This window comes from Salvelinus fontinalis, chromosome 38 (genome assembly GCF_029448725.1).
Source record: "Salvelinus fontinalis isolate EN_2023a chromosome 38, ASM2944872v1, whole genome shotgun sequence".
NCBI lineage: Eukaryota > Metazoa > Chordata > Actinopteri > Salmoniformes > Salmonidae > Salvelinus > Salvelinus fontinalis.
In genome coordinates this window covers 32,675,979-32,748,067 of record NC_074702.1, presented here as the reverse complement: position 1 = coordinate 32,748,067, position 72,089 = coordinate 32,675,979, and the positions used below count along the sequence as shown (strand labels likewise).

Below are 72,089 nucleotides of genomic sequence, written 5' to 3'. Positions count from 1 at the left end.
TATTGATCTCATCCCGTCAGTAGAGGATGCCTGGTCATTTTTTTTAAATGCCTTCCTCACCATCTTGAATAAGCATGCCCCATTCAAGAAATTTAGAACCAGGAACAGATATAGCCCTTGGTTCTCTCCTGACCTGACTGCCCTTAACCAACAGAAAAACATCCTATGGCGTTCTGCATTAGCATCGAACAGCCCCCGTGATATGCAACTTTTCAGGGAAGCCAGAAACCAATATACACAGGCAGTTAGAACAGCCAAGGCTAGCTTTTTCAAGCAGAAATTTGCTTCCTGCAACACAAATTCAAAAAAGTTCTGGGACACCGTAAAGTCCATGGAGAATAAGAACACCTCCTCCCAGCTTCCAACCGCTCTGAAGATAGGAAACACTGTCACCACCGACAAATCCACTATAATTGAGAATTTCAATAAGCATTTTTCTACGGCTGGCCATGCTTTCCACCTGGCTACCCCTACCCCGGACAACAGCACTGCCCTCCCCTCTGCTACTCGCCCAAGCCTTCCCCATTTCTCTTTCTCCCAAATACAGTCAGCTGATGTTGTTAATGAGCTGCAAAATCTGGACCCTTACAAATCAGCCGGGCTAGATAATCTGGACCCTTTCTTTCTAAAACTATCTGCTGAAATTGTTGCCACCCCTATTACTAGCCTCTTCAACCTCTCTTTCGTGTCGTCTGAGATCCCCAAAGATTGGAAAGCAGCTGCGGTTATCCCCCTCTTCAAAGGGGGGGACACCCTTGACCCTAACTGCTACAGACCTATATCTATCCTACCCTGCCTTTCTAAGGTCTTCGAAAGCCAAGTCAACAAACAGATTACCGACCATTTCGAATCACACCACACCTTCTCCGCTATGCAATCTGGTTTCAGAGCTGGTCATGGGTGCACCTCAGCCACGCTCAAGGTCATAAACGATATCGTAACCGCCATCGATAGGAAACAATACTGTGCAGCCGTATTCATTGACCTGGCCAAGGCTTTTGACTCTGTCAATCACCACATCCTCATTGGCAGACTCGACAGCCTTGGTTTCTCTAATGATTGCCTCGCCTGGTTCACCAACTACTTCTCTGATAGAGTTCAGTGTGTCAAATCGGAGGGTCTGTTGTCCGGGCCTCTGGCAGTCTCTATGGGGGTGCCACAGGGTTCAATTCTTGGACCGACTCTCTTCTCTGTTTACATCAAGGATGTCGCTCTTGCTGCTGGTGATTCTCTGATCCACCTCTACGCAGACGACACTATTCTGTATACTTCTGGCCCTTCTTTTGACACTGTGTTAACAACTCTCCAGGCGAGCTTCAATGCCATACAACTCTCCTTCCGTGGCCTCGAACTGCTCTTAAATACAAGTAAAACCAAATGCATGCTCTTCAACCGATCGCTGCCTGCTCCAGCCCGCCTGTCCAACATCACTACTTTGGACGGCTCTGACTTAGAATATGTGGACAACTACAAATACCTAGGTGTCTGGTTAGACTGTAAACTCTCCTTCCAGACCCACATCAAACATCTCCAATCCAAAGTCAAATCTAGAATTGGCTTCCTATTCCGCAACAAAGCATCCTTTACTCATGCTGCCAAACATACCCTTGTAAAACTGACCATCCTACCAATCCTCGACTTCGGTGATGTCATTTACACAATAGCCTCCAAAACCCTACTCAATAAATTGGATGCAGTCTATCACAGTGCCATCCGTTTTGTCACCAAAGCCCCATATACTACCCACCACTGCGACCTGTACGCTCTCGTTGGCTCTCCCTCGCTTCATACTCGTCGCCAAACCCACTGGTTCCAGGTCATCTACAAGACCCTGCTAGGTAAAGTCCCCCCTTATCTCAGCTCGCTGGTCACCATAGCAGCACCTACCTGTAGCACGCGCTCCAGCAGGTATATCTCTCTAGCCACCCCCAAAACCAATTCTTCCTTTGGACGCCTCTCCTTCCAGTTCTCTGCTGCCAATGACTGGAACGAACTACAAAAATCTCTGAAACTGGAAACACCTATCTCCCTCACTAGCTTTAAACACCAGCTGTCAGAGCAGCTCATAGATTACTGCACCTGTACATAACCCATCTACAATTTAGCCCAAACAACTACCTCTTTACCTACTGTATTTATTTATTAATTTATTTTGCTCCTTTGCACCCCATTATTTCTGTCTCTACTTTGCACTTTCTTCCAATGCAAACCAACCATTCCAGTGTTTTTTTTAGTTTTTATTTTACTTGCTGTGTTGTACTCACTTCGCCTCCATGGCCTTTTTATATTTTTATTTATTTATACATATATCTGTTTGCCTTCACCTCCCTTATCTCACCTCACTTGCTCACATTGTATATAGACTTATTTTTTTTTCACTGTATTATTGACTATATGTTTGTTTTTACTCCATGTGTAACTATGTGTTGTTGTATGTGTCGAACTGCTTTGCTTTATCTTGGCCAGGTCGCAATTGTAAATGAGAACGTGTTCTCAATTTGCCTACCTGGTTAAATAAAGGTTAAATAAAAAAAATGTATAAAAAAAAATTGTTTTCATTTGTTATTGAAATAAACACCCTTGAAAACGAGCTAATCCAACTCTGTGTCTGATCTGTAAAAACGTTTTGACCAAACCCCCTGGTCTGCCACAATACATTGCTAAAGAATGTGAGAGTAGGGTAGCTCCCCTAGCAGGTCTTGAACACAGACCACCAGCACCAATGACGAAGACCCTAAACACTGTTCCAATAAAGGATATCTCTAGGAATAGGGGATGTGCTTATTGAGCCACTATGGTTAGACCCTGATCAGAAGAAACCCTAACATGCTGACCAGACCGGACACGTCGCGTGCGAGAGCGTCGCAAAATAAATTTTAGAAATCCATGTTATTCAATTATTGCACCCACACTGCTTGCGCGTGCCAACGAGTGTCTGCGATGCCAAGGGCTAAAATAGAAGTCGTTCCTATTTCTGATGCAGATCGCGCTGAAAGTCATCTCCTCATTGGTTTATAGAAGCAGGTACCCACGTGCCATCTCCTCATTAGTTATACCCACGTGGGTGATTGAACGACAAACTGTTTTGCCGGTAGTCGTGGTAATACAATGAAAGTTTAGATGCGATCACCATATAAGTTAAACGATGAAAAAGCCTGGAAGGAGAGATGACTAGAAACGATTCGGTTAGCCGTTTTATGTGTAGATTAATTGTCGGAGTAGAGGTCCTTGTGCATTTCAGCTAAAATAACAATCAATGTTTATATCCCAGGACAAATTAGCTAGCAACAGCAAGCTAGCTAAATAGGACAAATTAACGTTAGCTAGCAAGTGCAAGCTAACTAGCTAAATTGCCATACATGTTTAATGCTTTTTGATCTGTCCCCAAATTAATGTCATTGGTTCAGAGCTTGTTTTGATATTTTAACCTGCGTGTCGTGATCGCGTTTGGTGTGGGGGGGCAAAATAAATGTATGCACGATAGCGCACGATGGCGCACGCGTGCAGCCGGTTTGGGTTCCGTGTAAACCCTCCTCCCTATAGGCACTTGTGTCGATCTGAAACAACTTAATAGGTGTAAGCAATAGGGTGAAATTAACTTGAAGAAAATCTAAGCTCTGTTAAAAAGCAGTGGAGGCTCCTCAGAGGAGGAAGGAGAGGACCATCGTCCTCAGTGAATTTCATAAAAATAAATATTTTAAAACCTTTCCAAATATATCCTTTTTAGATAAAACTAAACTATACCAAATTATTGATTAAAACACACTATTTTGCAAAGACGGTCTACAGTAGCCTCAATAGCACTCTGTGGGGTAGCACCATGTTGTAGCCAGAGAACAGCTAGGAGGCTCATTGTTCTCAACTCCTTACATACACAGTAATTATGACAACTTCCGGAGGATGTCCTCCAACCGATCAGAGCTCTTGCAGCATGAACTGACATGTTGTCCACCCAATCAAAGAATTAGAGAATTAATCTAGTACTGAAAGCATAAGATAAAGCTAGCTAGCACGGCAGTGCAGTGCATACAATGTAGTGAGTAATTGACCCAAAGAGAGAGAAAGACAATAGTTGAACACGTTTGAACAAATTAATTTATTCCAAAATGAAGGAAAAGCTAGAAAGACATGTATAGAGAGATTTCTTCCGTTTTTTTCAGTTTCACTTACTTAGCTACCAAATGCAGCTAGCTAGTTTAGCCTACTGAAACACCCTGCTCAAACAGAGGGATGCTATCTTAGCTAGCTGGCTATGACTATCCAACACAACACTGGAACTGTTCCAAGTCAAGGTAAGCATTTGGTTTTACTAATCGCTGTTAAATTTAACTGGGTGAATGGAATATGAATGACAGTCATCCAATATCCTGTATACAAATAAGGCCATACTCATGAAAAGAAAATCATCCTCTCTCATCTAAAACAGCACTGCCCTCCACTGGTTAAAAGTATACTCAAGAAAATATTTTATTGATCATAGTGATTCAGAAGTATTATTAAAACCGGTTAATATGCCCCACCAACATTAGACAACTATACAGAAAGCCCTTCAATTACTGAAATAAGTAAATCAAATCATTGATTAGAGAATAGTCAAATTAACTGATACCTTGACACGGACCTGGTGGCATAGCAGGAAGATCGAAGTACCGTGAACCAAGAGTTTGTTAGGCCCTGACCTTAGTTCCTTTTTTATGTCTCTATTTTGGTTTGGTCATATACCTGAGTTGGGGTGGGCATTCTGTTTTTTTTCTATGTTTTCTTTTTCTATGTGTTTGGCCTGGTATGGTTCCAAATCAGAGGCAGCTGTCTATCGTTGTCTCTGATTGAGAACCATACTTAGGTAGCCTTTTTCCACCTGGTTTTTGTGGGTAGTTGTTTCCTGTTTGCACCTTTCAGGACTGTTTCGATTTTCGTTTCTTACATTCACTTTGTTATTTTGTATTTTCGTGTTCAGTTATAATAAATTAACATGGACACTTACCACGCTGCGTTTTGGTCCGATCTTTCCTGTTCCTCAGATGAAGAAGATCGTTACAGAGTTCAAATCCCGGATGGGGACATATTGAATAATAATTACTGTATAAATGAACATGCACAATGTAGACATGTATGTCAAAGTGTGTAAAATATGCAAGTTGAAAACAATGTATGTTAAAAGTGCTGTGTGTGTATGAGTATCCCAAACATTACCAACAGACTTGGAGCTATGACTGGATCAGTGGCCCACCAATCAGGGCCATGATTGGCTCGGTAACAAGATGTGATGTGTAATACATTTTTCTTGGACACAAACATTCTTGCAATGTTCCCATGAAACATGTCTAGAACATTTTTTTCCCACATTTATTTAACCAGCTAGGCCAGTAGACAACAAGTTCTCATCTACAACTGCGACCTGGCCAAGATAAAGCATAGCAGCGCGACAAAAACAACAACACAGAGTTACAGATAAACAAAAGTACAGTCAATAACACAAAAGAAAAGAAAAATAGGAAGATCTTATGTACAGTGTGTGCAAATGTAGAAGAGTAGGGAGGTAGGCAATAAATAGGCCATAGAGGCAAAAATAATTACAATTTAGCATAAATACTGGAGTGATAGATGTGTAGATGATGATGTGCAAGTAGAGATACTGGGGTGCAAAAGAGCAAGAGAGTAAGTAATAATATGGGGATGAGGTAGTCGGGTGTGTGCTATTTACAAATGGGCTGTGTACAGGTACAGTGATTGGTAAGATGCTCTGACAGCTGATGCTTAATGTTAGAGGGGAAGATATAAGACTCCAGCTTCAGAGATTTTTGCAATTCGTTCCAGTCATTTGCAGCAGAGAACTGGAAGGAAAGGAGGCCAAAGTAGGTGTTGGCTTTGGGGATGACCAGTGAAATATACCTGCTGGAGCACGTGCTACGGGTGGGTGTTGCTATGGTGACCAGTGAGCTGAGATAAGGCGGGGCTTTACCAAGCAAAGACTTATAGATGGCACTGTGATAGACTAAATCCAATTTGCTGAGTAGAGCGTTGGGGGTTATTTTGTAAATTACAAGTCAAGGATCGGTAGGGTAGTCAGTTTTACGAAGGTAAGTTTTGCAGCATTAGTGAAGGAGGTTTTGTTGCGAAATAGGAAGCCGATTCTAGATTTAATTTTGGATTGGAGATGCTTAATGTGAGTCTGGAAGCAGAGTTTACAGTCTAACCAGACACCTAGGTATTTGTAGTTGTCCACATATTCTAGGTTAGAACCGTCCAGAGTAGTGATGCTAGTCGGGCGGGAGGGTGCGGGCAGCAATCGGTTGAAGAGCATGCACATAGTTTTACTAGCATTTAAAAGTAGTTGGAGGCCACGGAAGGACTGTTGTATGGCGTTGACAAATGAACGAACAAACGAAACAGTCCCGTGTGGTGCACAGACACAAACACAGAAAACACTTTAACAAATTACCAAAACAAATAAACGATGTAGACAGACCTGGACTTGAGAACTTACAATAAACGAAGAACGCACGAACAAGAACCGACTACATGAAACACAAACGAAACAGTCCCATGTGGTAGACATACAGACACGAGATACAACCACCCACCACAAACAATGTGAAACAACCTACCTATATATGGTTCTCAATCAGAGGAAAACGTAAAACACCTGCCTCTGATTGAGAGCCATACAAGGTCAATTAAACCTGACACTTAACAGAACAAACAACACAGACTGCCCACCCAGCTCATGTCCTGAACCACTAAACACAACTATACAAAAGGAAAACAAGGTCAGGAACGTGACATTACCCCCCCCCCCCCCAAGATGCGGACTCCGGCCGCAAAACTCAACCTCAAGGGGAGGGTTAGGGTGGGCATCTGTCCACGGTGGCGACTCCGGCTCCGGACGCTTTCCCCACACCACCATAGTCACTCCCTGCTTCCGTATCCCCCTCTCAATGACCACCCTCCTAATAAACCCACCTAAATTAAGGGGCATTACCGGGATAAGGGGCATCGCCAGGATAAGGGGCAGCTCCGGACTGAGGGACGGCAGCTCCGGACTGAGGGACGGCAGCTCCGGACTGAGGGACGGCAGCTCCGGGCTGAGGGACGGCAGCTCCGGGCTGAGGGACGGCAGCTCCGGGCTGAGGGACGGCAGCTCCGGACTGAGGGACGGCAGCTCCGGACTGAGGGACGGCAGCTCCGGACTGAGGGACGGCAGCTCCGGACTGAGGGACGGCAGCTCCGGACTGAGGGACGGCAGCTCCGGACTGAGGGACGGCAGCTCCGGACTGCGGGACGGCAGCTCCGGACTGCGGGACGGCAGCTCCGGACTGCGGGGAAGGCAGCTCCGGACTGCGGGGAAGGCAGCTCCGGACTGCGGGGAAGGCAGCTCCGGACTGCGGGGAAGGCAGCTCCGGACTGCGGGGAAGGCAGCTCCGGACTGCGGGGAAGGCAGCTCCGGACTGCGGGGAAGGCAGCTCCGGACTGCGGGGAAGGCAGCTCCGGACTGCGGGGAAGGCAGCTCCGGACTGCGGGGAAGGCAGCTCCGGACTGCGGGGAAGGCAGCTCCGGACTGCGGGGAAGGCAGCACCGGACTGCGGGGAAGGCAGCACCGGACTGCGGGGAAGGCAGCTCCGGACTGCGGGGAAGGCAGCTCCGGACTGCGGGGAAGGCAGCTCCGGACTGCGGGGAAGGCAGCTCCGGACTGAGGGGAAGGCAGCTCCGGACTGCGGGGAAGGCAGCTCCGGACTGCGGGGAAGGCAGCTCCGGACTGCGGGGAAGGCAGCTCCGGACTGCGGGGAAGGCAGCTCCGGACTGCGGGGAAGGCAGCTCCGGACTGCGGGGAAGGCAGCTCCGGACTGCGGGGAAGGCAGCTCCGGACTGAGGGACGGCAGCTCCGGACTGAGGGACGGCAGCTCCGGACTGAGGGACGGCAGCTCTGGCTGGTCATGGCTGGCTGACGGCTCTGGCTGGTCATGGCTGGCTGACGGCTCTGGCTGGTCATGGCTGGCTGACGGCTCTGGCTGGTCAAGGCTGGCGGACGGCTCTGGCTGATCTTGTTTGGCGGAAGGCTCTGGCTGATCCTGTCTGGCGGAAGGCTCTGGCTGATCCTGTCTGGCGGAAGGCTCTGGCTGATCCTGCCTGGCGGAAGGCTCTGGCTGATCCTGTCTGGCGGAAGGCTCTGGCTGCTCCTGTCAGGCGGAAGGCTCTGGCTGCTCCTGTCAGGCGGACGGCTCTAGCGGCTCCTGTCTGGCGGACGGCTCTAGCGGCTCCTGTCTGGCGGACGGCTCTGAAGGCTCATGGCAGACGGGGGGCTTTGCAGGCTCAGTACAGACGGGCGGCTTTGAAGGCTCAGTACAGACGCGCAGATCATGCGGCGCTTGGCAGACGGACAGTTCAGACGGCGTTGGGCAGACGGGCAGTTCAGGCGCCGTTGGGCAGACGGGCAGTTCAGGCGCCGCTGGGCAGACGGGCAGTTCAGGCGCCGCTGGGCAGACGGGCAGTTCAGGCGCCGCTGGGCAGACGGCAGCCTCTGGCCGGCTGAGACGCACTGTAGGCCTGGTGCGTGGTACCGGAACTGGAGGTACCGGGCTGAGGGCACGCACATCAGGGCGAGTACGGGGAGAAGGAACAGTGCGTACAGGGCTCTGGAGACGCACAGGAGGCTTGGTGCGTGGTGTAGGCACTGGTGGTACTGGGCTGGAGACAAGCACCATAGGGCAAGTGCGTGGAGGAGGAACAGGGCTCTGGAGACGCACTGGAAGCCTGGTGCGTGGTGTAGGCACAAGTGGTACTGGGCTGGGGCGAGGAGGTGGCGCCGGAAATACCGGACCGTGCAGGCGTACTGGCTCCCTTGAGCACTGAGCCTGCCCAACCTTACCTGGTTGTATGCTCCCCGTCGCCCGACCAGTGCGGGGAGGTGGAATAACCCGCACCGGGCTATGTAGGCGAACCGGGGACACCATGCTTAAGGCTGATGCCATGTAAGCCGGCCCGAGGAGACGCACTGGTGGCCAGATGTGTAGAGCCGGCTTCATGGCACTTGGCTCAATGCTCAATCTGGCCCGGCCGATACGAGGAGCTGGTATGTACCGCACCGGGCTATGCACACAAGTACAGGAGACACCATGCGCTCTACTGCGTAACACAGTGTCTGCCCGTACTCTCGCTCTCCACGGTAAGTACAGGGAGTAGGCGCAGGTCTCCTTCCTGACTTCGCCACACTCCCTTTTAGCCCCCCCCAAGACATTTTTGGGGATTATTTTCGGGTTTCCAGCCACGTCTCCTTGCTGCCTCCTCATACCACCGATCCTGGGCTTTCGCTGACTCCATCGCCTCCCGAGAGCGGCGATTCTCTCCCACCTTAGCCCAGGGTCCTTCTCCGTTCAATATTTCCTCCCAAGTCCACGAGTCCTGGTTTATTGGCCGCTGCTGCTGGTTCCTCTCACGCTGCTTGATCCTTGTTAGGTGGGTGGTTCTGTAACGGTCGTTCTCCTCCTCTTTGTCTGAAGACTGAGGGAGAAGGACCCTCTTCGTCTAAAGAGGAGGAATAGGGATTGGACCAAAGCGCAGCGTATGTTGAATCCATAATTACGTTTATTAATTAAATAAAAGACGAAACACGAAGAACACTTGAAATGATTACAAAATAACAAAACGAACGTAGACAGACCTGAACTATGAGAACTTACATATAACACGAAGAACGCACGAACAGGTACAGACTACAACAAACGAACAAACAAACGAAACAGTCCAGTGTGGTGCACAGACACAAACACGGAAGACACTTTAACAAATTACCAAAACAAATAAACGATGTAGACAGACCTGGACTTGAGAACTTACAATAAACGAAGAACGCACGAACAGGAACCGACTACATGAAACACAAACGAAACAGTCCCGTGTGGTAGACATACAAACACGAGATACAACCACCCACCACAAACAATGTGAAACAACCTACCTATATATGGTTCTCAATCAGTTGAAAACGTAAAACACCTGCCTCTGATTGAGAGCCATACAAGGTCAATTAAACCTGACACTTAACAGAACAAACAACACAGACTGCCCACCCAGCTCACGTCCTGACCCACTAAACACAACTATACAAAAGGAAAACAAGGTCAGGAACGTGACACACATTAATGTTCTTGCAATGTTCCCATGAAACGTGTCTAGAACATTACTATCTTGTATTCTGAGAACATGTCAAACATGTTCTGTGTATGTTTGCTGGGATGTTGATGGAGTATTCTCCTAACCCACAGAAAACTGGACACATGAATGTTCTTGCAAAGTTCTCATTTAACGCGGCTAGAACATTAATATCTTATGTTCTGAGAACACGGCAACCATTTTCTGTATATGTTTGGTGGGACGTTGATGGAATATTCTCCTAACCCACAGAAAACTGGAGGGTTTTTCCCAGAGTTCCCAGTTGTCTTGAAGGCAGCAATAATAAGAGATAGAGACAACCTCCAAGGTACCCGACCGTTGTTTACAACGTAATTGTCACGCCCTGGCCTTAGTATTCTTTGTTTTCTTTATTATTTTAGTTAGGTCAGGGTGTGACATGGGGAATGTTTATGTTTGGTTGGTTTTGAGTGTTTCTATGGTAAAGGGGTTATGGGGTGTAGTATATGGGTTTGTGTTGAGTTCAGATGTCTAGCGTTGTCTATGTATGTTTAGTTATCTAGGAGAGTCTATGGTTACCTGAATGAGTTCCCAATTAGAGACAGCTGATTTCGGTTGTCTCTGATTGGGAGCCTTATTTAGGGTAGCCATAGGCTCTCATTGGTTGTGAGTAATTGTCTATGTCAGAACGTTTGTAGCCTGTGTGTGTAAGTGCACAACGTTATTTAGCTTCACGGTCGTTTGTTGTTTTTGTTCGTTTTGTTAAAGTGTTTCGTGTCGTGTTTATTTTTCGTCATCTTTAAAAATAAAAGAAGATGGCTTACTTTCCAAAAGCTGCGTTTTGGTTCATCAATCCGCCACACGATCGTGACAGAATTACTCACCATAGGACCAAGCGGCATGGAAAGCGGCAACAGGACCTACCTACACAGGATTCATGGACATGGGAGGAGATACTGGATGGTAAGGGGCCGTGGGCTCAACCGGGAGAATATCGCCTTCCTCGTGAAGAGCTGGAGGCAGCTAAAGCCGAGAGGAGGCGATATGAGGAGGCAGCACGGAGACAAGGCTGGAAACCCGTGAGTACAACCCAAAAATTTCTTGGGGGGGGCCTTAAAGGGAGTGTGGCGAAGTCAGGTAGGAAACCTGCGCCTACTCCCTGTACTTACCGTGGAGAGCGAGAGTACGGGCAGACACCGTGTTACGCAGTAGAGCGCACGGTGTCTCCTGTACGCGTGCATAGCCCGGTGCGGTACATTTCAGCTCCACGTATCAGCCGGGCTAGACTGAGCGTTGAGCCGTATGTCATGAAGCCGGCCCAACGCATCTGGTCACCAGTGCGTCTCCTCGGGGCGGGGTACATAGCACCGGCCTTACACATGGAATCCCCGGTTCGCCTACATAGACCGGTGCGGGTTATTCCACCTCCCCGCACTGGTCAGGCGACGGGGAGCATAGAACCAGGTAAGGTTGGGCAGGCTCGGCGTTCAAGGGAGCCAGTACGCCTACACGGTCCGGTATTTCCGGCGCCACCTCCTCGCCCCAACCCAGTACCACCAGTGCCTCCTCCACGCACTAGCTATATGGTGCGTGTCTCCAGCCCTTTACCACCAGTGTCTAAACCACGCACCAAGCCTCCTGTGTGTCCCCAGAGTCCTGTGCGTCCTGTTGCTGCTCCCCGCACTAGCCCTGAGATGCGTGTCACCAGCCCGGTGCTACCAGTCCCGGCACCACGCACCAGGCCTACAGTGCGCCTCAGCCGGCAGGAGTCTGCCGTCTGCACAGCGATGACTGAACTGCCCGTCTCCCCAGCGCCATCTGAGCCATCCGTCTCCCCAGCGCCATCTGAGCCATCCGTCTCCCCAGCGCCATCTGAGCCATCCGTCTGCAATGAGCCTGCAAAGCCGCCCGTCTGCCATGAGCCTGCAAAGCCGCCCGTCTGCCATGAGCCCACTGAGCCGTCCGCCAGACAGGAGCCGCTAGAGCCGCCAGCCAGACAGGAGCCGCTAGAGCCGTCCGTCAGACAGGATCTGCCAGAGCCGCCAACCAGACAGGATCTGCCAGAGCCGCCAACCAGACAGGATCTGCCAGAGCCGCCAACCAGACAGGATCTGCCAGAGCCGCCAACCAGACGGGAGCAGCCAGATCAGTCAGCCAGCCATGAGCAGCCAGATCCGTCAGCCAGCCATGAGCAGCCAGATCCGTCAGCCAGCCATGAGCAGCCAGATCCGTCAGCTAGCCATGAGCAGCCAGATCCGTCAGCTAGCCATGAGCAGCCAGATCCGTCAGCTAGCCATGAGCAGCCAGATCCGTCAGCTAGCCATGAGCAGCCAGATCCGTCAGCTAGCCATGAGCAGCCAGATCCGTCAGCTAGCCATGAGCAGCCAGATCCGTCAGCTAGCCATGAGCAGCCAGATCCGTCAGCTAGCCATGAGCAGCCAGATCCGTCAGCTAGCCATGAGCAGCCAGATCCGTCAGCTAGCCATGAGCAGCCAGATCCGTCAGCTAGCCATGAGCAGCCAGATCCGTCAGCTAGCCATGAGCAGCCAGATCCGTCAGCCAGCCATGAGCAGCCAGATCCGTCAGCCAGCCATGAGCAGCCAGATCCGTCAGCCAGCCATGAGCAGCCAGATCAGTCAGCCAGCCATGAGCAGCCAGATCCGTCAGCCAGCCATGAGCAGCCAGATCTGTCAGCCAGCCATGGGCCGTCCCTCAGTCCGGAGCTGCAGTCCCTCAGTCCGGAGCTGCAGTCCCTCAGTCCGGAGCTGCAGTCCCTCAGTCCGGAGCTGCCATTCCTCAGTCCGGAGCTGCCATTCCTCAGTCCGGAGCTGCCCCTTACCCTGGTGCTGCCCCTTACCCTGGTGCTGCCCCTTACCCTGGTGCTGGCCCTTACCCTGGTGCTGCCCCTTACCCTGGTACTGCCCCTGACCCTGGTACTGCCCCTTACCCTGGTACTGGCCCTTAGTCCGGAGCTGCCCCTTAGTCCGGAACTGCCCATTAATGCAATGGGGTTAATGTGGAGGGGGGTCATTTGGAGGAAGCCTAGGAGGTGGTTAGGGACTGTGGTGACGTGGGGACCACAACCTGAGCCGGAGCCGCCACCGTGGATGGAAGCCCACCCAGACCCTCCCCTAGACTGTGTAATGGTGCGCCCGGAGTTCGCACCTTAAGGGGGGGGTTATGTCACGCCCTGGCCTTAGTATTCTTTGTTTTCTTTATTATTTTAGTTAGGTCAGGGTGTGACATGGGGAATGTTTATGTTTGGTTGGTTTTGAGTGTTTCTATGGTAAAGGGGTTATGGGGTGTAGTATATGGGTTTGTGTTGAGTTCAGATGTCTAGCGTTGTCTATGTATGTTTAGTTATCTAGGAGAGTCTATGGTTACCTGAATGAGTTCCCAATTAGAGACAGCTGATTTCGGTTGTCTCTGATTGGGAGCCTTATTTAGGGTAGCCATAGGCTCTCATTGGTTGTGAGTAATTGTCTATGTCAGAACGTTTGTAGCCTGTGTGTGTAAGTGCACAACGTTATTTAGCTTCACGGTCGTTTGTTGTTTTTGTTCGTTTTGTTAAAGTGTTTCGTGTCGTGTTTATTTTTCGTCATCTTTAAAAATAAAAGAAGATGGCTTACTTTCCAAAAGCTGCGTTTTGGTCCATCAATCCGCCACACGATCGTGACAGTAATCTACTCACGGTCGCATATACCAATTCGTGGCTGCTGCCATCTTGCTACTTCCGATTCTACTGGGACTACTTTGTCTGTGCACTAGTACAGGAACAGCACCAGCATTAGCCCGAGCAGCAACTTCATCACAAGCATGAGCACATGAAGCTTTTAGGCATTCTGCCAGTGTTGCCAGGGATGTGGATGCACCTCAGGAGACCTAGCAGTTGTATGATATTTTCTATTCAACACAATGCAATCACAACAATACATATGACTTGTTACAAAATGAAAAGTATTCGAGCTGTGTCACAATTAATCGGTCAAACAATCAGTAAAGTTTACAAAATTTACATAAATTCAAAATGGTACAGTGCCTTCAGAAAGTATTCATACCCCTTGACTTATTCCACATTTTGTTGTGTTACAGCCTGAATTCAAAGTTGATTCAATGTGTTTATTTTGTTCACCCATCTACACACAATACCCCATCATGACAAAGTGAAAGCATATTTGTTGAATTTTTTAAAAATTGATTGAAAATTAAATCCATAAAGATCTAATTGACATAAGTATTCAATCCCCCTGAGTCAATACATGTTAGAATCACCTTTGGCAGCTATTACAGCTGTTAGTCTTTCTGGGTATGTCTCTAAGAGCTTTGCACACCTAGATTGTACAATATTTTCCCATTATTCTTTTAAAATGTCTTCAATCTCTGTCAAATTGGTTGTTGATCGTTTGCCAGACAACCATTTTCAAGTCTTGCAATAAATTTTTAAACAAACTTAATTCAAAAATGTATCTGGGCCACTCAGGAACATTCACTGTCTTCTTGGTAAGCAACTCCAGTGTAGATTTGGCCTTGTGTTTTAGGTTACTGTCCTGCTGAAAGGCACATTAATCTCCCAGTATCTGGTGGAAAGCAGACTGAACCAGGTTTTCCTCTAGGATTTTGCCTGTGCTTAGCTCCATTCCGTAAATGTTTTATCCTGAAAAACTCCCCTGTCCTTAACAATTACAAGCATACCCATAACATGATGCAGCCACCACTATGCTTGAAAATATGGAGAGTGGTACTCAGTAATGAGTTATATTGGATTTTCCCCAAATATAACACTTTGTATTCAGGACAAAAAGTGAATTGCTTTGACACTTTTTTGCAGTATTACTTTAGTGCCTTATTGCAAAGAGGATGCATGCTATAAAATATTAGAATTGTGTACAGGCTTTCCTCTTTTCACTCTGTCAATTAGGTTACTATTGTGGAGAAATTACAATGTTACAATGTAATCCTTAGTTTTCTCCTATCACAGATATTAAACAATATGTGTCATGAAGTCACCATTGGCCTCATGGTGAAATCCCTGAGCGGTTTCCTTCCTCTCCATCAACTGAGTTAGAAAGGTCACCTGTATCTTTGCAGTGACTGGGTGTATTGATACACCCTCTAGTGTGTAATTAATAACTTCACCATGCTCAAAGGGATATTCAATGTTTTTTCTTTTTATGTATCTACCAATAGGTGCCCTTCTTTGCGAGGTCTTTGGTCTGTGTGAGTAAATCTGTGTTTGGAATTCACTCCTCGACTGAGGGACCTTACAAATCATTTTATGTGTGGGGTAATGAGGTAATCATTCAAAAATCATGTGAAACACTATTGTTGCACAGAGTGAGTCCATGCAACTTATTATGTGACTTGTTAAGCAAATGTTTACTCCTGAACTTCAGGCTTGCCATAACAAAGGATTTTAATACTTATTGACTCAAGACATTTCAGTTTTTGTTTATAATTGATTTGTAAAAATGCCTAAATACATAATTCCACTTTGACATTATGGGGTATTGTGCATAGGCCAGTGACAAAAAAAATCGTAATTTAATCCATTGTAAGGCAACAAAATGTGGGAAAAGACAAGGGGTGTGAAATACTTTCTGAAGGCATTGTATTTGCTAATCTAATCCTATTTATTTGTATTATTTTGTATATGTTATCTGTAAATAGTTCAATAAAGTTTTCAATTTGTACTATCAACTTCTTTTTTGTTCTAGACAAATACCATCAAGCCTTCCAGTGGTGTCAGGTTACATACTGACAGCTGCTGGTCTTATCAGTTCACCTCCGTTTAGAAAAGGATTTAGTTCGACATTTAACATTGCAACCCTGAGAGATTGGTGGAGGAGGAACTCCGCTTTACACGACTACAGGATATGATTAGAGATTGGTCGCAGAGTTACAAAGCAATCATAGAGACTGAAACACACAGGAGGACCTCAGGTAAGTGGCATGAGAACACAAACGGTAAATGACACTCACGCCAACAGTCACACCTAGATCCAATTTACTGACTGTAAATTGCTCTGGATAAAAGCGTCTGCTAAAATAACCAAAATGTAAATACAAATATTAACACTTGCAAAGCACTCTGTGTATTTTTTTAATGAGCTCCAGCCCTAAACGAGACCAATTTTTTTCGGGTCAGACCAAATCGGAACCAACCCTAGACAGGTCTATGTTTGGGCAAAATCAAGGCCGGTCCAGACCGGACCAAATCTGAACCAAACAACATCTGTGGTTATAGTTATATATACATATTCTCACATATTCACAGAGTCCACCGGTTTAAGGAAGTACAAAACATAATATATGTTTACGTTATTAGCCTTCAGTGCCTATACTGTAGGTATTAACCCCCTTTTTCACATTTCATTGTGTTACAAAGTGGATTCAAAATATTCCAAGTGGAAACATTTTAAAGTACATGTTAGAAACACCTTTAGTAGCCATTGTAGCTGTGAGTCTTTTTGCGTAAATCCCAAAGAGCTGTGCACATCTGGATTGTGCAATATTTATTTCACTGGGCAAGTCAGAACAAATTCTTATTTTCAATGGCAGCCTAGGAACAGTGGGTTAACTGCCTTGTTCAGGGGTAGAATAACAGATTTTCACTTTGTCAACTCAGGGATTCAATCTTGCAACCTTTCGGTTACTAGTCCAACACTCTAACCACCAGGCTACCTGTTAGCCTAAAGGTAGTCAGATGGCGATGTTGGGGTATGCATGCAGCCGGCTATACGCTCGTATCCCTGTGGACTGGTTCGTACATAAAACATTCTCCATTCAGGCTGCATACTGTTTGTGAAACACCATTTTCCACCACCATGCTAGAGTGGCTAATGGTAGGTAGGCAGGCTAGCTATAGCAACTTAGTTTAATGCACTGACTGTAATTCGCTCTGGATAAAAACATCTGTTAAATGACTCAAATGTAAAAATGAACACTTGCAAAGCAGTGGGTATTTTTTCCCGAATGAGCTCCAGCACTAAACAAGACCTAATTTTGTCGGTCCGTACTGGACCAAATACGCAACATCTGGGTCGAGCATTCCTAGGCATTAGCCAAGCATGATGGTGGAAAATGAAGTTTCATAAAGAAAGTACATATATTTTCCCTTTTTTTCTGCTTTCTCACCATTAAATCAGTTAAGGAGGAAATCCACACCTTTGTAGCCTGAATGGAGAATGTTTTACGTATGAACCGGTCCACAGGGGATACAAGTGTATAGCTGGCTGCATGCAGTCCATTTGGATGGTAAGATGAAACGGCTCAATATCGCCATCTGCCGGCCTTTGGACTACAGTCAAGTCAAGTGGGAACTTTTTATACGGAACTAAACATCACGGAACGGAACGTCGTTCACGGAATGGTTTCAGTGCGGCACAATAATGGCATCTGTGGAAAAGGCACATGTGGAGATCTCAGCTGGGATATTAGGTAAGCTTTAATAGTTTTTCTTAGAATTGTTCAAAAGAAGTATAGCCAGCTAGCTAGATGATTAACCTTGTATCGTTGGTCTCTCCCAGACTGAACAGACTGGACTCAAGCTGGTAGCTAGGCTAACTAACATAGCATTGGCACTCTAGCATGATCAGATAATCTATGGCTGTACGTTAGGTATCTAAAAAGTTACATTAAACCCTATGGAGTCTTAAGTAGGCATATCAACGTACTAGCTAGCTATGGTACTTGATTTTAGTTATCTTCACTCTGCATTTGAAATATCAAATGGCATTAACGTTCGCTTTACACGCGAAAGGTCCACGTTTTTGGGGGGCTCCCGAGTGGCGCAGCGGTCTAAGGCATTGCATCTCATCGCTTGAGTCGTCACTACAGACACCCTGGTTCGAATCCAGGCTGTATCACAACCGGCTGTGATTGGGAGTCCCATAGGGTGGCCCAGCGTCTTCCTGGTTTGGCCGGTGTAGGCCGCCATTGTAAATAAGAATGTGTTTTTAACAAACTTGCTTAGTTAATAAAGTGAAATAATAAACAGAAATCTAAAAAGTAGCTAGCCTATGTGACGTAACTAACTTAGATAATTGGTTAGCAAGCTGTCTGTGTAAGTTAAACATTTGATCGAATCAATAGTTCATGCCCAGCCTTAGATTCTAGCTAGTGTTTATAGAGAAGCATGAACAACGATAGCATTAGGTGTTAACTGTCCGTTAGGTTAAGCTAGATATGAAATGGCAGAGCTAAATTGTTTTGAATTTGCAACCGATTAAGCCTAGCCATTATTTGTGTAAGTCAATATGTTAAATGCCTAATTTTCACACCTCAGAAGAGGATTCTGAGCCCCAGGAGGACCACAGTGCTGAGAGTGATGATTCTGACAGAGGGAGCGATGGAGGGGGTTCAGAGGATGGAGGGAGCGATGGAGAGGGGTCAGAGGACGGAGGGAGCGATGGAGAGGGGTCAGAGGACGGAGAAGAGGATGGAGAGAGTGATGGGGAACAGGCTAAGGATGGAGGGAGCGAAGGAGAGAAAGACGAGGGCGAAGGCAACAGGGAAGCAGGTGATGTCGACGCCAACCCCAATGCTGGATGGGCGGAGGCCATGGCCAAGATTCTGCAGAAGAAAACGCCAGAGAGCAAACCCAGCATCCTGCTGAAGAACAAAGAGCTGGACAAGATAAGGGAGAAGGTGAAGAAGGAGAGTCTGGAGAAGAAGAAACAGGTACTGTTTATTTTCATGTCTGTGTGGATGTACTTGTATGTCAATCTCTCACTTTAATGTAAACGGTATTAAACTGGTTATTGAAGTCAGATGATAGCCTGATAACAGAAATGGCCTTAGACCAGTTCACCTGGTGTTAAATTCCACCCATGGCATTTATTCAGTACAGCTTGCATGTATGTATGTGCTTAAACTTTTTCCTTGGCCACCAGACTGATAAAAGGCAAGCTTGGGAGATGATGTGTCGAGAGAAACCAGACCTTGTAAAAGACCGAGAGAATGAGAGGAACATGCAGAGAGTTGCTACCAGGTACAAACACACTTGTGCCACTTACAAACCTACAGTGCCTTCGGGAAAGTATTCACACCGTGTGACTTTCCAAATTTTGCGGTGTTAAAGCCTGAATTTAAAATGGATTCAATTTCGATTTTTGGTCACTGGCCTACACACAATACCCCATTATGTCAAAGTGGAGTTATGTTGTTTTTTCTAAAACAAATTAATGAAAAGCTGAAATGTCTTGAATCAATAAGTACAGTGCATTTGGAAAGTATTCAGACACCTTGACTTTTCCCACATTTTGTTACTTTCCAGCCTTATTCTAAAATTGATTACATTGTTTTTCCCCCCCCCTCAATCTACACACAACACCCCATAATGACAGCAAAAAAAGTTTAGATTTTTTTGCAAAAGTAATAAAAGGAAAACACAGAAATACCTTATTTGCATAAGTATTCAGATCCTTTATTTAGGACTTTGTTGATTCACCTTTGGCAGCGATTACAGCCTTGAGTCTTCTTGGGTATGATGCTACAAGCTTAGCCATGCCTATATTTGGGGAGTTTCTCCAATTCTTCTCTGCAGATCCTCTCAAGCTCTGTCAGGTTAGATGAGGAACGTCGCTGCACAGCTATTTTGAAGTCACTCTAGAGATGTTCAATCGGGTTCAAGTACGGGCTCTGGCTGGGCCACCCATGGACATTCAGAGACTTGTCCCGAAGCCACTCCTGCATTGTCTTGGCTGTGTGCTTAGGGTCGTTGTCCTGTTGGAAGATGAACCTTCGCCTCAGTCTGAGGTCCTGAGCACTCTGGTGCAGGTTTTCATCAAGGATCTCTCTGTACTTTTCTCTGTTCATCTTTCCCTCAATCCTGACTAGTCTCCCAGTCCCTGCTGCTGAAAAACATCCCCCACACATGATTATGCCCCCACCATAATAAATTAGTGAATATTTCTAAACCCGTTTCAACTTTATTATGGGGGTTTGTGTGTAGATGGGTGAGGGTGGAAAAAACACTTTTAAACCATTTTAAATTCAAACTGTAACACAACTACAGGTGGAATTCAACAGCATATCTCTTAATGATGATACAATGCCTGCCAGGTGAGGATGGGGATAACAAAATGATTAGATCAGAGGGAAATCCCATGCATTTATGATTTAGTGCTAAATATAAGCGTCGCAAAAATATTACAATTAATCTTACAGTGAATTGGCTTTAAATTCTCCCAGAATGACAGTGTGCTGTGTGTACCCCTCCTCTCCACAGGGGGGTAGTACAGCTGTTCAACGCCGTGAGGACGCACCAGAAAACGGTGGATGAGAAGGTGAAGGAGGCGGGCGGCTCGGAGAGGAAGAAGGCCAAGCTCCTCTCCTCTGTCTCCAAGAAAGACTTCATCAGTGTGCTGCGTGGCACAGAGGGAGGCAGCGGGGTTGTCAAGACCGAGAGACAGGCGGTGAGTTTCATCCCCGATACCTCTCTCTCCCACTGTGTTGTTTTCCCAGAGTTGGTCTTAAGGCAGGTGCTAAATCAGCCCCCCCCCCGCCTTAAAGATTTATTGCAGCTAAAGTGTCAATTGCAGGCAGTTGTAGTTGTGCTGAATATAATAATTATAATTCCATTCTCCCGGATGCCGGTTGCTGTGCACCAAAGCACCTCACTCGCACGGCTCTCTCAGCTATATCAATTCTTATTAGCCAGTACCCGCCAGGTGATCGGGTCCTTGTCACAGGCCTAGCAGCTCCAAAGTAGCCTACAAGTGAAGACCGACCCATCGGGGATGCATCGGCGTGCATCCTTCTTATCGAATTCTGATGCGCACTTTGATGACGTCAGAAGAACTGTCCACGTTTTGCTTTTCCTCAGCCAACAAGACGAGTAAACAAACCGCAAAATCACTAGCCTGTGTCAATTTTCTATACCCCACAGTAATAAAGTTAATCGAGCTTGGTCGTTCTGTGCGAGAAATCAACATTGGATACAGACTCTGGGGCAGTTGTGGGGCGATAGATCCCAAATTCATACAACCGCTACACATAATTGTTTTTTAAAAAGCAATAGATCAACAAGTTTAGCTTAATGTCGATAAACTATTTTTTTTTTTAATTACATTATAAGCATTGCGCACAAGGCAGTAGGCTACGCGCAAATGTTCCAATATGCAGTGGTGGAATAAGTACTTTTACTCAGTATGACAATTAGGTAAAGATGCCTTCATAAAAAAGTGGAAGTCACCCAGTAAAATACTACGCGAGTAAAAGTCTTAGTGTTTGGTTTTAAATCTAAGTGAAACTATGAATCATTTCAAATTCCTTATATTAAACAAACCAGACAACACAATTTTCTTGTTTTTTAAATTTTCGGATAGCCAGGGGCACACTCCAACCCTCACACATAATTTACAAACTAAGCATTTGTGTTTAGTGAGTCTGCCAGATCTGAGGCAGTAGGGATGACCGGGCATGTTTTCTTGATAAGTGAGTGAATTGGACCATTTCTGTCCTGCTGAGCATTCAAAATATAACAAGTACTTTTGGGTGTCAGGGAAAATGTATGGAGTCAAAAGTACATTTATTTTCTTTAGGTATGTAGTGAAGTAAAAGTTGTCAAGTACAGATACCCATGAAAACTACTTAAGTAAAAATACTTTAAAGTACTACTTAAGTACTTTACACCACTTCCAATATGCAATTAGCAGGAAAACACCGTTCACAATGCACACGAGAGAGCGGTTTCGTGTGACGGAGATGAAAATATCCGTTAGAAATTTAGAAAGCTGGGAGATCTAAACATGCAGCAACTAGCATGGGTTGCTAATATGACTAGAATTGGGCCTTTGGCTAATTGACAGTGAAATAAAGTTGATTTGAAAACCAGTAGAACATGAGAGAGTTGCTGTTTTCAGTGGCATGTGAGGAAGTGTTTATATAATTCCCTCATTTTCTTTAGGATCGGATTTTGGCTAGGCTTCTTTGAAACAAGTAAAGACATGCCTCGTAAAATGACAAACATCCAGGTTTTAAACAATTACTTTGATAGTTAAATAGTTCTAAAATTCTAATTGACAAAGTCAATGCACAACAATTGTAGGAAACACTTTTCAAAGTCAAAAACTTCTTTCAAGTGAATTATGAATTATACTTTGTTAATTTTATTAGGTCTAATTATTTTAATCAGGATGTTTTGTCTAACGGGGTAAATGCAGATGGACAAACCAGCATGCTTCAGCCTTTGTATTTATAGCCACTATGCTGCATCATTTGGGCTACAGACGATAATGCTTATTGCTTCTAGCACATCTGATAATATTGACCTCATACTCAACTCGGGACCTCGATGACAGTTCCACGGCTTTTTTTCATTGTCCTCTAGTCAAGGACTGATTTAGACCTGGGACACCAGGTGTGTGCAATTAATTATCAGGTAGAACAATAATAAAATAAAATGCCTATTGTATAGGACAGGTCTGTAATAATTGCTCTCATAACCGCTTATTTAATTGTAATAATTTTATAAATATTCTCTGGAGTGGCCTGTTGTCATAAGTGTAGTTTCCCTTGATGTCCACATGGTGGCACTGTTGGCTTTGGGATGTTGTGGAACTTTCTTGGAGACTATTGTTATGAGACTGAGGAGTTGGGCGTTGTAGTGGTGGTCTATTCCTGCGTTTGATCATACACCTGAAGCGGAAATAGATTTTATATAAGAAACTGATCATGTATGAGTAGTAAGTACCGTCTTTGTAAAAAGCTGATATATTTTGTTTGTGTATAGACTGGCAGGGATGCAGAAGAGAAGCCAGCCTGGAGCGTGCTGAGAGACGACTTTATGATGGGAGCCTCCATGAAGGACTGGGACAAGGAGAGCGACGAGGAGGGGGGCGAGCAGGAGGCACCAGGGGATGTGGAGGACGACAACAGCGAGTCGGACTGAGCAGACGGGGCCCATCTAAGTGTGTGTATGACTGAGCACGCCCAGGGGTGTGTGTGTGTGTACACACGACTGTGCCTTTTGAGTCCACTGTGAGGAATGGCGCTGAAAGGGTCCTGCATCGCTGAGATCGGCTCAACCCAGCCTCCCTCTCCTCTTCCCCCCGAGGCAGCTCTACCAGGCCCAAAGACCCCTCTTTGAATTTTCTATATGGAACCAGGAGCTGAAGAAAGACTGCGGTCAAGGTCCTGTTCTGGCTCACAATGCATTGGGTCAGGATACCTAGTTTGTGTAATGCTGGTGCTCTCTGGCTTGTCAAGGTCCCACTGAACATTTTCCCATCTGAACTCTGTTGTGTGTGTATATAGACCCCCCCCCCTAACAGTTGCATGTCCCTCAATAAAAAGCCCGTTGATAAACATTTCCCTTTTCAGTTTTGTGTTTAATTGTTTTTTTGGTGAACTGAGTTATAGCACTAGTTTAACTAAAGACTTATCAATGTGTTTATACACTGTGTACAACACATTATGCACACCTGATATTTCCATGAGACTGACCAGGTGAAAGCTATGATCCTTATTGATGTCACTTGTTAATTCCCCTTCAATGTGTAGATGAAGGGGAGGAGACCGGTTAAAGAAAGATTTTTAAGACTTGAGACAATTGAGAGACATGGATTGTGTATGTGTGCCATTCCGGGGGTGAATGGGCAAGACACGTAAGATTTAAGAACTGCAACGCTGCTGGGTTTTTCACGCTCAACAGTTTCCTGTGTGTATCAAGAATGGTCCACCACCCAAAGGACATCAGCAAATTTGACAACTGTGGGAAGCATTGGAGTCAACATGGGAACTCTTTCGGCACCTTGTGGAGGCTGTTCTGAGGTCAAATGGGGGGGGGGGGGGGGTGCAACTCAATATTAGGAAGTTGTTCTTAATGTTTTGTACACTGTTTATCTAGTTTATTTCATACATTTTATATATTTATTTTATGCAGTGGTGGAAAAAGTACCCAATTGTCATTGAGTAAAAGTAAAGATACCTTAATAGAAAATGACTCAAGTGAAAGTCACCCAGTAAAATACTACTTGAGTAAAAGTATTTGGTTTTAAATATACTTAAGTATTAAAAGTAAAAGTATAAATCATTTCAAATTCCTTTGTTAAGCAAAGCAGACAGCACCATTTTCTTGTTTTTAAAATGTATGTGTAGCAAGGGTCACACTCCAACACTCAGGCATTATTTACAAAAGGTGCATTTATGTTTAGTCCTCCAAGCATGTTCTCTTGATAAGTGCAGGAATTTGACACTTTTCTTGTCCTAAGCATTCAAAATGTAACTAGTACTTTTGGTTGTCAGGGAAAATGTGTGGAGTAAAAAGTCTAACATCTTTGGGGGATTGTAGTAAAGTAACAGTCAAAAATTATAAATAGTAAAGTACAGATACTCCAAAACACTACTTTAGTACTTTAAAGTATTTTTATTTAAGCACTTGACACCACTGGTTTTATGTGGGATGGTTGTCGTGATCGTATGACAAACAAAAGACGTAGTAGACATGCTGTCAGAGAATGTGAGATGCCCTACTGATGACCCCTCGGAGAGGAAATGTGTGTGTGCCAGAGAGCACAGAACAGCTGGTGACATTGAGACAACGTCCCACTACATAAACCTCTCGTTTTGTGACGCCCACCCCGTTTTACACACTGCTCTCCTGCGTGTGTCTACTGGACGGTTGCCAAGGTGACAGCCCTCACATCGGAGTGACCCTGAGCGCCAAGTTGATGCGGCGACTGCCCAGTGGCAGTTCTGCTGACTCTTCTCCCTTTCTCTTCTTTTTTTTTTACTCCCTCTCTTCCTGTCTGACTCTTGCCACACTCACACAAGTCGTGGAAATATTTGCAGAGCGCCCTTTTCGCCGCAAAGGAGAATGCCCGCCACGTCTCAGCCGACCTGTCTCCACCGCTTAGAACGCTCATTCGTCATGGCAACACTGCGACCTGCCACTGTAGAATGCCAGGGCTCTCCTGGCTCTGTTGACACACTGCTAGAGAACCAGCCTGCTATGTCATCTCATCCTCTTCAGTCTATATGGTATTGTCTTCTGTCCCTCTCTATTAGGTCCAGCTTTCCCTTTGCTGCTCTAACCTGGGCCATGTTCGTTAGGCCCAGAGTGGAAGAAAATGTAGGTAATTAGCGAGGTACTACCCGAATTTGCCCAATAAGACTCACTTGTTTTTTTAGTTTTCTGTCATTTTGTCAGTGTGCCCAAATGAACACGACTCAAGGGTTTTCCTGAGCCAGTGTACAGGGATTGTAGAGACAGAGTTACTAATACAGGTTCACTGGGTGTAAAAGGAATGATATAGGGATATCTGCAGATGCAGAAGGGGATTAAACATGACAGGGTCACTCACTACATATGTTTAGAGGGCTTAAAGTAATAATGGTGTTCTGTCTGTGTTACTATACTGTATACACTGACAGGTCGTGGTGTGTTCAACACAGTGAGCAGGTGTTGGAAAGGACATGCAGGAACTGCCTTCCCTGTGTGAGATATTTACCTCTACTCTAAATGCACCACACACGCACACACACACTCACACCTCTTGTTGGCCTAAGACGTCTGTGTGGGTATTGATTTAGTGACAACATCTGGTTTACACCAGTAAGGCCGGGCTCTGAGAGAGTTTCTGAGAGCCTGTCATAGCTGATGAATTGCAGGCTTTGGTTTGGGTGGATTGCGGTTGGAGGTGTGGGGGGCAGGGTGAGAGAGGGAGGGAGGTTTTAGCAGAGACAGGAAAAAAGACTTGGCAGAGGATGAAAAACGGTGGGATTTTCTTGGGAGCGTAAATGTAAATCAACCTGGCGCATTATGACTGTGGGAGTGAGAATCCAAGAAAATAGATAGATCGAGTGGATGCGGGAACGTCCATGAACTTTCACGGCTGACATGGTGCAGTCCCCCTCAGACAGGTGCAGGGATGACAAGAGAGCTGTAGTGTACCACTCCCTAACGAAGACCCAGGGGAGAACCATTCTAAACATCCCCCGTTTAAGAGCTGGATAAAGGGTTTTAAAAAGAATGAGCATAACAAATTACTTGTAGTAGTAATGTTGTTTTGATTTAAGTTATTCAAACCTACGGGAAGCAGTATTCTTGCCAATTTCTGTCATGTTATTGCGGAGGATTGAGAAAAGAAAAGGTTTTCCCAGAACCCACAAATCAAATCAGCCTATATAACTTATTTATCCAGTTCATATAATTTCTCAGTAAGCTCAATTTTATGTTCTTGTGATTTCGGAGTTTTCATCCGCAATATTTTTCTTCAGAACCATCCCAACTCGAATCTTAAATATTTATGGTCTACTTTATCCATTGCAAAATGCGGTACCAAAATAAGTGTATGTTTTACACCGGACTTGTGGATGTGGTTATTGAGCTAGTGGACGCCAAATTATTCATCTGGCGTTAGGACCCCGTGGTTGCGCGCAGGGACATTACCCGCTGCACTGTCCGGATGGGCACACTAAACGCTCATTACAATAAATCGTCTCGTAACCTGAAGTTGAAGGAGTCCCCCGGCCTGAAAGTGACGACCACAACATCCATTTGAAGAAGAAGGAGCACGTGGTTAAGTAAGTCTTATAAATCTCCCTCTACAACTGGCCGCATGCTGTTGTGCCACTGGCAACATCAGCTCTGTGGACCGATTTTCAGAGCAAGAAGAGATGGAGGAACGCGTCAACGGTCTACCATTGTATTAAAAGGAAATACCGATTATCTTTATACTTCAACCTACTTACCATACTTTTGATACATTTTTCCCCCCGCATTTTCTCCCATTTATTTTGACCCAACACGTGCGTTATAACAACTTTAATAGGTTATATCTCCTCGAGAGAACACTTTGCGAGAACCAGGACGGGTTGATTTTTGCACTGTTGTATGCTCTTCTGCCAAGAACCGCGATGCAACTGCTCAGCGAAGCCCACCTTGATCTCGAAATAGAGAAATCAAAGACGGACTTGTGCTGAGCGCGGTACTGGCCACCGTTGGAAAGCTCGCAGCGCTCTGATGCGGTAGAAGGTGTGCGCTAACCCACAGGCTACACGTCTGTTCTGTACAACTGGAGATAGCGAGCTGGCTGGTTGTAGTTTGTTTTTGCGTCAAGGTTTTTCGTGTTAAACTTTGATTGGCATTTAATGGCCACAATTCGGTCTTTTTCGTTTGGACAATTGTAACTTTACGCGCGTTTAGTATGCGTTTGTTGTGAAGGGATTGGTAATAATCATACATAGCCTACTGCTGCTGTCTGCTCCCCGCTGCCCGTATAACGGATTTTACAGATTAGTTCACTTCCATGGTTGAATGGATTTCCAGGTACAATTTGAAATATCGTGCTGAAACTGGGACCACAAAACTACCACGTTTCCCAATATTTCGGCCACAAGTAGTTAAGTGTGTAAGCCTATATATCCAATATTTAGGCTTTTTTTCTCATGTTTATATTGCCTTTCCGTTATATTTAAATCTCCTTTCCAAGGCCGCTTTATCTTTTTTTTGTTGTCAAGATTTCAAGACGCTGCTGTAGTCTATTTTTAAAGTTCACAATGAACTACTGCGTTTTAAGTCTTCTACTGACCATGGATTTAGCCACTGTGGCCGTCAGTTTGTCTACATGCAGTACGCTGGACATGGATCAGTTTATGAAAAAGCGCATAGAAGCCATCCGTGGACAGATACTGAGCAAGCTGAAGCTCACCAGCCCCCCGGAGACGTACCCCAAGCCCGAGGAGGTGTCGCGGGATATCGTCGCCATCTATAACAGCACGAGGGACCTGTTGCAGGAGAAAGCCAACGATCGGGCGGCGACGTGTGAGCGCCAACGAAGCGAGGAGGAGTACTACGCAAAAGAGGTTCACAAAATCGACATGCAACCCCTCTTCCCCTCTGAGAGTAAGTGTGTGTGTTTGTGTGTGTGTGTGTGTGTGTGTGTGCGCGCGCCTGAATACGTGCCAGAGCGCACGCGCACCTGTGTAACGGTTTAATGCATAATTGAAAAGCTCCAATAACCAGTAATTACCCACTGGACACAGAAGTCAGTTCAACGTACATTTGGTTGAGTTGACAACTAAAGTGAATTCAACAAAACATGTCACCATGTCATTGAAGTTAGGTTAAAAGTTGGGTGACTGCAAATCCAATCCGTTTTTCCCCTGTGAGTTTTTGGGTTGAAATGACATGGAAACAACGTTGATTCAGCCAGTTGTTGCTCAGTGGGTAGTATTATCTGCAACGTTTTCAAAGATCGCCATTCCCTTTATGTATGTCATCATGTGTGTTTGGGATTATTTTTTGGGGGGGGAAACTATACGAACTATTGTAAATCGCTCCAATTTGTAAGTCGCTCTGGATAAGAGCGTCTGCTAAATGACTTAAATGTAAATGTAACTATTCCTGGCACTATTCCTGCATCCAGGCAGGCAAAAACAACGATACTGCGAACCCTGCAGTTCGGCCTGTGCTGCTAGAGCGGTCATCGAGAGAAAGTAGCCTGACTTGAACCTCTCGTGAGATAGGGGGATCGATTTCATCCTAGGCTGACTCCCGGCGCCGCCTTGACAATGTGTTATTGCATAGTTATGAGGTAGTAGAAGCAGACTACAATGAAACACTGATGCAATATTTACCCCCACCCCACCCCCCATCTCACTCTACAGAAAGAGTTCGTGGGTACATTTGTAACATAACACGAGTGTTTTCCCCTCGTGTTATGTTAATTCAGCGTGTCCTTGCCGGAGTCTCTCCAGCCTGGAGCTGCTGTGTAGATAGGGGACAGGGGTGAGCTCCAAGGACTCATTAACCTCACAGAGAGGCCTATGAGTATTTCTAACACGTTGAAGGAGTGGATTGTATCAGTGATAACCTCTTATTCTCTGAATTCCTGTTTTCTCCGACTGCTATAAACCCTGTCAAAATTGATAATACACTCACACGTCAAGTTTCTTCACGGTTTTACATGTCAAAAGCATGAAGAACAGTTTTGAGACGTCAAGTTTTATTCCTTTCATCTCAGGAGGCAGTGGGGATATTGAGAAAGTGGTGTGTGTGTTTTGTGTGTAGACCTACACTCCCAAATTGGATTGGATTAACAGGGGTCTGAGACGGCTAACCCTGGGCTCCCAGAGTCACCACAATTACCTAATTTGAAGTTGTCTTTACCCCCTCACGGCTTTCAAGTAATAAACCACTGTGTTTTCTAACTACATTTTTACATACACATTCATATTTTCAAAGTCATGGTTGCCTAAACATGATAATAATATTCAACGCTGCTATCGTGCCATTTATTCTGTAATCATTTTTTCTCCTCCAGATCAAATGTGAGTACACGGCATGGAGGAAAAATTCATTAGGAGATATTTTATATGCCCCAAGGTATATTTTGCATTAAATATTATCCTTGGCCCTGCCCGTTGTATAAATACCCTACATTTGAATAGATCAGGCAATGTGCCAAGCGCAGTCAGGAAGTCATTTACAGGGTATAAATAATCCTGAGTCAACATCCAGAGAACAAGTCTGAATTTTTTATTTTATTTATCCTTTTTAATCTTCACTTCTGACGCTGCTCCCCTCTTTAGCTCCTGGAAGGAAAGATGACAAAGAGAGAGAGACAGGAGAGAGAAAGTGAGAGAGGGAGTCAAACCACCAGTTGTTAGTCCCATAATGCACAGCCAAAGATGATACGGATGGCTATTTTTTTAACAGTCGACTGTGTGTGTGTGTGTGTGCGTGCGTGCGTGCGTGTGTGTGTGTGTGTATGTGATCCAGTGTCAAAGTGTGAATGTCTTTGCCAGCTAATGATGCACACAGACACACAAACACACAAGGGTATCAACCTTATTTGGTAGGGTGCCAGGAAGTCCTCGGAGGCAGCACTGTGGGGCACCATGGCACTGGAACTCACACTAAAATGTGCAGGGGGGAGAGGATGGGCTGTGGAGTGGAGGGACCGGAGCGAGGGGAAGATTGAGGGACGGTGTAGTGGGTGCAGAGACAAGCCCACAGTGCACTATTTAAACCAGCAAGCAGGCATTGTACATATAATACTGAATGCTGCCCTGGGCTCTGCTCTGCCACTTGCTCCGTGGACAATTCCAGCAGGAGACACACTGTTGCTGAGCTGTGGAGTGGTTGGTAAAAAGGTAACCTATCCATCCCCCATCCCAATCTCTTCCTCTCTCTTTCTCATCATCTCCCCACTCATTTTTGCCCCTCATCGATACTCATTGGCCCCCATTTAAACTCTTCCCAATGTTTGCCTTCTCTCACGCCCCCCTCACCCCTTTCCCAATCTCATATGTATGTCTGTGTGCGTGCTGCATCTTTTTCAGCCTTGTCACCTAGGCTATGTCACGGGGCAGTCTCTCATGATGCTGCATTATGGACTGTACAGTGGCAAGAAAAAGTATGGGAACCCTTTGGAAATACCTGGATTTCTGCATAAATTGGTCATAAAATGTGATCTTTGTCTAGGTCACAACAATAGACAAACACAGTCTGCTTAAACTAATAACACACAAACAATGATATGTTTTCATGTCTTTATTGAACACACTGTGCAAATGTAACAGTATAACTTTAGACCGTCCCCTCGCCCCGACACGGGCGCGAACCAGGGACTCTCTGCACACATCAACAACAGTCACCCGCGAAGCATCGCTGCCCATCGAACCACTACTTCAAGGTCTCAAAGCGAGTGACGTCACCAATTGAAACGCTATTAGCGCACACCACCACTAACTAGCTAGCCATTTCACATCGGTTACACAAACATTCACAGTGCAGGGTGGAAAAAAAGTATGTGAACCCTTGGATTTAGTAACTGGTTGACCCTCCTTTGGCAGCAATAACCTCAACCAAATGTTTTCTGTAGTTGCGGATCAGACCTGCACAACGGTCAGGAGGAATTTTGGACCATTCCTCTTTACAAAACTGTTTCAGTTCAGCAATATTCTTGGGATGTCTGTTGTGAACCGCTCTCTTGAGGTCATGCCACAGCATCTCAATCGGGTTGAGGTCAGGACTCTGACTGGGCCACTCCAGAAGGCGTATTTTCTTCTGTTGAAGCCATTCTGTTGTTGATTTACTTCTGTGTTTTGGGTCGTTGTCCTGTTGCATCACCCGACTTCTGTTGAGCTTCAAATGGCGGACAGATAGCCTTACATTCTCCTGCAAAATGTCTTGATAAATTTGGGAATTCATTTTTCTGTCGATGATAGCAAGCTGTCCAGGCCCAGAGGTAGCAAAGCAGCCCCAAACCATGATGCTCCTTCCACCATACTTTACAGTTGGAATACATTTTTGATGTTGGTGTGCTGTGCCTTTTTTCTCTCCACACATAGTGTTGTGTGTTCCTTCCAAACAACAACTGTAGTTTAATCTGTCCACAAAATATTTCGCTGGTAGCGCCTGTGGAACTTCCAGGTGCACTTTTGCAAACTTCAGACGTGCAGCAATGTTTTTTTTGGACAGCAGTGGCTTCTTCCATGGTGCCCTCCCATCAACACCATTCTTATTTAGTGTTTTACATATCGTAGACTCATCAACAGAGATGTTAGCATGTTCCAGAGATTTCTGTAAGTCTTTAGCTGACACTAGGATTCTTCCTAACCTCATTGAGTATTCTGCGCTATGCTCTTGCAGTCACCTTTGCAGGATGGTCACTCCTAGGGAGAGTAGCAACAGTGCTGAACTTTCTCCATTTATAGACAATTTGTCTTACCGTGGACTGATGAACATCAAGGCTTTTAGATATAGTTTTGTAACCCTTTCCAGCTTTATGCAAGTCAACAATTCTTAATCTTAGGTCTTCTGAGATCTCTTTTGTTCGAGGCATGGTTCACATCAGGCAATGCTTCTTGTGAATAGCAAACTCACATTTTGTGAGTGTTTTTTATAGGGCAAGGCAGCTCTAACCAACATCTCCAATCTCGTCTCATTGATTGGACTCCAGGTTAGCTGACTCCTGACTCCAATTAGCTTTTGGAGAATCATTAGCCTAGGGGGATCACATACTTTCCCCAACCTACACTGTGACTGTTTAAACAATGTATTGAATATAGACAACAAAAATACCATAATTTGTGTGTTATTAATTTAAGCACACTATGTTTGTCTATTGTTGTGACTTAGAGGAAGAACAGATCAAATTTGATGACCAATTTATGCAGAAACCCAGGTAATCCCAAAGGGTTCAGATACTTTGTTCTTGCCACTGTACAAGCTGATACAACATTGGCCTGTTAGCATGCCCTCATTGCCCTATACTGGAAAATGTTGTTTAGCATAGCCCCGCCCACTCTCTAAGTTATTGTATGTCTCCAGTGTGCTATAACTCTCCTGTGGACTAGAGCTTTCCAGGAACACAGTGACCCTAGTGTGTTTGTGTGTGTGTCTGTTGGGGATAGTTTTGCCATTCCCTTTACCATGGTGTATGTATGTTTAAACTATATGTATTGTTTGCTTTTATACAATGGGATTTAGATGATGTCATGTACACAGCATCGTTCAAAGGCAGGGGTTAAACTAATAGCCTCATAATTTAGCAGCACATTCATTCTGACTTGTTCTTCATGTGCAAACCTTTATTGACTATGATAAATGGTCGGAGAGGAGAAAGCATTATAGCCTAGGCGTAGAAGGATGGCATCGTGAGAGTAGCATCAGCTATGCTGTCTTGTCCTTGTGATAAGACAGGAATTCTGGTTGGTTCATATTTTGCAGTGGAGGAAAAAAGTACAAATTGTCATACTTGAATAAAAGTAAAGATACCTTAATAGAAAATGACTAAAGTAAAAGTGAAAGTCACCCAGTAAAATACTACTTGAGTAAAAGGGGTTGGGAAAAGACATTTCAGTTGAATGCATTCAGTTGTACAACTGACTAGGTGTCCCCCTTTCCCTTTCCCTAAAAGTATTTGGTTTAAATATACTTAAGTATCAAAAGTAAATGTAATTGCAAAAATATACTTAAACATCAAAATTAAAAGTAAAACTATAAATCATTTCAAATCCCTTATTTTATTAAGCAAACCAGACGGCACCATTTTTATTTTTTAAATATAAGGATAGCCGGGGGCACATTCAACACTCAGGCATAATTTACAAAACAAAGTATTTGTGCTTAGTGAGTCCGCCAGATCAGAGGCAGTAGTGATGATAAATGCGTGCATTGGACCATTTTCCAGTCCTGATAAGCATTCAAAATGTAAACAAGTACTTTTGGGTTTCAGGGAAAATGTATGGAGTAAAAAGTATTTTCTTTAGGAATGTAGTAAAGTAAAAGTAGTCAAAAATATAAATAGTTAAGTCAAGTACAGATACCCCCAAAAATCTTTCAAGTATTTTTACTTAAACACTTTACACTTCACAATGCAAACTTTACAATGCAAACTGTTACAGCTGTACTTGAATATAGAACATTCTGCTCGTTATATACTGAACAAAAATATAAACGCAACACGCAACAATTTCAAAGATGTTACTGAGTTACAGTTCAGATGAGGAAATCAGTCAATTGAAATAAATAAATTAGGCCCTAATCTATGGATTTCACATGACTTGGGCAAGGGCGCAGCCACAGGGAGGCCTGGGAGGGCATAGGCCCACCCATTTGGGAGCCAGGCCCAGCCTTTCAGAAAGAGTTTTTCCTCACAAAAGGGCTTTATTACAGACATAAATATTCCTCAGCACCCCCTCAGACGATCCCGCAGGTGAAGAAGCCGGATGTAGAGGTCCTGTGCTGGCGTGGTTACAAATGGTCTGCGGTTGTGAGGCCGGTTGGACGTACTGCCAAATTCTCTAAAATGACATTGGAGGCGGCTTATGGTAGAGAAATTAACATTAAATGATCTGGAAACAGCTCTGGTGTGCATTCCTGCAGTCAGGATGCCAATTGCACACTCCCTCAAAACATGAGACATCTGTGGTATTGTGTTGTGTGACAAAACGGCACATTTTAGAGTGGCCTTTTATTGTCCCCAGCACAAGGTGCACCTGTGTTATGATCATGCTGTTTAATCAGCTTCTTGATATGCCACACCTGTCAGGTGCAGGGATTATCTTGGCAAAAGAGAAATGCTCACTAACAGGGATGTAAACACATTTCTGCCCAAAATTTGAGAGAAATACGCTTTCTGTGCGTATGGAACATTTCTAGAATATTTTATTTAATCTCGTGAAACATGGGACCAACACTTTACATGTTGCGTTTATATTTTTGTTCAATATAGAAGTGCAATCCCCATTCAGAGCAGCCTACTCCTCCCATGATTTTAGTCATATCACTGGGGAGTGTTTGTATTAAACTATATGTGGCATTTGATTTACATTAACGTCGACTTTGGAAATGTACATTGTAGAACAGAAGATTACATTGTACATAGTGTAGTACAGTTTACTACACTATCTAAACCACACTCAATGCTTTAGACACTGATATGTTGTACGCACAGAAAATCACCGGACATATTTACAACTTATGAGACGTGGCTGGGCAAACATTTCAAAGGGGTTTTTAAGAGAGGTCAGCCGCTAAGGAGCTAACACAGCGAGCGTAAATAGAGACCACATGTTGATTCTGCCTTTTATTTAGTCATGTGGATTCAAAGGAGCACTAATTACCTAGCCTTTCAATAACACGTCAGTGCATTACACTTCGAACATCAAACTTTACATGGTTCAAATAAAAATGCATTATGGCAAGTTTGAATCACTTCAGATTCGGAGTGCTTCGGTGTGATTTATAAAACAGAAACACCTTATTTACATAAGTATTCAGCCCCTTTGCTATGAGACTCAAAATTGAGTTCAAGTGCACACTTGAGATGTTTCTACAACTTGATCCACTTGTCCACCTGTGCTAAATTCAATTGAATGGACATGATTTGGAAAGGCACACACCCGTCTATATAAGGTCCCATAGCTTAAAGTACATGTCAGAGCAAAAACCAAGCCATGAGGTCGAAGGAATTGTCCGTAGAGCTCCGAGACAGGATCGTGTCGAGGCACAGATCTGGGGAAGGGTACCAAAACATTTCTGCAGCACTGAAGAACATAGTGGCCTCCATCATTCTTAAATGGAAAAGGTTTGGAACCACTAAGACTCCCCTAGAGCTGGCCGCCCGGCCAAACTGAGCAATCGGGGGAGAAGTACCTTAGTCAGGGAGGTGACCAAGAACCCGATGGTCACTCTGACAGAGCTACAGAGTTCATCTGCTCTGTAGAGATGGGAGAATCTTCCAGAAGGACAGCCATCTCTGCAGCACTCCATCAATCAGGCTTTTATGGTAGAGTGGCCAGGCGGAAGCCACTCCTCAGTAACAGGCACATGACAGCCTGCTTGGAGTTTGCCAAAAGGCACCTAAACGACTTTCAGACAATGAGAAACAAGAATCTCTGGTCTGAGAAGCATGGTGGTGGGAACATCATGCTGTGGGGATGTTTTTCACCGGCAGGGACTGCTAGACTAGTCAGGATCGAGAGTAAGCTGAATGGAGCAAAGTACAGAGAGATCCTTGATGAAAACCTGCTCCAGAGCACTCAGGACCTCAGACTGGTGCAAAGGTTCACCTTCCAACAGGACAACGACCCTAAGCACACAACCAAGATAACGCAGGAGTGGCTCCAGGACAAGTCTCTGAATGTCCTTGAGTGGCCCTGACAGAGCCTTGAACCCGATCCAACATCTCTGGAGAGACTTGAAAATAGCTGTGCAGCGACGCTCCCCATCCAACCTGACAGAGCTTGAGAGGAATTGCAGAATGGGAGAAACTCCCCAAATACAGGTGTGCCAAGCTTGTAGCATCATACCCAAGAAGACTCAAGGCTGTAGTTGCTGCCAAAGGTGCTTCAACAAAGTACTGAGTAAAAGGTTTGAATACTTCTGTAAATGTGATATTTCAGTTTTGAACTGTTTTTGCTCTTTCATTATGGGATATTGTGTGTCGATTGATGAGTGGGAAAAAAAACAATTTGATCCATTTTAGAATAAGGCTGTAACATAATCAAACGTGGGAAGGGCCCGTAAGGAAGCATTTCACGTAGTCTATACCTGTTGTTCACGAAGCATGTGACAAATACAATTTGATTTTGATTTGTTATTTTGCTTTTGTCCAGTTTTTTGTTCTTCATAATATAACTCTCCTAAGGTGAGCTAGCTAGCCTAGCGCTGCGTAGAGACATTCTTCTGCTGAGAGTTTGCAAAGGAGCCAGATAATAAGAAAGGCCTAGTGTGTGTTACATAATGACATCTAATCAGCTTTTTAAACTTTCTGCAGGAAGGATGTGTCACTTTTGTTATGGGAAGCAGAGAGTGTCAGACTTACATAGGTCTTAAAGACAAATGCACATTTATGAATAGCACTGCTTGTATTAAGATGTAATGGTGTGTATTGTGTGCATGCATGTGTGTGTGTGTGTCCATGTTTGTTTACATGTGTGCTTATGTGCATTCAAGCATGTACAATACCAGTCAAAAGTTTGGACACACCTACTCATTCAAGGGTTTTTTCTTTATTTTGACTATTTTCTTCATTGTAGAATAATAGTGAAGACATCAAAACTATGAAATAACACTTGAAATCATGTAGTAACCAAAAAAAGTGTTAAACACATCAAAATATATTTTATGTTTGAGGTTCTTCAAAGTAGCCACCCTTTGCCTTGATGACAGCTTTGTACACTCTTGGCATTCTCTCAACCAGATTCATGAGATATTCACCTGGAAGGCATTTCAATTAACAGATGTGCCTTGTTAAAAGTTAATTTGTGAAATTTCTTTCCTTCTTAGTGTGTTTGACCCAAACAGTTGTGTTGTGACAAGGTAGGGGTGGTAAACAGATATGGATCAAGTCCATATTATGGCAAGAACAGCTCAAATAAGCAAAGAGAAACGACAGTCCATCATTACTTTAAGACATGAAGGTCAGTCAATCCAGAAAATTAGAATGACTTTTAAAGTTTCTTCAAGTGCAGTTGCAAAAACCATCAAGCGCTATGATGAAACTGTCTCTCATGAGGACCGCCACAGGAAAGAAAGACCCAAAGTTACCACTGCAGAGGATAAGTTCATTAGAGTTAACTGCACCTCAGATTGCAGCCCAAATAAATGCTTTACAGAGTTCAAGTAACAGACACATCTCAGCATCAACTGTTCAGAGGAGACTGTGTGATTCAGGCCTTCATGGTCGAATTGCTTCAAATAAACCACAACTAAAGGACACCAATAATAAGAAGAGACTTGCTTGGGCCAAGAAACATGAGCAATGGACATTAGACCATTGGAAATCTGTCCTTTGATCCTTTGAGTCCAAATTTGAGATTTTTGGTTCCAACCGCCGTGTCTTTGTGAGACGCAGAGTAGGTGAACGGATGATCTCTGCATGTGTAGTTCCCACCATGAAGCATGGAGGAGGTGTGTTGTTGTGGAGGTGTTTTGCTACTGACACTGTCAGTGATTTATTTAGAATTCAAGGCACACTTAACCAGCATGGCTACCACAGCATTCTGCAGCGATACGCCATCCCATCTGGTTTGCGCTTAGTGGGACTATCATTTGTTTTCAACAGGACAATGACCCAACACACCTCCAAGCTGTGTAAGGGCTATTTGACTAAGAAGGAGAGTGATGGAGTGCTGCATCAGATGACCTGGCCTCCACAATCACCCAACCGCAACCCATATGAGATGGTTTGGGATGAGTTGCACCGCAGAGTGAAGGAAAATCAGACAACAAGTGCTCAGCATATGTGGAAACTCCTTCAAGACTGGTGGAAAAGCATTCCAGGTGAAGCTGGTTGAGAGAATGCCAAGAGTGTGTTAAGCTGTCATCAAGGCAAAGTGTGGCTGCTTTGAATAATCTAAAATATATTTTGGTTTGTTTAACACTTTTTTGGGTTACTACCTGATTCCATATGTGTTATTTCATAGTTTTGATTTATTCAATATTATTCTACAATGTAGAAAATAGTACAAATAAAGAATGTGTAGGTGTGTCCAAACTTTTGACTGGTACTGTATATGCTTGTGTTCTTGTCTGTGTGTGTACAGTATGTCTGTGTGCCTGTTTAGTATGCTAAAGGTCCATTGCAGCCGTTTTTATCTCAATATCAAATCCTTTTTGGGTAACAATTAAGTACCTTATTGAGATTGTTTTAAATTAAAATGGTCAAAATGAAACAAAAATAGCTTCTTAGCAAAGAGCAATTTCTCAAGCGAGATTTTTGCCATGACTGTCTGGCAGTGGGCTGAGTGGGGAGAGGGAAAACAAGCTGTTATTGGCAGAGAGGTTTGGAATTATCTTTCTTATTGGTCTATTAACTAATTTACCGCCTGGTGATGCCACCAGGCAGGCCAAAACATCATCCCACCAAAACAGGCAGAAATTTCAGGTGGTCTTTTGAAACAGCTTTTACACTAAAAGTGCATGATCATAATTTGCCTTATTTTCGCAGTATTATTCCCTCAGTGCAGAAATATGAAGTACAGACAAATCTAGTTTTTGACCAAACTGGACCTCATATAATAATAATATTAATAATAATAATAATAATAATAATATCAGCATCGTTGTTCGTTTGTGTTTGACTGCTGCTGTTTGTGTGTTCGGATGTATTAGCTCAGTACGTTGAAGGCCTCGTATGTGTTGATCCTGGTGTGGCTCGATGCGTGTGATGGATTGTGTTTAGTTTAAGTGAACACTCTTGCCTATCTCCCCTGCACTGCTGTAAATAAACACGGTCGTGTGGCGTGTGTGTGCGCGTGCGTCCGTATGTGCGTTCGTGCGTGTGCTGCTGCTTCGTGAGGAGAGGGCTGTACAAACAACAGCCAAACCGATGAACACAAACACACTGTGGAGAGCGGGCCCGTTTGAACTATTTTGCGAGTCAAAGCCTCACGCTCACGCTGTTTGCCACTATTATTAGCCGCATCTGACTTCCACCAAGCTGTTTCGAGGGAGAGGGACTTTCCTGGGTTTGGTGCCACGGTACCTCAAGCAATTGCACGTCAGTCTTGAAGGGATATTGTTCGAAAGCAACTCTTATAGTCAACGTGTTGCCCCTGTATCCCTGTTTCAGGTATATGGCTGTGATACGTATTCCTATACCTTTCTTTATACCGGTGGCTTTACTGTTGCTGTGTCGTGGAGCTGAGTTCTATCATAATGCAACTGTGATATGTAATCATAATGCCATGTCGCCTTGGTGTTGTGTAGTTCTTTGAGGTCTACAGTAGGTCTTTGTCAGGGTTCAGTTTCTCTGCTGTCGTGCACCGTGTTGATGTCTCATTGGTGCTCTTAGAGAGAGAGAAGGAGAGAGAGAGAAGGAGAGAGAGAGAAGGAGAGAGAGAGAGAGAGAGAAGGAGAGAGAGAAGGAGAGAGAGAGAGAGAGAGAGAGGAGAGAGAGAAGGAGAGAGAGAGAAGGAGAGAGAGAGAAGGAGAGAGAGAGAGAGAGAGAGAGAGAGAGAGAGAAGGAGAGAGAGAGAAGGAGAGAGAGAAGGAGAGAGAGAGAAGGAGAGAGAGAGAAGGAGAGAGAGAGAGAGGAGAGAGAGAGAAGGAGAGAGAGAGAAGGAGAGAGAGAGAAGGAGAGAGAGAGAGAGAGAGAGAGAGAAGGAGAGAGAGAAGGAGAGAGAGAGAAGGAGAGAGAGAAGGAGAGAGAGAGAGAGAGAGAGAAGGAGAGAGAGAGAAGGAGAGAGAGAGAAGGAGAGAGAGAGAGAGAGAGAGAGAGAGAGAGAGAGAGAGAGAGAGAGAGAGAGAGAGAGAGAGCCAGGAGGTATCAGCAGCAGCAGCACTGTGGGGTTGTTGTTGAGAATGGGGCTCGATCCTCCGCTAGACTTACGCAAGACCTTGGACGCTGCTGCAATTTGCCTTGGAGGACAACCGTGGCCAAGCAGCATTGCGTAACCGAGGGAAAGATCGAAAAAGAAACGGGGAAAGAGAGAGAAAGAGTAAGCAAAAGAATAACAACTGTTCCTCCCAACGACTTTTGGTATTGTTTACAGCAATGGGACAGGTTCCCGTGTAAGATGCTACTCTAACAGGACAGTAATAGAAGGGATTGAGCCCTAGTGCTGCTGTTAGTGGAGGGCAGTTTGGTGAATGTGTACTGCAGAGAGGCACGTTTTATGGGACTGGTGAATGTGTGATTGCGGTTTGTAATGTTATGCAATCGCCGAGCAGAGGATAGTGTATTGCTGTGTGTGTCATAGTGTTCCGAAGGTTTATGTATTCAGCGAGTAATGAGGTGAGGTATTCTCCCACTGAGTTTGGACCAGGCCACTGCTACCCAGCATGCATGCGCACCCGCTCTCTCTTGCTCGCTCTCGCTCTCTCTCTCTCATACACAGTCACATTTAAACACAAACATACACACACCGCCATGAGGTCTCTCTTTTTCTCCTTCCCTCTTACACTATTTCTCCTCGTCTTTCTCCCTCGCTGCTCTGTTATGCTGCTGCCTAGCTTGCTTGTTTTCTGGTTGCCATACAGCAACAGTGGAGAGGGACCATGTGTCTGTCTGTAGGCTGAAGCCCAAAAGCCCCTCTCATCTGAGTCTCTCTCTCTCTCTCTCTCTCTCTCTCTCTCTCTCTCTCTCTCTCTCTCTCTCTCTCTCTCTCTCTCTCTCTCTCTCTCTCTCTCTCTCTCTCTCTCTCTCTCTCTCTCTCTCTCTCTCTCTCTCTCTCTCTCTCTCTCTCTCTCTCTCTCTCTCTCTCTCTCTCTCTCTCTCTCTCTCTCTCTCTCTCTCTCTCTCTGTGTGTGTTTCTGTGTATGTGTGTATATACATTTCTGTGTGTGTGCGTGTTGGTCTGTTGCTGGGAAAGATGCCTGTGGAGACTGACAGGCCTTCGTGGAAGGGGCTTCAAAGCACCGGGTATTTTTAGTTCCCAGGGATTATGTGCAGAGTTGTTTTCAATTTGCTATTGGCAGGTGAGTGGCTGGGCGGAGGCGTCTGCAGGGAACGAGACAGGCGGGAGCTCTCTTCCGTCTCACATTCCCTCTCGCCCTTTCTGTCGTCTTTTTCCCCCTTTACTCTCACCCCCCCACTTTGCCTCTGTGATCTCCTGTCTGTCTGTCCCTGTTTCCTTCTCGACTTCTCTCTTTATCGCTGTCTCGTTGTTCTCCTATTCCATCCGATGAGTTTCACTTTCTCAGCCAGTCGCCTTTTCCTCTCCCCTCTCCTTTCCTCGACCTCTTCGTTACCATTTCTTGACGAATATTTCTCTCCTTTCTTATTGCGCATGCCTTTTTTTCTTGATTCCACACAGGATCTGTCTCTCCCGCTCACCTTTGCATTCCTCCCTTCTATCTGGTCTCTCCTCTCCGCGTCTCCGCGTCTCCTCATCTCAAATAACATTTTATTTGTCACATGCTTCGTAAACAACAGGAGTAGACTAACAGTGAAATGCTTACTTACGGGCCCTTCCCAACAAATATAGAAGAAATAACAAGGAATAAATACACAATGTGTAACAACAACTTGGCTATATACACAGGGTACCAGTACCGAGTTGACGTGCAGGGGTACGAGGTAATTGCGGTAGATACAGTGCATTCGGAAAGTATTTAGACCGTTTCACGTTTTCCACATTTTGTTACGTTACAGCCTTATTCTAAAATGGATTAAATAAAACATTTTCCTCATCAATATATACACCATAGCCCATAATGACAAAGAAAAAACAGGTTTTTAGATCATTTTTTAACCAAGCCATGAGGTCGAAGGAATTGTCCGTAGAGCTCCAAGACAGGATTGTGTCGAGGCACAGATCTGGGGAAGGGTACCAAAACATTTCTGCAGCATTGAATGTCCCCAAGAACAAAGTGGCCTCCATCATTCTTAAATTGAAGAAGTTTGGAACCACCAAGACTCTTCCTAGAGCTGGCCGCCCAGCCAAACTGAGCAATCGGGGGAGAAGGGCCTTGGTCAGGGAGGTGACCAAGAACCCAACGGTCACTCTGACAGAACTCCAGAGTTCCTCTGTGGAGTTGGGAGAAACTTCCTGAAGGACAACCATCTCTGCAGCACTCCACCAATCAGGCTTTTATGGCAGAGTGGCCAGACATAAGCCACTCCTCAGTGAAAGGCACATGACAGCCCGCTTGGAGTTTGCCAAAAGGCACCTAAACGACTTTCAGACAATGAGAAACAAGATTCTCTGGTCTGATGAAACCAAGATTGAATTCTTTGGTCTGAATGCCAAGCATCACGTCTGGAGGAAACCTGGAACCATACCTGCGGTGAAGCATGGTGGTGGCAGCATCATGCTGTGGGGATTTTTTAGCAGCAAGGACTGGGAGACTAGTCAGGATCGATGAAAAGATGAATGGAGCACAGAGAGGTCGTTGATGAAAATCTGCTCCAGATTGGTAGAAAACATTTACAGAAGCCTAAGGCATTGGGTGTTTTGGCTCTACCACATTTTAGGACATACTATTGGGCTGCAAATTTCAGAGCCCTTTTGTACTGGCTGCAGACTGATCCTACTGGCCCGAGACCACTCTGGGTCCAGATGGCGTCTGAATCGTGTAAGCCTGCTCCACTTTCTTCTGTGTTGTACTCGTCTCTCCCAGTGTCCCTGGGCAAAAGGTGTGTCAACCCAATTGTAAAGCAGTCTCTTAAAATTTGGAATCAGTTTCGTTTAGCCTTTAGCCTCCGAGGCTTTTCTCTATCAGGCCCAATCAATCAGAACATTTTATTTCCTCCATCTTTGAATGATGGGGCTTTTGGCATCTGGCACTCACTAGGCCTCTCCTCACTAGCCCAATTATTCTTTGATGATACATTTGTCTCTTTTGCTCAGCTACAGGAAATGTTCAACCTCCCCCAATCCCACTTTTTCCGCTATCTCCAGACGAGGAACTTTGTCAGAGCTAACACACCTGAATTTCCCCATAGGCCTGCGAATACAGCTGTAGAGAGCATCTTTGAGCTGAACAAACTTCCTGGGGGCGCAATTTCAGATGTATATGCAATCATACTTACAGAACCCTCCTTTGGTGCCTTTAAAGACTCGATGGGAAAAGGATTTGGGGGAAGGACTTGGGGAAGACACCTGGGAATCTGTGCTGCACAGAGTGCATTCGTCCTCTTTTATCACTAGACACAGCCTCATTCAATTCATTGTGGTTCACCGTATCCACTGATCCGGGGCCAAACTAGGAAGAATATTCTCAGATTTTGATCGTACCTGTGTCCGATGTAAAATGGAACCAACCACACTGTATCATATGTTTTGGGGCTGTCACAAAAGGTCAGGTTTCTGGGAATTCATATTTAAATGTTTCTCTGATATATATGACACTGTTATAGAGCCGTCTCACCTTACAGCACTTTTTGGAGTAATGCCCATAGGTGCCCCCCTGTCAAGAATTCAGTTGGACACTTGCTTATACAACTCTTTTAGCTAGATGACTAATACTCCAGAACTGGAAGATGGCAGTTTCCCCCATCTTATAAATATTGGGTGAGAGATGTGTTGTGCTCTCTGAAACTAGATTTTTTTTTATTCAATACACGTGGGAACCCCAAACTGTTTCATGAGGCTTGGGCTCCATTCCAGTCTTACTTTAAACAGTCCATCTCTAATGGCATTCATATTAAAGCAATAATATGTCTGTATTTGACTCCCCTGTGACTTAAGGGCTGGATGAGCATTTCTTTGTGTTTTTTTTTTTGGGGGGGGGGGGGGGGGGGGCATTAAGGTTGATGATGTGCTTATTGATTGTGACCTGCGGATGCCCTGTTCATCTTGCCCAGTCAGAGACTAAAATGTGAGCTTGTTTTGCCCTGTTTTTATTTTTATTTTGTTCGCACTTACATAAAATAAAATATATATTTTTTAAAGCATTGTCAACTTTGTTTTTGGTCCAGTGGATGGTCGGTCTGTGGCCATAACTGTCTGTGAGTGGTTGCATTTCTCCACCCCTGTCCCTTGTCTGTTTACAGGAACAATGGTGAGGTGTCTGCTCTGTCCCTGTACTACAGATTGCCCTTTAACCTTTGTAGCCTTCTGCCCGGTGTGTTTAACTTGTCTAAAGTACGGTATCTTGAAAGCTATTATTTTATTTTTATTTTTTTTATAGTTGAGTATATTATTTATATTGTTTTGTGTTGTCTTGTGTGTAAAACGGAATAAACAGAGTTACATTTTTTTAAATAAATCTGCTCCAGAGCGCTTAGGACCTCAGACTGAGGTGAAGGTTCACCTTCCAGCTGGACGACAGGAGTGGCTTCGGAACAAGTCTCTGAATGTCCTTAAGTGGCCCAGCCAGAGCCCAGACTTGAACCTGATCTAACATCTCTGGAGAAACCTGAAAATAGCTGTTCAGCGACGCTCCCCATCCAACCTGACAGAGCTTGAGAGGATCTGCAGAGAAGAATGGGAGAAACTCCCCAATGACAGGAGTGCCACGCTTGTAGCGTCATACCCAAGAAGACTCGAGGCTGCAATTGCTGTCAAAGATTCTTCAACAAAGTACTGAGTAAAGGGTCTGAATACTTATGTAAATGTGATATTTCAGTTTTTTCTTTGTAATACATTTGGGGCATTGTGTGTAGATTGATGAAAAACTATTTAATACATTTTAGAATAAGGCTGTAACGTAACAAAATGTGGAGAAAGTCAAGTGGTCTGAATACTTTCTGAATGCACTTTTAAGTACATATAGGTAGTGACTCGGCAACAGGATAGATAATAAACAGTAACTGCAGCAGTGTATGTGATGAGTCTAAAGAGTTAGTGCAAAGAGAGTGAAATGCAGATACAGGGCTCTATGCTGACTTTTTCTTTACAAGGAACACGTGTGTGCCTAAGTGGGAAAATGTAGGCTGGCACAAATAAATGTTGGAGCACAATGATAAATATTTAAGGTAATAAAGCTAGAATCCTACATTTTTCTAGGCGCACTGGTGCTCCTAAATAAAAAAAATCCAGGTTGCACAGGAAAATATTTAGGCACATATGTGAGTAAAATGGTCGCACTGTAAAGTCCTGAGATAGTCCGGGTAGCTATTTAGTTACCTACATAGCAGTCTTATGGCTACTCCTGGTAGAAGCTGTTCAGGGTCCTGTTGGTTCCGGACTCGGTGCATCGGTACCACTTGCCGGTCCAGAGTGTGTGAGAGAGAACAGACTGTCCGTGCTTAGAGGAAGCCTGGGGAATCTGAGAGCATGTCTTACAGAAGTGAGAAATGCTCCAAAGTAGGTCAAATCATTTTCCCTTCGGTCTGTCCTGGGATATCTCAGCCCTGCAAACCAATATTTGGTCTCAATTTCCATTTTCAAATGGTAAAAATTACTCTGAGGTAGCAAACAGTTGCATCCGGTAATTTTACAAAGTCATAAATCAGACGTTTTGGGGAATTTGAACAAACATTTTGATATTTTCCTCATAATTCATGGCTTGGAGGACCATTCCAACAATGAAGAAAATGAATGTCTCCTCATAAAATATATACCACTTAATGTCATATTTGATTAAAGCCACATGTTATGCCCTAAAGGTCTCCAGGCAACTCAAATGTTTTAATATTACACAAAACACCCTGTAATATCCCCCAGTGTGTGTGTGTGACTGTGTTTGCATGCGCCGTGCCAATTTAGCTGCAAAAACACTTGCAGGTGTTGTTATGGAATCCTAATAGCCTGTGCTAATACCACCGTTCTTTATTGAAACCGCAGTTTTAAGCCTGGTCCCAGATCTGCTTGTGCTGCAGAGCTAACTTCTGGTTGTTGTCATGCTAAATGTTTGGCATGACAATGATCATAGGAATTGGCAAGACAGCACACACAGATCTGGGACCAGGCAAGTTTTCTCCCGAGCAGAACCTTGTGAGTTAGGCGTTTTAACTTCAGCTGTTTTTTCACTGATTTGCACTGTTTATCATCAGGGAGTGAGGGCAGGAAAATCTACTTGTCTTCAGTGAGGGAGACGAAAGAGCTTGTTGAATGAGATTTGAATATAGTGTGTAGATCCTAAGTAAAAACTGTGCGGACATTTCTATTGGCTAACCATTAGCGAAAGGAGTCAAAGTCGAGTACCGCTGGAGCAGTGGGCTCAGCCGAAACCAGCGCAGACCAACTCCAAATGAAACAGTTTGGCCTTAAATTGTTTTTTTCTTTCTCGAAGGTCAAATGTTTGCCCACTGCAGGTGTTTCACTGAGCTGTGCCAAGCACCGTGAAGTCCCTTTCATGTAAAAAGTAAAAAAATAAATTAAAAAAAAACTCCTTCATGTCGCTCTGTAAAGTAGAAGCCAGACACAGCTTGAAACATCACTCTTTGTCAAACAGTCTGCAATTAAGGCCAGTTTTAGTGTCATTTCAGTATAAACTGAGAGAGTTTGGGCAGCTGGAGGCTAGTCTAACTTCTCTCACACACACACACACACACACACACACACACACACACACACACACACACACACACACACACACACACACACACACACACACACACACACACCACGGTGTACTGTATAAAACCTGCATGTCTGGAGTGCATTAAAGGACAGAGATGATGCTGGCTGCAGTTCTGGAACCGCTCCGGGGACAGGAAGCAAGTGGGTGGAGCCAGGGCGCAGGAAGTGTGTGTAGGGTCAGTGGAGGTCAGTGGCAGTGTGAGGAGTGAAGGACGCTGGGAGGGGTTGCATTGGTTGGCACAGGTCCCTGTGACTCTGCTGTTTAGATAACTGCACAGCAGACATTGAGCAGTTCACAGTCCTCCCGGCTCTGGAGCGTGGGAAAGATGCATATTTAATGTAATTCCCCCAAGATGAACGCTACTGGACGCTCTTCAGAGGAGGAAAGGGGGCACCGTCATACTCAGTGAATTTCATAGAATTGTAAATAGTGAAACATTAAACAAGTTATCCTTATGAGATAAAACTATACTAAATATAATCGCGTCACCAAATAACTGATAAAACTCACTGTTTTGCAATGAATGTCTACAGAAGCCTCAACAGCACCTTCTAGAGTAGCACCATGGTGTAGCTGCAACACTCACTACCGAATTCCAAACTGCCTCTGGAAGCAATGTCAGCAGAAGAACTGTTCGTTGGGAGCGTCATGTAATGGGTTTCCATGGCCGAGCACCCACACACAAGCCCAAGATCACCATGCGCAATGCCATGCGTCAGCTGGAGTGATGTAAAGCTCACTGCCATTGGACTCTGGAGCAGTGGAAACGCGAGTGATGAATCATGCTTCACCATCTGGCAGTACGACGGAGGAATATGGGTTTGGCGGATGCCAGGAGAACGCTACCTGCCCGAACGCATAGTGCCAACTGTAAAGTTTGGTGGAGGAAGAATAATAGTCTGGAGCTGTTTTTCATGGTTCGGGCCCCTTAGTTCCAGTGAAGGGAAACCTTAATGCTACAGCATACAGTGACGTTTTAGTTGATTCTGTGCTTCCAACTTTGTGGCAGCAGTTTGGGGAAGGCCTTTTCCTGTTTCAGCATGACAATTCCCCTGTGCACAAAGCAAGGTCCACACAGAAATGGTTTGTCAAAATTGGTGTGGAAGAACTTGACTGGCCTGCACAAAGCCCTGACCTCAACCCCATTGAACACCTTTGGGATGAATTGGAACGCCTACTGCGAGCTAGGCCTAATCGCCCAACATCAGTACCCAACCTCACTAATGCTCTTGTGGCTGAATGGAATCAAGTCCCCACAGCAATGTTCCAACATCTAGTGGAAAGCCTTCCCAGAAGAGTGGAGGCTGTTATAGCAGCACAAAGGGGGACCAACTCCATATTAATGCCCATGATTTTGGAGTTAGATGTTTGGTGAGCAAGTATATACAGTGCCTTCAGAAAGTATTCAGACCCCTTGACTTTTTACTAGGTTTTAGCCTTATTTTATTAAGTTACAGCCTTATTCTGAAATGTATTGAATGGTTTTTTCCCCCTCATCAATCTGCACACAATATAACATAATGGCAAAGCAAAAACAGGTTTTTAGATAATAAAAATAAACTGAAATATCACATTTACATAAGTATTCAGACCCTTTGCTCAGTGCGCAGCTATTTTCAGGTCTCTCCAGAGATGTTCTATCAGATTCAAGTCCAGGCTGGGCCACTCAAGGACATTCAGAGACTTGTCCCGAAGCCACTCCTGCTTTGTTTTGTCTGTGTGCTTAGGGTCGTTGTCCTGTTGGAAGGTGAACCTTCGCCCCAGTCTGAGGTCCTGAGCACTCTGGAGCAAATTTTCATAAAGGATCTCTCTGTTCTTTGCTCCGTTCATCTTTGCCCCGATCCGGACTAGTCTCCCAGTCGTTGACGCTGAAAAACACCAACACAACATGATGCTGCCACCATCATGCTTCACCGTAGGGCTGGTGCCAAGTTTCCTCCAGACATGCGCAGCTTCATCTTCAAATAATATTTTTGCCGAAGATTGTATCTCCGCCGGGCTGGGCAACCTGAGCCTTTGCTATCTCATGGAATTCAGGACCAAGAGTTGAATCTTGGTTTCATCAGACCAGAGATGAATCTCATCTTGTTTCTCATGGTCTGAGAGTCTTTAGGTGCCTTTTGGCAAACTCCAATCGGGCTGTCATGTGCCTTTTACTGAAGAGTAGCTTCCGTCTGACCACTCTAACATAAAGGCCTGATTGGTGGAGTGCTGCAGAGATGGTTGTCCTTCTGGAAGGTTCTCCCATCTCCACAGAGGAACTCTAGAGCTCTGTCAGAGTGACCATCAGGTTCTTGGTCATAAACCTGACCAAGGCCCTTCTACCCACGATTGCTCAGTTTGGCCAGCTCTAGGAAGAGTCTTGGTGGTTCCAAACTTCTTCCATTTAAGAATGATTGGGGAAACAGGATTCACCTGAGCTCAATTTCGAGTCTCATGGCAAAGGGTCTGAATACTTATGTAAGTAAGGTATTTCTGTTTGACATTGTAAGAAATGTACAAACATTTCTAAAAACCTGTTTTCGCTTTGTCATAATGGGGTATTGTGTGTAGATTGCTCATTATTTGTATTTATTTAATCCATTTTAGAATAAGGAAAAATATGACAAAATGTGGAAAAAGTCAAGGGGTCTGAATACTTTCCGAAGGCACTGTATATAGGTTGTAATCAATAAATGTTATAATAGGGCACATTAGATTGTCTAAGTCTTGGATGTGGCCTAATATACAAGAACCAACCCCACAACTCTGGTGTCACAGGCACCCTCTTCCAGCTAACTCAGCCATTGTAACCACACCAGCCCATTGGTGTTGCTTTAACCTGCCATGGCAATACACTGTGTCAGCAGCACAAGGTGGAGAGAGAGTCCAGCCAAGCCCAGCACACTGCCCTCTCTTTCCTCTCAGGAAGGAAGCTGATTTTTGAAGTATCCTAGGACAAATTTCTTCCTCCCCGCGCAGGAAGAAATTCCTGGTTTATTATTATGAAACAGTGTAATCCCTGAAAGATGGGCCTCGTTTTTTTCCTCCCCCAGTTGCTTGTGTGACTTGCCAAGCCATCATAACTGACTTGCCTGGTTGAAAAATGTGATAAGAAATAAATATATAAAGAGTATATGCTTGTTGTTTATTTTTGAAAAGTCCATGACAATCATTGCTTGGCTTCTGAATATACATGGGGGCAGTATAGTCTTTTTCTCCCAGCCGCACATGCCTGACTATTTTGCCATTGGCCTGTGATGTCATGGAAGTGATGAGTAATGAAGGGAATGATTAGAGGGATCAGGGGGCTGTCTATTCGCTGTGTGTGACAGCTCTCATGTGACATCAGGCTCCCCTCTGGGAGGAAAGGGGGAAGAAGGGAGGCCTTGGTCTGGTTAGTGAAAGTATAGTGCAACCCCTCTAACCAGCCTCCTCACCCCCTCCCAATGAGCCTGCGCTTGGTGTGTTCCGTTCCGTGTGTGACATCACCACTGCCTCCTCGCTTCTCAATCCCCTGAATGAGCCCGGGTGCAGTGCACACAGGCAGACCACAGCGGCGCCAGTTGTGGTGGATCATTTTGCTGTCACGTTCGTATAAATCAGTGTTACCGTGGTCGGACTCTCTCTCTCTCTCTGCCACTGAACCTCATGTCAACCAGTGGTTGGCTTATTGAGTCACCCAGAATTCCCCAGTTGACTTGAGGGAGGATGTATTACTGTATTGTGTGTGTGTGTGCGTGCGTGCGTGCGTGCGTGCGTGCGTGCGTGCGTGCGTGTCTGTCTGCTTGACTGTTTATGTTTTGTTGAGTAAAATGACCTATTGTGCAGTAGTTGTGTGTGACAGAGCATTCCATATGTATATAACGGATATACAGTAGCTTTGTGTGAGTGCGTGCTTGCGTGTGTTTGTTTAGTTTATTACGATCCCCATTAGTTACTGTACATGCAGCAGCTACTGTTCCTGGGGTCCATAAAACGTACAAATACATAACGAAGTACAGAACAGTTATAGACAAGAACAACACAAGATATCACATGAAATTATATATAAAAAAAATATTAAATAAAGGTTATATAGGAAAGACACATGGAGACAACAAAAAATACTATTTACACACTATTCATATATTCATATTCTTACATACAGTACAGTTAAATTGCATCTTTAGAAAGAGGAGGTGCTGTGATACACCATGTATTTTTAATCCATTTTTTATAAAAGCTAAATTGGCGTTTTGCTTGAGTAACATCTGGTGGCAGTGCATTCCACGATGACATGGCTCTATACATAACTGAGCAATGCATTAAATCTGTTTTTGGTTTGGGTACCGTGAAGAAACCCGTTGTGGCGTGTCGGGTGAGGTATGTACTCTACCAGTCAAAAGTTTTAGACCACCTACTCATTTAAGGGTTTTTCTTTATTTTCACTATTTTCTACATTGTAGAATAATAGTGAAGACATAAACACTATGAAATAACACATGGAATCATGTAGTAACCAAAAAAGTGTTAAACAAATCAAAATATATTTAATATTTGAGATTCTTCAAATAGTCACCCTTTTCTTTGATGACAGCTTTGCACACACTTGGCATTCTCTCAACCAGCTTCACCTGGAATGCTTTTCCAACAGCCTTGAAGGAGTTCCCACATATGCTGAGCACTTTTCCCTCACTCTGTGGTCCGACTCATCCCAAACCATCTCAATTTGGTTGAGGTCGGGTGATTGTGGGAGCCAGGTCATCTGATGCAGCACTCCACCACTCTCCTTCTTGGTCAAATAACCCTTACACAGCCTGGAGGTGTTTTGGGTCATTGTCCTATTGAAAAACAAATGATACTCCCACTAAGCCCAAACCAGATGGTATGGCGTATCGCTGCAGAATGCTGTGGTAGCCATGCTGGTCAAGTGTGCCTTGAATTCTAAATAAATAACAGACAGTGTCACCAGCAAAGCACCCCCACATCATAACACCTCCTCCTCCATGCTTTACGGTGGGAAATACACATCATCCATTCACCCACATCGCATCTCACAAAGACACGGCGGTTGGAACCAAAAATCGCAAATTTGGACTCCAGACCAAAGAACACATTTCCACCAGTCTAATGTCCATTTCTGGTGTTTCTTGGCCCAAGCAAGTTTCTTCTTCTTATTGGTGTCTTTTAGTAGTGGTTTATTTGCAGCAATTCGACCACGAAGGTCTGATTCACACAGTCTCCTCTGAACAATTGATGTTGAGATGTGTCTGTTACTTGAACTCTGTGAAGCATTTATTTGGGCTGCAATTTCTGAGGTTGTTAACTCTAATGAACTTATCCTCTGCAGCGGAGGTAACTCTGGGTCTTCCATTCCTGTGGTGATCCTCATGAGAGCCAGTTTCATCATAGCGCTTGATGGTTTTTGCAACTGCACTTGAAGAAACTTTCAAAGTTCTTGAAATGTTCCTTATTGACTGAGCTTCATGTCTTAAAGTAATGATGGACTATCGTTTCTCTTTGCTTATTTGAGCTGTTCTTGCCATAATATGAAATTGGTCTTTTACCAAATAGGGCTATCTTCTGTATACCCCCATACCTTCTCACAACACAACTGATTGGCTCAAATGCATTAAGATGGAAAGAAATTCCACAAATAAAATTTTATGAAGGCACACCTGTTAATTGAAATGCATTCCAGGTGACTACCTCATGAAGCTGGTTGAGATAATGCCAAGAGTGTGCAAAGCTGTCATCAAGGCAAAGGGGTGGCTATTTGAAGAATCTCAAATATAAAGTATATTTTGATTTGTTTAACACTTTTTTAGTTACTACAGGACTCCATATGTGTTATTTCATCGTTTTGCTGTGCTCAATATTATTCTACAATGTAGAAAAAAGTCAAAATAAAGAAAAACCCTTGAACGAGTAGGTGGCCTAAAACTTTTGACTGGTAGTATATGTCTGTTTGAAAGTGTATGCAAATAGATTGTATGTGTGCGAATGGATATCCAGACCTGTACATTAGGTGAGTGTGTGTTCATTGTGGTTAGTCCAGCTGCACTATTTCCTGTGCCCTCAGTCAATGCTGCCAGTGTTGTGTTAAGCACAGCGTCATCATTTATGAGGCAGCACTGCTGTGTAGAAGTTACACACTGCCTTCAGCTGGCCCATTGGGACTTGGAAGTGTGACTTTCTCTGTTGACGGATGGGAAGGAAGCGAGCAAGAGCGTAGTTCGTCTTGGCTCATCTGACTCTCTGGTCACACAGAGAAGGGTTAGTGTTGGCGCGCCCAGACCATTGGTCACTGGCGCAACACCGAGAGAGACAAAATGAGAGAGAGACAAAAGATTGATAGGCTGATCAAATAAAAGACAGGATCTGCTCTGAAACGTGACCCTGGGACGGGTATTTGGTAGGTGCCTGGGAGAGACCTGAATGGGTATCTCACTAAGAAGGTCAAAGGTCACATTACACAAGAGCATTGTCGCAGCTTTGTGTTTAACACTGACACAAACCGCACACACACACAAGCTATTATAATCCAACTAATTTATCTCAGTGTTGAGTAAATGCTATTTTGTCTGTAGTTGTCCTTTAAGGTCTGGCTCCAACTACAACTGCTTAGCAGTTCCTCTCCCCCTTCTCTCCCTCCTGTCTTGATGGCCGTTGCGGTTGTATACTCTCTTTAAACAAACCATGGTGGCTGGCTAATCCTGGGCTTCTGCCTAACGTTGCAGCCATCAATTTAAGGCTCCGGGCCTCCTAATACACCGTGGTGTAGGGAACTGTCAAACACACACCACCGCACACATGGTTCCCGGCATTACGTGTTTTGCGTTACTTTCTGCGCCCAAGCACGGCTGTCAGGCGCACCACTACACACAATGTTGTCAGTGCTAAGTGTGTCACCCGGTTCTACTGTGTAAGCTTCTGTCAAACACACGCTTCCACCACACATGGTTTTGAGTTGTGTGTGAGCGTTACAGTACTACTGTGCAGGTCCCGTATCAGATACTTACACAGAGCTACACACATGTTCGGGAGTATTCGGTGAGCGTTACCATAGTACCGGGTTCCTATAGGAACCATATGAACTGCAGCATTACCCCTAAGTGACCCTCGCGAGAGACAGGGAGATGTGTGTGTCTTAACATTGCAAGTGAGCGAATGGCATCGATTCTAATCTGGTGGGTGAGCCATTTTGATAACTGCTGTGGTTTCTCATAGAGAAACGATGAGAATTTGACCATTCTTTGCCTTTTTATGACCGCTCAACTGAACACAGTGAGTGGGAAAGAGTGGGGAAGAGTAAAAGTAGGGAAGAATTTCCACCCTGTCAGCCATCACATTTGGATTGGTCTTGTCTTCACACACACAAACAAAATTGTCAGTCGTGTTGCTAAACTCCGTCCTCCGTCCTCCTTCCTGTGTTTCAGATGTCATCTCTCCCACGCACTACAACCCGTACTACAGACGGCTCACCTTCGACGTGACCTCCATGGAGAAGAATGCCTCGAACCTGGTCAAGGCTGAGCTACGCGTCTTCCGCCTCCAGAACCCCGAGGCCCGCGTGTCTGAACAGAGGATTGAACTGTACCAGGTAAACCTCCCTTCTGTCCTCATCTCTAACCACGTTTCCATTCAACCTTTTTTTATTTTCTTAGTAAAAACATTTTGAACCCCCTTTTTCTCCCCAATTTTGATCGTTTTTTCCCCAATTTTGACTTTCGTTCTTGATTAATGAAAACATTCTTGGCAAATGCTTTCGCTTTCGCTCGTCTTGCGCCGGTCCAAGAATTTCACCTCTAGCGGCACAATACGAATGCCCCCGGCCGTCCCTCTTAATCATGGCCCCAGTTCAGAAGAAAAACCCACAAAATAGAACCAGAGTCATTAGGTTATTTGTGAGTGGAGAGAGGAGTGTGGAATGCAGAGCGGTGATTTAGACCCGGTGCTGAGACTCCGGGGGCTGCGCTCCGTCCCAGCGTCTACTGCCTCCACACGGTGCGGGACCGTCGGCACCAGCCCATTCTCAGGGCGTGGTAGTGTTTATGTCCAGCAACAGGGGAATGACAGGTGGCTTAAACACAGCTCAACATGGAGGATTTTCTCACGCGAACACAGGCATATGAGGGAGGACAGATAGAGCCGGTGCAACCAGGGAGTTTCTCCAAGGAGATCAACTGATAACCTTCAGTAATACATTCAAGTCGTGCTGTACATGAACTGGACACCCAAAACATTACACTGACGTGTGTAGTTCCACACACATTCAGATACAGAGTGGAATTGAGCCGATACATGATGATGTATGTCTCAGAGATACAGTGTTACTATACATTAACTACTAGGAAGGTTCTCCCTTTGCCATGACTGTTGAGGAGTGATCGGGCCCTGAGATGGTCCACTCGCCAGGGCCTAGTGAAGACTAGCCAGGGCCTAGAGGAAAGATATCATGGGCTACGTTGAAGTAAGTGACCATCCAGGTAGATGGGCTCCCATGTCTGTCTCTCATCTCAAGGGTTTGTAAGCAATTGGCCCCAGTCTCTGTAGGCTTACTTTTCAGAGATTGTGACTAGTCTCAACCTCTCTTTCCTTTTTTTCTCTCACTCTCACTCTGCCTCTCTCTCACCTTTCCCCTACCTCTTCTCCCCCCCTCTCTCGCGTCTCTCGTCAGGCCTCCCTGTAGCAGCAGTAGATCTCAGTGGTGTAGCAGACAGTGGTGGAGTAGAGGAGCAGTGTTTCTAAGGAGAGCGTGGCCCAACATAAATACATGGTTGTGAAGGACAGCAGAATAACAACGCTCTGTCCGGCATCTGTTTCTGGCCCAGCTCGGCTCCTCCTAGACCTGCTCAACCGATCAGGGAGAGAACAGTCTTGGAGACTGGGGGGGGGGGGGGGGGGGGGGGGGGGGGGGGACCACTACTAGACCCGAGTAACTGAACCAGGAGCGACTTCTGGGACTCTTACCGGAATTTCCCTCCAGGTTGTTCTCATACGTAGGACATGTGTTGTTTCCACAGATTTTGAGTCACAAGGACCTGGCGTCCCCGACGCAGCGCTACATTGACAGCAAGGTGGTGCGCACGCGCGCGGAGGGGGAGTGGCTGTCTTTTGACGTGACAGAGGCAGTCAGTGAATGGTTGCTTCACAGAGGTAGGACGCAGAGGTTTGGACTTCCTATACTACACTGATCGTACACGAGGCTGAAATCTCATTGGCCTGTTGTATATGAACCATCCTGTCTATTTTCCCCCCCCCCCAGACAGAAACAGTGGATTCAAGATCAGCTTGCACTGTCCGTGCTGCACGTTTGTGCCCTCAAACAACTACATCATCCCCAATAAGAGTGAGGAGCTGGAAACCCGCTTTGCAGGTATGTATTGGACAGTCTATGTGTGTTACTCTACAGGCATACAGATGCTATCTTAATTTGACTAGTTTCTCACAGCAGGAAAATAATCCTGCAGTAAAAGGAAATGTGAATTATTATAGACATTTTTCTGAAAATCAAGTCTCAAATCTTTGGGTGGAATTGAAAAGCTTTCGAAGCCTTGACCACTACGGTTTGCATTTCCTGCACCGCAGGAACACTTTCTGTGACAACAGAGTGCTCAAATAAAGATAGAATATCTGTATATTGAGAGATAAGTACATTGTATTTTACGTTCATTCATATGTAGCTAACTGACATGAATAGTTATGCAACAATGTGTTGGGCAAGGGTGAATAAGAAGTGCAGTAGTGCAGTTTCCCCGAACTTGATTTGACAGTGTGTGAACGTGATGGATTTTGATGATATATGTATGTGTGTGATTGACAGGTATAGATGACAGCTTCCACCACAGCGGAGACCTGAAGGTGTATAGGAAGCGGCGCCACAGCGCCCAGGCTCCACACCTGCTCATGATGCTGCTGCCCTCCTACCGCCTGGAGTCCCAGCACAAGAGCCACCGCACCAAACGAGCCCTGGACGCTGCCTTCTGCTCCAGGTACTGACCCATAATGACCCCTACTGACCCCACTGATCCTCACATGACCCCGGCACCACTCTGCTGGCGGGAACTCAACACACACACACACACACACAGAAGCATGTGCGCATGCACACTCACAGCTAATAGATACTGTACACACCTAGTAAATAGTTAGCTTCTCTGTCAGCAGCTCACCCTCTCAGTGACACACACACACTTGGCAGTTGTGCTTATTGCAGAACTCTCTCTGCTCACAGCTCTGCATGTATTCACGCTCTCTTACACACACACACACACACACACACACGTGTGGCTAACACAGAACCGTATCCATCCCTCACTCCTAACTCTCTCTGTCTTCCTACGCACAGAAATGTCCAGGATAACTGCTGCTTGCGTTCGCTCTACATCGACTTCAAGAAGGATCTGGGCTGGAGGTGGATCCATGAGCCCAAGGGCTACAATGCTAATTTCTGCGCCGGGGCCTGTCCCTATCTATGGAGCGCTGACACCCAGCATTCCAAGGTGAGAAGTCAAGGGTCAAAGGTTAAATAATCCAAAGGGATTGGTTCAGAGCCAGCAGAGGTCAGAGTGGTAGTAGAGAAGTGGTGAGAGTAGCAGTGTGGAGAAGTGGTCATTGTGGCAGCGTTGTGCAGTGGAGTTCTTCTGTAGATCGTCTCATTCCTATTTTTTTGTTTTTTCATAGTTTCAAAGCAGCACTGGTCAAAGCCCATTGCCTTTGTCAACGTCAAGCCTCATACTTGACCTCTGTGTGTGATTCTTCGCTTCAGGTGCTAGGCCTGTACAACACCATCAACCCGGAGGCGTCGGCATCGCCCTGCTGTGTGTCTCAGGATCTGGAACCTCTCACCATCCTCTACTACATCGGCAAGACCCCCAAGATAGAGCAGCTCTCCAACATGATCGTCAAGTCCTGCAAGTGCAGCTAGGAACTGTGCCTATTCAGTCACACACACACACACACATGGATACACACACATTCAGTCACACACACATGCATACACACGTGTATGCACCCACCCACCCACCCACCCACACATATAAATACACATACTGTACATATACACATACACACATTCATCAACAAACACATACTGTTCATTCACACAGTCAGTCACACTATTACTTTCCTGCACTATTGTACAGACATATTTGATTTCCTACAAGCACAAGTGGAAAAGGTGCTGAGCAGATCTAGGTACAGAAAACAGGTCTCCCGAAAACATCCATGCGCGCGCACACACACACACACACACACACACACACACACACACACACACACACACACACACACACACACACACACACACACACACACACACACACACACACACACACACACACACGCAGCTGTGGCTTTTGTACAGGTGTGCCTGTGTTTTTGTGTTTAGAAGGGCCCTGTTAACATGCCTCACCTCACACACTTGTCACACAAAGACGCAAGAGTACGGCAAACACTGGAAAAAAGTATACGTGTCTATATGTGAAATTATACGTCTGAGAAACAAAGACCGACCCGCCCCCCGGTTTCAACATTCAAAGCAAGCCATCTCCTTGATTTTGTTTGTCTCGTTTTGCATCCCTTTGAAACTATTGTAATTTTATATTTTGTTTAGATTTTTGATAATTGTATTGCCTATTTAATATCCAGTGTTTTACGGTTAGCACCCAACGCGTGGCGGATGAATCCACTTCCCAATGTCAGTTTACTAATATGTTATAACATAGTAATGTTATAATCGCGTCCCATATGCTGTTTATATGTGCTGTAACAGCCACTTAAGGCAGAAAGAGGCGAGGAGACTGTAAGAGAGAGACAGAGAACAAAATAAAATAAACACACCTAGCATGCCTACCTTTTCAACAGACTCATCCTCACACAGGCATACTCATAAAGAACACACACATACACACATCCCAAACCCTGCAGCAGGCAACATATTCAATCTCTGCTGGAATGAACAGTCCTGACATTTTGATAACAAAAAAAAACAAAACAAGAAAAGTGTCCCAAAGTAATGTTGAGCTCTGTTTACCTTGTGCATTGAATCTTGAATGCTTTAGGGAGCCCAACAGTGATTCCATCAACCACACAAGGTATGTCATCATAAACACACGTTTAAGACTTCTGTGGGTATGTTGGATCGTTCTGAGTAGAACAGGGCTGTCGTTGTCTATATGATGCAGTGGTATGGGAATGTGGAAGTATGTTAGCTAGGGAGGTATAGTAGTGTTGTGGTGACAATTAGAGAGAAGGGATACGATAGGGGAGAATGGACAGTAGATGTGACCTGGTTCAGAGATTATCCATGAACCTTTGTGACCATTCCATTAGGTCTGAGGTTACTTTAGGTCAGAGGTCAAAAGGTCATATTTACAGGTGTGCAGTAGTTGTTATGGACACCGGCAATGTATCTGCTCATTTGCATCCGAAAAGCTTCGTCTCGCCCGCCTCCCTCAAAGTGTAAAGCCATTATTCAGTCATAGGTTTTTGTCCTTTGTAGGAATAAAAAATAGTTGGACACGAAGAATTGCACTGACGCTATTTTGATTCAGTTTTTTATTTTTGTATTTTTTAATAGTCGTTACTTCCCCCTTATTAAATGAGGAGTGTTGATGATGTGACTCAGAGCAGGAAGTGTAGGTGACACTACCCCGCCCCTAACCCCACCCACCTTTGGGCAACCGCGCCAGTGGACTTCCTGGAAAACCAGGAAGAGGAGCGAGGCACCAATATTGTCATGATAGAGCTATTCTTTTTCGTTGTTGTTGTTTATGATGATTATGTTTTTGTTGTTGTTGACCCACTATGATGTATTGTAACACATTATTGTTGTTGTACTCTAGTGGTAAATAAATTATTTAAATTACAAGGGAATAACGCAATTCGCCTTTTCTTTTTGCTGTTAATCTGTGTTAATCGAAGCGTGATGTTACATAAATGTTATCAAACCTTGAGAGAGATGTTGAGAAAGAAGATTCAAAAACAGATTTATTTGCCACTTCCATTGAGCAAAACAATAACAGTATGATTTTCTTATGCTGCATGTGTGGGCTGTCATTTTCATCTCCAACACAAGCACTGAATGCATCTCCCTCTATTTCTTACTGCGAAAAGCTATGGAGGTAAGCTAGAATGGCACGCTGTTAGTACTCCATGAATATACATTTACAGTATTTGTCAGAGTTGAATAACTCTCCAGAAGAGTAACTGCCAGAGATGGACTCAGAAGGGAACGAAAGGGAGTCTGCAGATGAGGAGGGAAAAAGCGGGAGTGTGTGCACAGATAGGGTGCAGGAAAGGAAAGAGAGATGGACGGAGTATGAGCAGTATTAAAAAGACGTGGGAGGTTTGAGTCAGTTCGTTCTGGTATGACGCTTCTCACCTTGAGAGTGAGAGGGAGACAGGCAGGCTGCCCAGGTAGAAATATGACATTGCAGATATCCAAGTAACCGCTGAGATAAATAAAGACAGTGTGGTCCTAGGCAGAGCTGGACTTTCTGTGTGGTAACTAAGGAAGACACACACGCACACACCCTCTAGGCCAACCTAGTGCCCGGCTCCACTCTAAAGACATCTTGCCCCTCATAAAACATGTCTCAACATCTCTGCTGGACCCAACGAGACTCTGGTATCATCTGAGCCAATGGGGGGTCAGTTTTATTCTCAAATGATCAAGTTGGATACGGCTGCAATGTTCAACACATCGTTCTCAATGCATTTTATTCACGCTTTGAAAACCACAACATCGAGCCGGGCGTGAGGGCCGTCACCGACCCAGAGGACTGGGTGATCTCGCTCTCCAAGGACGACATGAGTAAGGTCTTTAATCAGGTCAACACCCGCAAGGCCGCGGACCCCGACAGTATTCCAGGGCGCGTTCTCAGAGCATGCGCAGAACAGCTGGGAGGCATATATATTCACGGTCATTTTAAACCTCTCCTTGTCTGTAATCCCCACACGTTTTAAGATGATCACAGTCATCCCTGTTCTTAAGAACTCTAAGGCTTCATGCCACAATGATTACCGCCCTGTAGCACTCACTTCTGTAATCATGAGGTGCTTTGAGAGACTGGTTATGGCACACATTAACTCCACCATCCCAGACATCCTAGACCCACTCCAATTTGCATACACCCCAACAGATCCATAGATGACGCATTTGAAGTTGCTCTCCATGGTGCCCTCACCCACCTAGATAAGAGGAATACCCATGTGAGAATGACATTTTGGGCAAAAAGGGAAACTCCGCTCCATCATTCATTGAATCAGATGGTTTCTTTGTCACAAAACCCACTGATATTGCTTTAAAATTGCCAAGAAACTGAATATCTTGTACAACGCTGTGTATTACTGCCTTCATAGAACAGCGCAAACTGGTTCTAACCCGAATAGAAAGAGGAGTGGAAGAACCCAGTACACAACTGAGCAAGACGACAAGTACATTAGAGTGTCTAGTTTGAGAAACAGACGCCTCACAAGTCCTCAACTGGCAGCTTCATTAAATAGTACCCGCAAAACACCAGTCTCAACGTCAACAGTGAAGGGGCGACTCCGGGATGCTGAACGTCTAGGCAGAGTTCCTCTGTCCAGTGTCTGTGTTCTTTTGCCACACCTTAATGTTTTATTTTCACTGTCCAGTCTGAGATTTGGCTTTTCTTTGCAACTCTGCCTAGAAGGCCAGCATCCTGGAGTCGCCTCTTCAGTTTCTTGGCAATTTCTCGCATGGAATAGCCTTCATTTCTCAGAACAAGAATAGACTGACAAGTTTCAGAAGAAAGTTCTTTGTTTCTGGACATTTTGAGCCTGTAATCGAACCCCCAAATGCTGATGCTCCAGATACTCAACTAGTCTAAAGAAGGCCAGTTTTATTGCTTCTTTAATCAGGACAACAGTTTTCAGCTGTGCTAACAAAATTGCAAAAGGGTTTTCTAATGATCAATTAGCCTTTTTAAATGATAAACTTGGATTAGCTAACATACAGTAACGTGCCATTGGAACACAGGAGTGATGGTTGCTGATAATGTCACGACTTTCGCCGAAGTCGGTCCCTCTCCTTGTTCGGGCAGCGTTCGGCGGTCGAAGTCACCGGCCTTCTAGCTATCGCCAATCCACTTTTCATTTTCCATTTGTTTTGTCTTTGTCTTACACACCTGGTTTCAATTCCCCAATTACTTGTTCATTATTTAACCCTCTGTTCCCCCATGTCTGTTTGTGAGTAATTGTTTGTATGTAGTTAAGGTCCGTTAATGTGGGCCCTCCTTTTTGTATTGCATTTGTATATTTCGAGTAAAGTACGTTTATTTACTAATATCTGCTGTCCTGCGCCTGACTCCTCTACACCAGCTACACACAGACCTCATTACAGAATTACTCACCTTAAGAATTAAGTCAGCAGGAGCAGACGCCCTCCCTGTGAACGTAGAGGAGTGCGTCCAGCAGCACGCGACCATGTTGCAACGTCTGAGCACCGCCATGGATCACGTGCTGCAAACGATGGATTGTTGGGAGAGAGGAGGAGGTCGTCCAGCGCCTCCACCAGCCCATCTACAGCAGGCCCCACTGTCCACCCCTCCTTCACCCGGTCCCAGCGGGATTCGGCTCGCACTCCCGAGGGAGGATCCGGAAGTACAAAGCGAAATCCTGCACGCTCCTTGTCCCCTGCCTCAAGTGGAACAGACGTTCACCCGCCGCTCGACCCTCAGGCGGGTGGTCGAAAACTGCCCGAAAGCTGCGGGTGAACTCTGCGTAATGGTCCATGCCGTATGGAGTGAAGGAGACACGGCGTTGGCCCACTCCAGGGCTTTGCCTGAGAGGTAGGAGACGAGGGCGGACACGCTCTCACATCCCGAAGGAGCCGGGTGGACGATCGCCAGGTAAAGCTCCAGCTGGAGTAGGAACCCCTGGCATCCGGCAACCGTCCCATCATACTCCCTCGGGAGTGCGAGCCGAATCCCATTGGGACCGGGTGAAGGAGGGGTGGACAGTGGGGCCTGCTGTAGTTGGGCTGGTGGAGGCGCTGGACGACCTCCTCCTCTCTCCCAACGATCCATCGTTTGCAGCACGTGATCCATGGCGGTGCCCAGACGTTGCAACATGGTCGCGTGCTGCTGGACGCGCTCCTCTACGTTAATTCTGCTGACTTAATTCTTAAGGTGAGTAATTCTGTAATGAGGTCTGTGTGTAGCTGGTGTAGAGGAGTCAGGCGCAGGACAGCAGATATGAGTAAATAAACGTACTTTACTCAAAATATACAACGTTCTTCTGTAAGAAGAAGGCGACTCAATTACCACCTCATCAACGGGGGGATTGTGCGATAAATCTCCTGGTAGACGCAGCACTTCCCAGGAGTCACATGTATCCTCTGTCACTATGGAAACATATGTCGCCGAATCCCTGGGGCAGGGATACATTCGGCCCTCCACTTCACCTGCCTCCTCGAGCTTATTTTTTGTGAAGAAGAAGGATGGAGGTCTGCGCCCGTGCATTGACTATCGAGGTATCAATCAGATCACTGTGAGGTACAGCTACACGCCGCCTCTCATCGCCAGTGCGATCGAGCCAATGCAGAGGGCGCGCTTCTTCACAAAATTGGATCTCAGGAGCGCTTACAACCTGGTGCGTATCCGGGAGGGGGGCGAGTGGAAGACGGCATTTAGTACCACCTCAGGGCACTATGAGTACCTCGTCATGCCGTACGGGTTGATGAATGCTCCATCAGTCTTCCAGGCCTTTGTTGATGAGATTGTCCGGGACCTGCATGGGCAGGGTGTAGTGGTATATATCGACGACATTCTGATATACTCCGCTACACGTGCCGAGCATGTGTCCCTGGTGCGCAGGGTGCTTGGTCAACTGTTGGAACATGACCTGTACGTCAAGGCTGAGAAATGTCTGTTCTTCCAACAGTCCGTCTCCTTCCACGTCAGGGGTGGAGATGGAGAGTGACCGCATTTCAGCCGTGCGTAATTGGCTGACTCCCACCACGGTAAAGGAAGTGCAGCGGTTTCTAGGGTTTGCCAACTACTACCGGAGGTTTATCCGGGGTTTTGGGCAGGTAGCAGCTCCCATTACCTCACTGCTGAAGGGGGGACCGGTGCGGCTGCGGTGGTCGGCTGAGGCGGACAGGGCTTTTGGTCACCTGAAGGCTCTGTTTACCTCGGCTCCTGTGCTGGCTCATCCGGATCCCTCTTTGGCGTTCATAGTGGAGGTGGACGCGTCCGAGGCTGGGATAGGAGCCGTGCTCTCTTAACGCTCGGGCACACCACCAAAGCTCCGCCCCTGTGCTTTCTTTTCGAAGAAGCTCAGCCCGGCGGAGCGAAACTATGATGTGGGGGGCCGGGAGCTGTTGGCTGTTGTCAAGGCTCTGAAGGCATGGGGACATTGTCTTGAGGGGGCTAAACAACCTTTTCTCATCTGGACTGACCACTGCAATCTGGAGTACATCCGGGCGGCGAGGAGACTGAACCCTCGCCAGGCAAGGTGGGCCATGTCCTTTACCCATTTTGTTTTCACTCTGTCCTACAGACCAGGTTACCAGAATGCTAAGGCAGACGCACTGTCCTGGATGTATGACACAGAGGAGCGGTCCATGGATCACACTCCCATACTTCCGGCCTCTTGCCTGGTGGCACCGGTGGTGTGGGAGCTGGATGCGGACTCCCTCCCAGTGTCCAGCTGGGCGCCTGTACGTTCTGTCTGCTGTCCGCGACCGTTTGATCTATTGGGGCCACACGTCACCCTCCTCTGGTCACCTTGGCATCGGTCGGGCGGTGCGTTGCCTTAGTGGGAAGTACTGGTGGTCCACCTTGGCCAAGGACGTGAGGGTTTATGTTTCCTCCTGCTCGGTGTGCGCCCAGTGCAAGATCCCAGGCACCTGCCTAGAGGGAAGTTACAACCCCTACCCGTTCCACAACGGCCGTGGTCACACCTGTCGGTGGACTTCCTGATGGGTCTTCCTCCCTCACAGGGCAACACCACGATCCTGGTCGTTGTGGATCGGTTTTCTAAGTCCTGCCGTCTCCTCCCTTTGCCCGGTCTCCCTACGGCCCTACAGACTGCGGAGGCCCTGTTCACTCACGTCTTCTGGCACTACGGGTACCTGAGGACATAGTCTCTGATCGGGGTCCCCAGTTCACGTCCAGGTTCTGGAGAGCATTCATGGAATGTCTGGGGGTCTCGGTCAGCCTCACCTCAGGTTTTCACCCCGAGAGTAACGGGCAGGTGGAGAGAGTAAACCAGGATGTGGGTAGGTTTCTGTGGTCATATCGCCAGGACCGGCCGGGGGAGTGGGCGGCGTTCATCCCCTGGGCAGAGATGGCCCAAAACTCACTCCGCCACTCCTCCACTAACCTCTCTCCCTTCCAGTGCGTACTGGAGACTGTATCAGCCGGTTCTGGCACCTTGGCATCAGAACCAGATCGAAGCTCCTGCGGTGAACGAGTGGTTTAAGCGCTCGGAGGAGACCTGGGACGTCGCCCATGTGCACCTGCAACGAGCCGTGAGGCGGCAAAAGGCGAGCGCCGATCGTCACCGCAGTGAGGCCCAGGTGTTCGCACCGGGGGACCGGGTCTGTCTCTCGACCCGAAACCTGCCCCTCCGCCTGCCCTGCCGGAAGCTGGGTCCGCGGTTTGTGGGGCCATTCAAAGTCCTGAGGAGACTGAACGAGGTATGCTACTGGTTACAGCTTCCCCCAGATTACCATATTAATCCCTCGTTCCATGTGTCTCTCCTCAGGCCGGTGGTGGCTGGTCCACTCCAGGAATCTTAGGTGCAGGAGGTTCCTCCGCCCCCTCTGGACATCAAGGGGGCCCCGGCGTATACTGTTCGAGCCATCCTGGACTCGAGGCATCAGGCGAGGGGCCTTCAGTACCTCATAAAGTGGGAGGGGTACGGTCCAGAGGAGAGATGCTGGGTGCCGGGGGAGGACGTATTGGACCCTTCGTTGCTGTGGGATTTCCACCGTCTCCATCCGGATCGCCCTGCGCCTTGTCCTCCGGGTCGTCCCCGAGGTTGGTGTCGGCGCGCTGCTGGAGCCGCGCATCAAGGGGGGGTACTGTCACGAAGTCGGTCCCTCTCCTTGTTCGGGCGGCGTTCGGCGGTCGACGTTACCGGCCTTCTAGCCATCGCCGATCCACTTTTCATTTTCCATTTGTTTTGTCTTTGTCTTACACACCTGGTTTCAATTCCCCAATTACTTGTTCATTGTTCAACCCTCTGTTCCACCATGTCTGTTAGTGAGTAATTGTTTGTATGTAGTAAGGTCCGTTAATGTGGGCCCTCCTTTTTGTATTGCATTTGTATATTTCGAGTAAAGTACGTTTATTTACTAATATCTGCTGTCCTGCGCCTGACTCCTCTACACCAGCTACAAACAGACCTCATTACAGATAATGAGCCTCTGTACGCCTATGTAGATATTCCATAAAAAATCTGCCATTTCCAGTTACAATTGTCATTTACAACATTAACAATTTCTACACTGTATTTCTGATCAATTTGATGTTATTTTAAATGAACAAAACATGTGCTTTTCTTTCAAAAACAAGGACATTTCTAAGTGACCCCAAACTTTTTAACAGTAGTGTATGTGTTCTTGCTTTACACCCCCTGCTATATTGTGAATAAAGAGTTGCCTGTCTAACACAACACAGATTGTTCTTTAATGGAAGTCTCACCAACCAAATCCAGGTAGAATCAGGAATTCCCCAGGGCAGCTGTCAAGGCCCCTTACTTATTTCAATCTTTACTAATGAGTAAAGCCAGTGTGTATGTGGATGACACTATACACGTCAGTTACCACATTGACTGAAATGACAGCAACACTTAACAAAGAGCTGCAGTTAGTTGAATGGGTGGCAAGGAATAAGTTAGTCCTAAATATTTCAAAAATACTGTATTTAGGACAAATCATTCACTAAAACCTAAACTTCAACTAAATCTTGTAATTAATAATGTGGAAATTGAGCAAGTTGAGGAGACTAAACTGCTTGGATTAACCCTGGATTGTAAAACTGGCATGGTCAAAACATATTGATACAACAGTAACTAGGATGGGGAGAAGTATGTCTATAATAAAGCACTGCTCTGCATTCTTAACAACACTATCAACAAAGCAGGTCCTACAGGCCCTAGTTTTATCACACCTTGACTACTGTTCAGTCGTGTGGTCAGGTGCCACAAAGAGGGACTTAGGAAATTGCAATTGGTTCAGAACAGGGCAGCATAGCTGGCCCTTGGATGTACACAGAGAGCTAACATTAATAATATGCACGTCAATCTCTCCTGGCTCAAAGTTGAGGAGAGATTGACCTCATCACTACTTGAATTTTTCAGAGGTATTGACATGTTGAATGCTCAAGACCACACAAAACATGCCACCAGAGGTCTCTTCACAGTCCCCAAGTCCAGAATAGACTATGGGAGGTGCATAGTACTACATAGAGCCATGAACTCTATTCCAAATCAAGTAACTCATGCCAGCAGTAAAATTGTATTTAAAAAAACAGCTAAAAATACACCTTACGGAACAGAGGGGACTGGGAAGCAACACAAACATTAACACATGCATACAAACACACAACAACATATGCACTATACACACATGTACACATGGATTTTATGTTATAGATATGGGGTCTACACCTCCCTCTGCAACTGGATCCTGGACTTCCTGACAGGCCGAACCCAGGTGGTGACGGTAGGCAACATCACCTCCACCACGCTGACCCTTAATCCCCTCCTGTACTCCCTGTTCACACACGACTGTGTGGCCACTCACGAATCCAACACCATTATCAAGTTCGGTGACGACACGACGGTGGTAGGCCTGATCACCGGCAACAATGAGTCAGCCTACAGGGAGGAGGTCAGTGACCTGGCAGTGTGGTGCAGGAGTAACAACCTCTCCCTCAACATCAGCAAGACTAAGGAGCGGATTATGGACAACATGAAATGGGTGGGGGGTGAGCACGCCATCCACATCAAATTCAACATGGGCACAAACCCACCGTTGCTGGACCAGACAAGACTGGCAAAAAGTGCTCTTCTCTGACGAGTCGCGGTTTTGTCTCACCAGGGGTGATGGTCGGATTCGAGTTTATCGTCGAAGGAATGAGCTTTACACCGAGGCCTGTACTCTGGAGTGGGATCGATTTGGAGGTGGAGGGTCCGTCATAGTCTGGGGCGGTGTGTCATATTATCATCGGACTGAGCTTGTTGTCATTGCAGGCAATCTCAGCGCTGTGCGTTACAGGGAAGACATCCTCCTCCCTCATGTGGTACACTTCCTGCAGGCTCATCCTGACATGACTCTCCAGCATGACAATGCCACCAGCCATACTGCTCGTTCTGTGCGTGATTTCCTGCAAGACAGGAATGTCAGTGTTCTGCCATGCCCACCGAAGAGCCCAGATCTCAATCCCATTGAGCACTTCTGGGACCTGTTTGATCGGAGGGTGAGGGCTAGTGCCATTCCCCCCAGAAATGTCCGGTAACTTGCAGGTGCCTTAGTGGAAGAGTGGGGTAACATCTCACAACAAGAACTGGCAAATCTGGTGCAGTCCATGAGGAGGAGATGCACTGCAGTACTTAATGCAGCTGGTGGCCACACCAGATACTGACTGTTACTTTTGATTTTGACCCCCCCCCCCCCTTTGCTCAGGGACACATTATTCCATTTCTGTTATTCACATGTCTGTGGAACTTGTTCAGTTTATGTCTCAGTTGTTGAATCTTGTTATGCTCATACAAACATTTACACTTGTTAGTTTGCTGAAAATAAACACAGAAGACGTTTCTTTTTCCGCTGAGTTTAGTGCGCTTCCTTTATTTCATATTTCTTATTCTTATTTCTCGTGTTTTTTCTAGTAATACATTGTTATTGAGTTTCTTGTTTGCAAGAAAGGCATTTCACTGCACTTGTGCAAGTAACATTAAAACTTGAAACGAATATGTTGCAATATGGGCTATTCAATTAACTATTTACATACAACTATATATATATGATATGGAATACTATATCACCAACTACAGTACACAACAACCGTATCACTCATAGTCAAATATTTGCAAACCAATTCTTTGGCACATGTAATAGGATACCATCCATAGTAGTATTATGGTCTTTATGGAGAACATAGGCTGTTGAGAATAACATGTTTTGAAGCTAAACGGGAACTTCCTGTGATTGAGACAGAGTTGTGCTTGGAAAGATAAATGCTCCACTAACTGATGATGTCACAGTTCACAGCAGTGCAAAAATCACTGAACAGTATTGAGTTTATTCCAGCAGTCCCTCCCTGCCCACCCCAATCATTCCGAAGCATCAAGATGGCATCATAATTACTCATAGGAATTATTGTCAAACGGAGGACAACAGTGACTAACCGTTTAAACCATTAGAAATAATAATTTATCTTATAAGGTATTAGATAGCATTTTGATCATTGCAAGACCTACAGTAGCTAAGAACTTCTAACCTGTTATGGTTGGGAACACTTTAATGCAACTTCCCATATGTATGCATTCATAGAGTCTTCATAACAGCCACATAAGACATTATAACATCTGTCATAGGCAGTCATAAACATGATAAACAACGGCACAAGATTACCAATGGTTGATAGGTGCAGGGCTATGGGATTCAATTGAGAATCACGAACACACAGCTCAGGGAGTATAGTGCTCTTGGGCTTTAGACATTGACCAGCTGTGGCGGCAGGACGAGCAGTGAACAGCAGAGTCAACCTGGGTTGTCGTTTTCTTCTTTGTTGTGATTCTTCACATCGCGTCTTACTGTGTCCAGGTGTGGCCTCTCTCTCTCTCTCTCTCTCTCTCTCTCTCTCGCTCTCTCTCTCTCTCCTCTCTCTCTCTCTCTTCTCTCTCTCTCTCTCTCTCTCTCTCTCTCTCCTCTCTCCTCTCTCTCTCTCTCTCTCTCCTCTCTCTCTCTCTCTCTCTCTCTCTCTCTCTCTCTCTCTCTCTCTCTCTCGCTCTCTCTCTCTCCTCTCTCTCTCTCTCTCTCCTCTCTCTCTCTCTCTCTCTCTCTCTCTCTCTCTCTCTCTCTCTCTCTCTCTCTCTCTCTCTCTCTCTCTCTCTCTCTCTCTCTCTCTCTCTCTCTGGGTTTGTAACATAGGGGGAATGCTGGAGATTTCACATGCACTTCTGAGACACCGTTTAATGTCTTATCTGCTTCTCAGCTTCCTCCCTGCTGACACACACATACACAAACGTATACACACATGCACACTTGTCTGCTCTAAACACACGCATGCATATGCACATACATGTACACATTCAATCTTTCTCCCACACGCGTATACACACATGCATTATTTGTCTCTCACACACACACCCATACTGCAAACACCCATACTGCACACACCCATACTGCAAACACCCATACTGCACACACCACACACTTTTAGATGTCTACAATACCTCAGAAGTGTTCTCCCTCCTTGGCATTCGTGCACAAACACAGAGTGAAAGCCTGAGAGTATCCAGCAGATCGGAGCGAGGGGTTTGGGGTGAAAGGGCTCCTCGTCCCGAGGGAGTAAAGCGATTTGGTGATTCAGCCGCAGCTGGCGGCACACAATAATATGAAATCAGAGAGAGGCACTCTGAACGGTGACATCAGCATGAAGCAATGCACAGGCCCTGATTATCACAGAGAAAATCTCAGGCTACTTGTCAGAAAACGTATGTCTGATGACAGTTTGTGTGTGCGTGTGTGTGCGTGCGTGCTTGCGCGTGTTCGTGCGCGCGTGCTAGTATTGCTACCCTAATGGGTACTGGAAATCCCCAAAAGTCCCCACAAGGATAGTAAAACAAGGAAAATTCTCCCTCGTGGGTTAGGGGTTAAAGGTAAACTTCACCGCTAAACACTACTATTTGGAATATTCTTTCAGTCTACCTACATAGTTATGAGTGATGAGAGGTGTTTCAGACATAACTATCCACCATAGCAGTATGATCTAAAATTGCATGGAGTCATGTTTTGTAGCAATTATGGTGGCCTTTGTGTGTCGCCGATTACACAAGTACACTAGCAGCGCGAAAATATGGTTGTCCTTGTTCAATAGAGCCATTGGACTTGTCTCAACGATGTTCCTATCTGCCACAACATCCAGCCTAGCCTGACAGCTATAAAAAGGCAGGATTTTCAAAATGGGGCGGACAGTTCTTACTGGAGAGGCTCACAACAGACCCCATGGATCGTGTGTATGTGACAGATCATCGAAGTTTCGATGCAGATATGGATAGAGGTGTGTTGGAGACAGAACCTCCAAGATCAACTGGCGGTGGCTGCCTAGACCAGCTTGACCAGGAGGTTAAATGACAAACGAGTAAGTTGTTTTGCTGTCAGTAGCTAGCTAGCAATATAAGCTCTCTTTTCACACGAGGCAGTGTTGTGCAGTGTCATTTCGTGATTGAGTCGGCCGTGCCAAGCTAGCCAAGTTGAGCTAGGTAGCTTTGTTTGCTATACCCAAAATGTACTGTAGCCTAATGTTATAGCTAGATAGTGTCACGGCTCCTCCTCTGCCGTGCAGGGGGTGGTTCCTCCTGCAGGCAGAGGAGGGTCGTTAGTGATTGGAGCCACCTGGGCTCAGGGTATAAAACTGCTTACTAATCACCTCTCTCTCGCTCTTGCTCTCTCTCTCTCTCTGCTCCTCCAGGTATGCTCATGATTTGTTTGTTCCTTTTTAGTTTTGCATAGTTTTCACTCAGTCATGTTCACACACACATATTCATGCACCCATGCACTTTACATACACCTTACATTATAATACTTCCACACCTCATTCCTGTTTCTTAGTTTAAGTTAATAGTTTGTTTAATAATAAAGAACACTTTTAAATTGGCCTATACCTGTTGTTCGTGTCCCCTCATTATTGTCACAGGCTATGAGCCGGCTTGTGACAAGTGGGGGCTCATCCGGGATAGTAGTTAACTTGGGTTAGTTTAGTTCAGATTGACAATTTTTTTTGTTTGAGGGGATGTTTTGGTTGGGCCAATTTTTGTTTAAGAGAGTTGAGAGCCATGTGTTCTTTTGGTTCAGTTAGCTTGGTAGCTAAGCAATTCACTCTGTGTTTTTCTGGGTTTTGTTCAGGTGGGAGTCCTCTCCTGTTCAGGCATATCAGCAAGTGTCAATAGGAGGCTTGTGGTGTTTTTGTTTTAGGTGGCAGTGAACGTGGGTAGAGCATCCCTTTCCCTTTTCCCCTACATCGGCTCGGGAGCACCTCCGTGGTTATGGGAGGGCCGCCAGTTTCTGGTTGTCTTTTCCACTCCACTGGTTTTGTGTGCATAAAACCCCACCACATGTGACTGCACGAAGACCAGGGCCAGTTAGTTAGTAGTTTTGGAGGATAGTGGGGTGTGGCTCCTGTCCTTGAACCCAGATTGACAGCAAGTGAGTTGTGTTTTTTTGAGCATTTGTAATAGTTGTATTGGTTGAGGAAAATGTCTTCCATTTTGTGTAGTTTTGTTCAAGCTCCTTCAGAGGTAGCCTTAGAGTTGTGTACTAAGGAGCAGTTAATTGAAATTGCTGAACATTATCAGATTGAGATTGTTGATGAAAAAATTAAAGAGACTGTTAAAACTAGCCTAAAGCAGGGTCTTAGGGAAA

At 45.5% G+C, this 72,089-nt stretch overlaps 2 protein-coding genes across 2 annotated transcripts; both read left to right on the top strand.

Annotated features, from left to right (window-relative positions):
* Positions 1 to 17,457: 17,457 nt before the first annotated feature.
* rrp15 (ribosomal RNA processing 15 homolog) lies at positions 17,458 to 23,440 on the top strand. The gene is made up of 5 exons (XM_055903898.1): positions 17,458 to 17,565; positions 18,413 to 18,807; positions 19,020 to 19,117; positions 20,357 to 20,543; positions 22,862 to 23,440. Exons 1-5 carry the CDS (start codon positions 17,517 to 17,519, stop codon positions 23,018 to 23,020), a joined length of 888 nt encoding a protein of 295 aa, XP_055759873.1. The 5' UTR covers positions 17,458 to 17,516; the 3' UTR covers positions 23,021 to 23,440.
* A 3,080-nt stretch (positions 23,441 to 26,520) lies between these two features.
* On the top strand, positions 26,521 to 59,344 carry LOC129837601 (transforming growth factor beta-2 proprotein-like). Its single transcript, XM_055903899.1, has 7 exons — positions 26,521 to 27,976; positions 53,902 to 54,065; positions 55,489 to 55,621; positions 55,731 to 55,841; positions 56,289 to 56,457; positions 56,814 to 56,967; positions 57,234 to 59,344. The coding sequence occupies exons 1-7, from the start codon at positions 27,631 to 27,633 to the stop codon at positions 57,390 to 57,392; spliced, it is 1,236 nt and encodes a 411-aa protein (XP_055759874.1). The 5' UTR covers positions 26,521 to 27,630; the 3' UTR covers positions 57,393 to 59,344.
* Positions 59,345 to 72,089: the final 12,745 nt, after the last annotated feature.

Excerpts from the sequence above, each read along its gene's own strand:
- rrp15 (XM_055903898.1), top strand. The coding sequence starts at position 17,517 with ATGGCATCTGTGGAAAAGGCACATGTGGAGATCTCAGCTGGGATATTA. Across the intron at positions 17,566-18,412 it reads GATCTCAGCTGGGATATTAG|AAGAGGATTCTGAGCCCCAG; the intron begins GTAAGCTTTAAT and ends TTCACACCTCAG. Across the intron at positions 20,544-22,861 it reads TCAAGACCGAGAGACAGGCG|ACTGGCAGGGATGCAGAAGA; the intron begins GTGAGTTTCATC and ends GTTTGTGTATAG.
- LOC129837601 (XM_055903899.1), top strand. The coding sequence starts at position 27,631 with ATGAACTACTGCGTTTTAAGTCTTCTACTGACCATGGATTTAGCCACT. Across the intron at positions 55,842-56,288 it reads GCTGGAAACCCGCTTTGCAG|GTATAGATGACAGCTTCCAC; the intron begins GTATGTATTGGA and ends TGTGATTGACAG. Across the intron at positions 56,968-57,233 it reads CTGACACCCAGCATTCCAAG|GTGCTAGGCCTGTACAACAC; the intron begins GTGAGAAGTCAA and ends TCTTCGCTTCAG.